The following is a 72,089-nucleotide window of genomic DNA, read 5'->3' as shown; positions in this document are numbered from 1 at the left end:
GTCTGTGTTCATAACACGAAGTGCCAATGTTGTGAAACAAGTCTTGTGTCGGTGATAGGGCTTGAATAAGCGTCGTCATTGTATGAATTACTCGTCAAACACACTGCGCCAGTCGCAGTCGTCACCGCGACACTGTGTGGTACAGGGTGCAGCTCTCCAACCGCAGTTATTTATCGAGCTTTTATTGTAAGGGATCGTTCGGTATCCTCACTGCCGCCACCTACGCAATCACCTTTTGATATTTGCACTGTTGCCCCAACGTCGTTGAGAACCAACATTCATTGATCCCGCAATTAAAGATAGCTAGTAGCTATGTATCAACTAGATGTTTAAAAATATTGTTTGGATCCACGCCCCCCATCCCCTCCCCCTACACACACACACTCACACACCACCACCACCACCACCACTACTACTACAACCCCTGTACCCTTCCATCTTTGAATAAACTGTGCCGTTGAATATGTTCAGATATGTATTTAAAACTTTATCTTTGTGCGGAGTGGAGTGTTTAAATGCACCTTCTTGATCTATTGCTCGATTAATACTAAAAGCTGCGAAAAACTATAATCCCACTCAGTTTTATTTGGCTACTGTTGCACATCGCACAGCAACTCGATCATATTACGATAGCCTACCTATTTAGTATAATTGATGAGTCCAAATGAAAACTGGTAGAGGAATCGTTAATATGGTGCAAGTGAAATATCCTTAAGAAATGTCTTAAACGCAACTAGTCTGTCTGAATTTGAAATGAAAATCTACCATAACAAATCGTTTGGGTAACACATTTCATACACAACATAGTTCAAAATATGATAAGATGGGGTTTTTTCACGAAAAGGTTGTGTTTCTTCCAAATTTAATGTTGAATCCAAACTAACGTGAAATTACTTTCCTAACAACAGATAACTATCTTGTAACCAGGCTAATCTAGCCCCCGGTCCCTTTGCAGTGCACGTGTACGTTCGTAATGGGCATCAAATGCGTTCAGTGCTATTTCCAATCTGTAATCAAACACGACCTGAAACCAAAATAGAATGTCCTTGTATCTCCATTACGTAGCATTCTCGCTTTAAGCACCATATCGTGGTGTACGTCCGAGCGTATTGTCACCATTTAACTTTATTAGCAGTCAAAACGTATAGACGTTAAATCCTTGTCACAATTCATATGCAGAGTCGTACCCGGAAAAAAGAGAACATACAGTCTATTTACAGCAGATACCTTCACAAACATTGCTGAATTTTAACATCCCTTTGACTTTTAACTTGTGCTGTGCCTATTCTCATCTGAGCCAATGCCTAGAATACTACAGGACGGAATATTGAGTATTTAACTGTTCACATGTACAATGCTCCACGTGATTGTCTAATGATGGTCCGTTATAGAAGACATATCAGTAGCTGTCTGATCCGAATATGAATATTATCAGCATATTCTCAAACATTAAGAACATCCCTACATTCTCAAATTTCAAATACACCTTATTTTTCGAAATTTCGATCATTCTTTAATGGGAAATATTAACACCCAAACTAGTGTTGCCTTTGTGTGATGCACGTGAAATAGGCTCCTGCAGTTGATGCATGTGCATACATGCAGTTTCAAAGATGATCCTGATAATACACTTTTACAAGGTGGTTCACAATTTCTTTGGATCCCAAACACGATATTTCTTATTTTCGCCCTTCCGTTTTGAAAAACATTCATGACAGGAATCATTACAACTCCTACCGTGGTGCCAGTACTTAATATCTGCAGCGTTGAAAATCTTATATAAATAAATATTTTGTTGTAATATTCAGAACAAGTACAGCCGTTTCGTTCAGAACACAAATGACCTGCTGAATCACAGCAGTGTTATCAATGGAAACACGTATGTTTTCATAAGCAAACCAGTGTCATCATTAAAACATCTCACTTGATGAACCACTCGTGTTTTCACGAACACATATTTTCTGATAGGCCACTAAAGAGTTATCATTGATGGCGCATGTGCTTTCCGGTAGCACTTTCGGCTCTTAGCAGGAGTCTTAGGGTGATTTACACATGCAGACTTGCCATGCAAGTGTACTTGTAACTTCTAAAGACGCCAGGCCATACATGAATGATGCATGGAATCTTACTGACTTGTCCTGCATATGAAGTCTTATTAAAGAAGCCGGCTAGACTGCACTTTACGGGTCACAGGAAGTTAGGGTTAGGGTTGGGGTTAGGTTAGGGTTAATTGGCTGGGGTAGGTTACATTGTAAGTAGATAAACTATTCTTGTTGTTTCCTTTAGGTTAGGGTTAGGATTAGGTTAGGGTTAAATGCCGAAGGCAGGGACCCTTAAAGTGCAAGTGACCCAAAGAAGCCAAGCCTTACATGAACAATCCATGAACTCATGAGGACCTGTCATGCGAATGAAATTGTAACTTTACAGACATGGACAATGCATGAACATGTATTGACCTGTCATGGTGCCAGGTCTGACACAAGGAATAATGTCATGTTAGCATTTCCAAAACCCGATATGTGCAAATTTAGCAACGTACACTTAGTAGTATACCATAGTGTCAGGGACGTTTTGTATCATCTGATGCAACGTGAAGCATAATAGTCACATGAACTCGTTATGTTGTGTCGACCAAAAAGGACCGTATCTGTTCTCAGAATAAAATATAACTGAATAGCTGCGAACAACGTTTTATCTTCGGGTCGTGTAGAGGATGATTTAACTGTGACAGAAAACAAACAAGTAAACGTTTCCAAAGGTTTATTATACATTTTTCACCTTTTCAAACATTGTTTCGTCATTAATACCTGAGTGTTATGAAAGCAATTGACTGAAAATAAAAAAAACATGCGTTGGCTCTTACTACATGTATGTAATCGCAATGTCTGTGTCAATTTGTTTTGAGGGTCAGTTTGCCCACTGATTGACAAGAACTTCAATATAAATTCAATAAATCGCATGTTAAAAGTGAAAGTGCAGAAAGATTTAAGGGAAAATCAGGAAGAGCATATGAAAATTTAGGTTCCACCAGACATCAAACCTTACACGCGTGTAAGTTATCAGAGGTGAATGATAAATAAACTAACATTGTCTATTTGCGGGACATTGCATCATGCCATCAGCCTTTCATTTTGTTCCCAAGCAACAGAAAAAACCCGTGCTGTACTCTCCACTTAGGTGCAAATAACCAAAAACGAAAAAAATATCTCTTTCAAACTTCACAACATTATCTGTTCATTATTGTAGACTATGGTGATGCCGCACGTATTGTGCCAAGCGCGATAGTGCTACCTTGTGTCAGACTGTTATGTTCTCGCCAGCCTGCATGTATATTTAACTGGTACAGGTGTGCACTGTGAGCGGTCTTTACAGTAATCCTTGCTGATGAGGGTGTGCCTTACAGGCACTCAGGGACGTGTTAGCGCGGGAAAATATTTAATGTACACACATAGGAAATCGCGGTTAAAGGCTCATATTTACATTCGCACTTGCTATTGAGAAACGAAAGTTTGCATAGTTTTCAAAGCCTCCAAATATTAAAAATAAATCGTGCTGTTTCGATTGCATTGCTATTGAAGTGCGTGAAGGTATTGATGTCAGAGCATACTTTCACGGTATCAAACGTACTGTACATGTAGGAAATAACTGAAAAAAGATGTGGACATAATTTAAAATGTAGCCATTCATTTTAGTCGTGCGCAGTCGTTGGTATACAGTTTCCCCAATTGTTTAATTTGAGTAACGTGATTGTAGATGGTAACAAAAGTGTGTTTTTTCATCATAGTGAATACAATGGTTTATGGTTTATGTCCTGATGCAACAGGACACGTGAATGAACAGGTGAGTGCACGGGTGAATGCGCAGGTGAATCGGTACATGCTGCAGGACCTCATTTGTCTATTCTCACCATGCCCCGAAGATTCTACTCTGATAAAGCGATGATTACAGGCCGATCTCAACACCTGTTGTAGTTGTTGAAACTACACTCATACAGCCTATTACAAACTTCATTTGCTCCCTCTGCATACTGATCGCTGACGCTAAAGAGAAAATAAATCACGAGATTAAGTACTTTTGTGATGTAATCAAACTGTTTCTACTGATGCTTACACATGCGGAAATAATGGGCTGTGAACGTGAGGGCTCACGGCACTGGGATTGGTAGCCGTGCAACCCGATTACCACTTGCAGGAGTGTTGTATAGGAAGCCGGCGAGGTACATATCTGGAAAAATGTTGAACAGGTGATTTAACTCAACATTGGCTATCCAGATGTTAGTGATAGGAGTAAAGAAACACGATGTGTATCCATAGCCAAAGTACTGCTACTCTTTGACAGACGGTTTAATATGAATCGTGCTACCTGCACTCACAGTCAGTATCACCAACAGCACATTCAGCTTAAGACTCAATCGATTTCAATTCAGCACTCCTGTTACAGAATGATCATATCAATAATTCGTCAATAATTACAAAATGTAAAGGAAAGAGGTTGATGGAATATCCCCTCTCATATGAAGGGTCACCATATTCATAAACTTAATATCTGTTTGTTTTGACAAAATAGTTCATGATTGTCTCACTGATATCCTGACTTTGTACTTTGTGTTGTGTCTGTTGTGTTCAACTACGCATGTTTATTCGCACAGTTAATTGAAACATAAATATTTTGTCAAATGTTTTCGAGTAATATTCTTCACACCTTAATAATAAACTATGTACCATCTATGTACCTGGTTGGTGAACGACTTTTGTTCTGAAACTGTTAGGTGGAGGATACAACATGGAAACTCTTTCAAAACGTGTGATGGTTGGCATATGCAGAACAAGTACAAATCTACGGCTTCTGCGCTGTGCAAATCGTTTCCGTTGGGTTTCGGTGAATCAGATAACATTTTTATACACCCAATATTATAACTAGTTGATATTAGTTGATAAATACTTGCCCATGACGTAGTCAAAATAGCACCTTGTGATTCGTAATTATTACGGAATGCGTTCTATTTCATGTTTCTTTATGCGCAGGTACTCTTCATGTGTTTTACCTTGTTAACTATCCATATCTAAATACTGCGACAAATTTAGTCCGGCACATTAAAATGAGAGTTTGTTCTAGGAGGCAGTGGGAGCTGCATTTAAGTGCACACACTGGAGAGGGTGGGTGGAGGGGGTGGTGTGGGTGGGGTGCTGGAATGGAGTGAGGGTAGTGTCAGCAGATTTGTTCATGCTCCCACTTAAAAATCATCATTGACACCACCCACACCACTCTAGCTATTTGTTATGAGCAGTCCCTTAGATACATAATACACATTAAGTGACTCTGCAACTCCAATTGTGAAGTGTATGCAGGTGTTTTGGATTAAGGGGGTCAACTGTACACAGGGTGTTGGTGTCAGCATCCAATTCAGTCTACCTGAACTATGCATTTTCGGTCGAGTGAAACATGCTAGTGCACGACACATAATCTCTCACGTTGCTATTTTTGTTCTAAATCAAATCTCCATATATCACAACACAGGTTTGGCATATCGACCGGAACATCTTTATCTTTGCCCAGGAACATCCGGAAAACATAACTATTCTGTTTTTTTTCTTAAAAAGCACACTATCACCTTGCATAATTGAAACCACCTTTTCACCTTAAACCAAACATTGTCTTGTGTGTGGTATTTACTTCACACTTGACATTTCGACTGGAGAATTGAGTCGGACTACACACTGGGAACTGGCGGAGACATCGTTTATACACGTATCTTGTGAGTTTAGTGGAGAATTGTATATATGGTTCCTGGTCAAATTTAATTGCTAACCATTAGCCCGCAATGACGTGTGGAGAATGACATTCACAAGTAAAACGTTTGATAGGAGTCTTGAAAACATGTTTATTATGTGACAAGTTGATGATGTTTATTTTTATACATAATCTAAGTTCATAGAGTTCCTGTGATGATATTAAAAGCACGTGCATCTCTGCAGTACGGTGCTAACGAGACAGATGATTGAAATGGAATAGGTTCTGTCAGCACATGAACGTAAATACCACGATCAGTAAACATTCTTGAAGCACTTTTTCCTGATTTTCAGGACAGACGAGGCAAATGTTAAAAGCTGATGCGTTTTTATCCTTGAACTATTCTATTGAGAAATTCACAGGTCGTCATGTCCACTGTAAGCAAGCCTGTTAAATGAGTGTTACCCATATATGTGTGATACACGATAAATCAGAAAATCCGTTACCGTTACCATTGTGCGCACACATTTCTATGCAATAGTTATACGTTGTTGTTAATGGTGAGTGAGTGGGTTTAGTTTTACGCCACACGCAATATTCCAGGTATATGGCGGCGGTCTGTAAATAATTGAGACTGGACCAGACAATCCAGTGATCAACAACATGAGCATCAATCTGCGCAATTAAGAAACGATTACATGTGTCAATCAAGTCAGCGAGCGTGACCACCCGATCCCGTTAGCAAGCATGGGTTGCTGAAGAGTATATTCTACCCCGGGACCTTCACGGGTCTGTTGTTAATGGTAATCCGCTGTTTGTCAAACCATACAATGTATACATATTTCTAATCATCTGGTTGTGTTCATTCTTAGCTTGGTAACGATGTAATAACCTACATCGAAACGTCGCTCTATGCAATAAATAAGAAGTTGTCATCCATAAAGTTTTGTATGTTTCATTTTTTAGTCACCAGCTTCTAGAATGCCGTTCAAACAATTAGAAAACACACAGGTTTTATATCATTTAACAGGTATATATTGTCATCCGACAGTTGTAATGAAATGTAATACACAATATAGGATTAAGCTTGACGTGGGTTGGAATGGATCCCAGTGGTCTATTCAATGTTGTAATTAACGGGGCATCGGGTTTAGATTAGGATGTCAGACTTGGCTGAAGACGTCATAGGTCAGTGTTGGTAAAAGTGACAAAAAACATTTCCATTATCATTAGATGGTGGTGTGTGCTTCTGTGCGCAGACCTCACGTGACATAGGCGGATCCTGAGGTGAGTGGGGTCGGGTGGATGAAGTGTGCAAGTGTGCACCCGCTTTTCTCGAAAAGCTGTATATCCGCCCCTGGGTCACAAGTCAGTTGAAGTTATGTAACGTTGATTGCAGACAATCTGGGATGGGTGACAGTGTTTGGCAGCTTGAGACTTGAGATGATAGTTTCTAGGACTTCAGTCATGCCGTCAAAGAAGCACACCTTATGCAAGTGAGTTTCTCCAAACTTGTCTCTTTCTGATTAAATCACATTCCGTCAATTATTTGTTTCCCAGGATCTGGCTACAAGTATTGTAGGGTAGACGAAGACATGAATTCCATTCATCACACGGTACAATGTTTGAAGCCATTTTCTGGTATCCCCTGGCCTGATAGTGTTGGAATATTGATGAAACGGGATACAGCCATACTCACACACTCATGATATCAGCAGGCTGCCATGGTCTAAATGAAATATTTCTGTATGCAGAGTTAGGCAAGAAGCAGACCTGTGACGGGCCCACCTCACCAAAATTAACGCTGGGCTTATAATTAGAACAGGATTGAACATCATGATCAGCTTCTCTGGCACAAGTTTACCATTACCTTCACGGCCTTTCAAGGACGTCGGGAAAACGTACTCACACATGTATATCTAAGTATTTATCTGCAACTCTGCTCATTAACCGAATGAAGAAAGCATAATCGAATTGATGCATGCTCTTTATGATGGTTGTAACGATAAAACGATTGTTCAAATAGACATTGCCACACTGAAGAGAAGCGTTTCCCCTTCGATGTAGACCAGGTACGATTAGGTACAAGAATACTAATTAAGTCATTAACACTCTACCCCATTAGCCTCATACTGGTTACATTACTTTGCCCAGTAGTGTACTTAATGGGAGTTGTCGGGGGGTGAACTGGAGAGGCCTTCTTCAGAACTTCCATCCCACTCTCATCTGGCATTTGCATACTGTCGTCCAAGGTTATGTTGACAGTGAGCGACCAGTAAATGTGACATAGAGAGAAGAGAGTCTGTTCAAATGTAGGAAATATTTCACAGTTAATCGATATCTTAGAAAAAGTGTACAAACATCCGAATGGCTTATGTTTACATACGTCATAAGAAAGAAATATTTTTTTCAGGAAATGAACGCAAATATAAAGGGATATTACCCTATCAAATGAATAGTGATTTAGTTGTTATTAGATTACATGTAAAAGTTGAATTAGGTGCGCCGGTGCTGATTATTGGATATCCTCACAAAGGATAGCTTTGATCTGATCGCTGAGAGTGCAACTTCAAGGCTTATTGGTCATAACTTGGTTAATGGTGATATCTATATAACCTGTAAATGTACTGGACTGCACACGATGGTATGGGTTTTCTCGTTCATTTCCGAACACATATTGCCATCAGCACTTTGATCGTTCTGTTTTAGATCGTATTGAGTGACTTGTATGTATTTGTGGGTCATAGTATATAGAAATAGTCTCAGAAAACTAATGACACGAAACTTCAAAACAACATTACAGACAGAGTAGGACTGTCTGCACGCATGTAGACAACACGCGTGCACATGCATGGCATCTGAACTTGTTTTCGGACGCAGCGAGGGGTAATTGGGCTACATGAGCTGGATCGGGTTATTCAGCAAAGGAAAGGTCTGTTTCGAAAAAATGAAACCTCATAACAGTAATCGTTCATGTATATGTTTGGGGGGCATTTTTTTCATCTTAAACCTTGACAAAAACAGTTGCGTTTCTTTTCCGTATATTTTCTATTCTTCGGCTGATATTTCAAATGGTATACCATTCTACCTGAGCTATGCGACCTATGCGTCAACTCCGGTGTTTGGAAAAGTGCGTATTAACAAGGAAATAAGCAGGGAACGCGTTTTTACTTCGAAACAGCCGTACTTTCGACACATCAAAGTCGCATACAACGGCTGTATAGACATATTTTAGCCGGACGTGGTTTCGTTAAATTAATATCATATGCATGTTTTGGTAACTACAGTAATCACATAAGAATACAATGCTGCCTGAACCATCTCGTGTATATAAAATAATGTCAAATAATTTGGACCTTTATTTGTTTACCTGTGGTAATGATACACCAGATTTCAAATGTGTTTTTAACATGACGAAATAATCTATAGAGGAAGTATCAACGCAAACATCCATGGCTGTACATTATTATTTAAAGCAGCTCATGCGATGACTTCGTTTGCATATTTTTGGGATCATGATACCATTTGCATCGGACTAGGTTAAGGCATCGATAGCATAATCTATTATGTTATAAACAACTTCCCACATTCTTGAAGGATATTAAATAACGCTAGGGATCATCATTTCCGGAAGCTAGGTTTTATGACGGAAATTAGATTTGTTCTTTATGAGGCAGTCTTGTTTTTTACGCTACACTGGAAGCGAATCATGAATGGAGATCGTTTATGAATTGTTGAAATTTAGTTATCTGAAATTTCAACTGATGTTTTCTCTGAATGAAATACGTGCAGATTAGAATAACACATGAACAATGTAACAGGATTCTTTTAAACCCAGGAACTACTGAAAGGCGGTCACGTGTACTTCTACAACCATGTAAGCACAACGCCAATGTTTCATATTACTTTGGCTCAGATTATTATGTTATTAGGTTTTACAGACTGAGTAAGATTGCAATGGAGCAGAGAGGGTTCGGGTGACCCTGGCACAGTCAGACCGGTAAGGTTCATCATCAGCTCAGGGCCCTCGCCCCCTCTACACGCAGCCCAGACAGCGAATGGGACTTCTCCCAGGAAACACTGCCTAGTCGAACCTACCAAGAACTTTTCGGAGAATATGAAGGCTCCCCAACACTGCAGGCTTCTGCATTACCCAGATTGTCAGAAGGGCTGTGCTCCCGGTGGAGAAACCGGGCACTTTCCTGATCTACGCCAAGAGATCAGGAGGTACTAAACCAAGGGCACCGAAAACAATGGGGAGCCTGACGACTGTGTACTTGGGATGCAAGCGAGACATTTCAAAGGCGAGGTCCACATATTTATCATGCTTTTCCTGAATCTTACCAATCATATTGCTGACAAAAGGGACAGAAAATTCAATGATATAAATAATGTTAGTAAAACTTCAGTGATAGGAACGTATCGGGTTGTATTTAACTCTCTCTTCTGTAGTGTAATTATAAACGTCTCTGATATCTTCGCGGGTTAAATGTGGGATCAGAGCATTGATGTACAAAATATTTAGGTTACGATTTCTATATTTTATCAGAAATGAACTGTTTTCCACGGCTAATTCCATTTCAGAGAACTGTAATGTGCTTCCCACTCAGGCAGCTGCACTATTGCGTCAAGTTGGTAAATGCTAAACTCAATAACAACTGAAATAGATGTTTGGTTAACACCCATACGTTAACACCACATGGAATTTAGCAGAGAAGAGTAAAGTAAAACCTTTTCGAAATCTTCCGCAGTTACGTTCTTTAGGTTAGGTTTTCGAAACGTGTTCAAAGATTCCTGAAAAACAATAATATATTCTGATTATTATTTGTAACACCGGTCAGAATATTCAGAAGAGGTTCTTCGGGATCAAGTACACACTACACAAACTGGTGATTAATATCATGATCAACGATCCACAGATATTATTTTCACTTTCTGAAAAAACATACGTTCCATCCCATCTGTTTCCACACCTGTTCTCATGAAATATTTTGATGGTGATCAGTGAAGAAAAGCTAATTGTGGTACACCGGACGTCTAGCCCAGACGTCTGTTTACAATGTAATAAGAAAGTAGTGCTCTTTGCGTTTATTAATACATCCATTTATGACCCAGTGGTATAATTTGGCTATGCATTTTGTACTCCAGGAATACCACTATGCAGATAGTCGAGCCAGAGACCAACGGATGATAGCACAAGCGTCGCTCATCCTCATCAAGGGACTTTGATAAGTAATACATGTCACGCTTATCCGAATGTTTCACCTCATACGACCACCGGCTGTTGCTGTCACAACACATGTCCCTCTGGTAGTTTGATATTAATGTTAGTGCCACATGTTCTTGGATGCCAACATGTTTAGGGAATATCAGGGGGAAATATTTTGAAATACGCATTGCTTTGTTGTGCATGACTGCAGTGAAAGCTGTCTGTTACTCATGTAAATATTTAAGTACATCACAAATGCATCAGAGGTTCTCCTCTTGATGTAGTTGCATGATAAAAGACATATATGCCCTGTGTAGGGAGTGGCCTTCCATTAGTAAATGTGTTCCAAGATGTACATCAAAGTGCCACAAAGCCTCCGAGCCGTCCACAGCACATGCTAGAGACATTTTGGTACACGATGCTCTGTATCAGCTAAACAGAAGAGGGAACGTTATGTGCATGAGATTGTTTGTACAGCGACAAGCAGTACAGTGTGACTAAACAAGCAATGACTCAGTTGTCTTACCTTTGTCAAATGTGACAGTTGTATTAATATGGTATACAAGTATCGGCCGGGAGGACTAAAAAAACTACACCTGATATAGCCAGAAACAGATTCCTTATAATTATGGAAACAGTTTTGTTTATATATTTTTATATCTATTTCTCAAAATGTCCACGATGCAGACAACGCACAGGTACATGCATCGTTCCTGACAACATGGGGATGGATCTTATTCAAACATGTTCATGAAGTTACGTCTGTGAATATATTCATTCTTAACACTGAGTGGGATCATTGCTTATTGTCAACTATTGCTACGACAATATTATCAATATGTTCTCATTTTTTTGTTTTAAAACAATTAGGCGGTATCATATTAATAACGAACCAGTATTGTAAAGTAAACCCTTGTCACATAGATCTCGGTGAACTCGATATTGATATTTAAGACTTAATTTGATGAAAAGTTATTACGGACTCTCTGGTTGCATGGCCTACGATACAATATAAACACTGTAATTAAAAGCTAGAAACCAAAGTCGACGCCTGGAGTAAACTAAGCTTGATCAAGTTCATATCTTGACTTTTACTAGGGTACCTGACAAGGGTGATAACGTATGTCTCATAAGGGCTTGGTAAAATCGATATCTTGTATGTTACCGAGTGAGCTGATAGAGTTGATATCTTGCTTGTATGTGACCGGCTGACCTGACAAAATTCATACATTGTATCTTACAGACTGACCTGACAAAGTTGCTATATTGTATCTTATAGACTGACCTGACAAAGTTGCTATATTGTATATTATAGAATGCACTGGCAAAGGTGATTCATTTCATCTCACCGAATGACCTGACTGTCCTGATAAAGTTGAAATATGTAACTTACCGAGTATCCTGACAGTGTTTAGAGCTTGTACGTTACCAAGTGAGCTGACAAAGCTGATGCCTTGTATCTTACCGAGTGATCTGACAATGTTTAGATCTTGTACGTTACCAAGTGAGCTGACAAAGCTGATGCCTTGTATCTTACCGAGTGATCTGACAATGTTTAGATCTTGTACGTTACCAAGTGAGCTATCAAAGCTGATACCTTGTATCTTACCGAGTGATCTGACAATGTTTAGATCTTGTACGTTACCAAGTGAGCTATCAAAGCTGATATCTTACGGAGTGACCTAACAAAGTTGATACTTTGTATCCTACCGACTGGCCTGATAAAGTTGATATCTTGTATCTTACAGACCGATATATTGTGTTTTATTGAGTGACCTGACAAAGGTGATAGATGGTATCTTGCAAAGTGTCCTGCCAAAGTTGTTAAGAGACACAAATGTATGACTTTAATGGAAATGTCAACCTTTTCGGATCAGGGGAAGTATAACACATTTCGTCTGACAGGAAAAAGCATGTTCCGTGGAGGACTCGTTCTCCCACTGACACTGACACTGACACTGACACTGACTCTGAGCAACCATGTATCACTGAAAGAGATCAAATGCATTTTCCGTTAGAAAGTGATAAAATTAAATTTTTACTAATTATATTTCATTCGTTTCTTGTTAATACGTGTGTGGTAACGTTGATATGTCAATCACAACTATGCAAAACCTCTTCATTAACATGTCCTTACTACCAATACGGAAAAAAAAAACATTTAGAAATGTCTATCCGTCGTGGGCTGATTGTTGGTGAATGTGTTTGGCCATTACAAACACGCTGTGCATGCTGAACAAACTCGCACGTACTAATGACCCATTTATTTTCAACGCGGATGCGATTTTTTGCACGTTCACCTACGTCGATGGACGTACATATTGACACATCGTGAGCAGGATATACCGCCCCAATCATCCCACTGACCGCCATTAAATCCACCAACCATCTAGGCCATGCTTAATTACCGTAGAGGCATACAGGTTAATCAAAAGGGACATTCTGGGTCGTGGGCAATTACATCCTCATTGATATAGAGGGTCATTGTTGGCATAGTCAAATAGTCAAATATCACGGTCTAAAATTTTGGAAGTCAAGAACTGGCGGAGTTTGCTATTTGTTATAATGAAAACTGAAACGAATTGATTATATAAACGTTAAGAAAGGCAACTCACATATTAGTATTGTAGAAAGCACACATGGCATTAGGGCTTCGATTGATTGTATCGAGTGTTTAGGAATCCTGAACCCTGCTGACCTGGTCGACTTGATAGATATTGTCTCCTGTTATCGTCAATTGACAGCTTAGTGAGACAGGAGACGTGTCCATAGTTCTTGAAAGAAAACAGCCAGTTGATTCTGGACTGTTTTGAGTTATATCGACTATAAGTCAGCGTGACTTTCAAATGTCACTCGTCACGTATAGAATTGATGTCAGCACTAAAGAATTCAAAATTCGCACACATATTGTCATCATTCTGTGAGGAGTCCTGCCAGAACACAAATACTTGGACTTGGAGCTAATTCCCCCAACATGGCTATCATTGATTTTAGTTCTATAGCAAACAGGGGCGGCTGGGTAGCTAAGTAGTTAATGCGCTCGCTCTTCACGTCGGAGACAAACGTTCGATCCCCACATGTGTGAAGGTCATCTCTGTAGCTGGCCGTGATGGAATATTACTAAAAGCGGCATAAAACAATGCCCAATCACTGCTCCAGCCAGTACTTCATGTCACAATGACCTAGGACAAACATTGTAAGAGTTCCATTCTCTTGCTACATCTGCAATGAAGACGTATAGCTTACATTGTGCAACATCTAATCTGTACAATGATGCAGCAGTTCTAAATTCAACATGAACAAAGAAGAAAACACGTGCACCGCGTAGTCCCAGATGAAATAACCTCACACAAATCAACACTGGGCTATCCAGCCTTTGAAGTGATGTTCTGTAAACATCATTAGTAAACCCTCAGAATATCATAGTTGTATCATAAACAGCTTCTCCGTTATCACGGTAGGATTTAATTGTTCAACACGTCAAACAATCTGTTCATTTTAATATGTTAAAATGAAATTATATGAAAGTTGCAGGTAATTACATTTTAGACTGAAACCCTTATGTTGTGAACTTTAGAACAAAAACTAGATTTATCAGACAGGGATGAGTCGCTTGCTGTGTTTATACACTCCGATAACTGTGTACATCAGACTTAAAAGAGCCGCTTGTCTTAAGAATAGCTACTCAAATGAGCACATATTCTCGTGAGTAAATATTCCTCTACTCTCCTGTTAGCAATACATTTTTTCAAACCAACAGCTTTGGGCTTGAGGTGCAGTTCCTGCTGTTATGTGGCGACTACCATCTAACGATGGGTGTTTATGGAGAGTTCAAAATACGTTCATTAGTGCATTTCTGAAAGATAGTTGTGAAGGATGTTGTATTGTGTTGTAAAGAGACTGTTTGTGTGGAACAAGTGTGCTTTAATTGAAATGGAACACACTACCGGATACATCAATATTTTCAATGATGAGTTATTATTACAGTAGAAACGAGTACATTACAGACCGCCGATATAGCTGGAATATTGCTGAGTGCGGCGTAAAACTAAACTCACTCACCCACCCTTATAGTTCGTTCCTTTATGCGTATCTATTAGCAGGCACTCATATGTTTTGGATATATTGAATTTAAAACAAAGCTTACGTAGTTTACGTGAAAGAATCAAACGTATCACGCGTCGCATTTTGCTACCGGGCCACATAATCTAAATTCCCTCAGTCAACGAAGTTGGATGGGGTAGCCAGACTTTTGTAGCTCTGCTGATTATGTGCTTGAACTGTTGTTCGTAACATCAATCATTGGATTGCATTAATTCATACATCTACGTCAAATAGCTAACATACAGAACATACACTATTGGTAAGGTTAGCTTTCATACTGGAGGTAGGATTCATAGGTTAAAATCATCATTGTCGACACGGTAAAGAAGAAGGACCCAGTAATCTGCTTTACTCTGTAGGGTTATGTCCGTTCGAATCCCAGGTTTGCTGTAATCGTGTTCCTTTTTTCGTCATGACTGCACTAGGTCATGATTGAACAGATTAAACATTTACAAACATGCTGATATAACAGACATAGTTAGAAAACGGCGTTAAACTAAACTCACTCATTCAGAATATCTTTATAAACCATAACTTTATTCCAGCTTCAGAGTGTTTGAACATTCGCCATTTTGGTACAACCTTACATGTCCTACAGACGAAAAGATTTACGTGCATGATTAAACTATGAGCTTCAAATCTAAATAGTAGATGTCTCTTATTCAAGACACTGATTGTGAACGGGATTATTGTATAAGCGCAGACTTCGCATGGTCTTCAAGCCGTATTCAGAATCAGATTTGTGTGCTACCACGTTTTCACAATGCCACTGATAGGGCTATTGCATCTGATTTAGTAAACCAGACACTCAATAAATCACATCGATACTGTGCATGCAAGCCAGTCGACCAGTGTTAACATGTGGTATTAATTATAAACACCATGCCCGTTGACTGGCCAACTGGTTCTACTCTTCCTTGTAAAACTCTCTGTGTTTGAAAACATGTCTCGTGTACCACAAGCCTTCTTAGTGCCTCAGCGAGCGTGCACAATATGAAGCAATTTCGCCACTGTCGCCTCCTAATTACCACAGTCGAATTGAACATGATATGTTCTCTTTATCAACGTCTTACAAATTAGAAATGATCGATTTTTAGGATGATTTTATATGTGAACGAAGACAGAACACACGGAAATGATTACATTACCTATAATATCACTGGGTTTCATAGCAATGAGTGGCGAAGCTAATATCTGTATCCGTAGATATACGTAGAATTCTTGAGACACCTATGAACATAAATGTCCAAAGATACAAATCAATTACTTTGTCGTCTTTATCTTTTCAGAAGTTTAGGGCATTCTCTGGGCGAAGACATGGAAGGGTAGACTTGCTGAATACAGTCTGTCAGTTTGCGAGTTATGATCCTTGTAAATAACGCTACTTGGAAAAGTATTTCTGTTACATCACAGCGTGCTAGTTCATATGTCAGCAAGGCCCAAACGGGGTTAAATGTAGATGAGTTCTTTGTTGAAGCTCACGTTTATGGTTTAAACAAAAAAGGAATCAATATAAGATTGAAATAAGGGTCAAACCCAAGACACTTGGTTTCCTAATGATCAACAGGAACGGCAATGCTTTTACAAAACCACAAGCAATCGCTTCTAAGCCTTGATGTTAAGATTCTGGCTGCATCAAGATCAGAGAAAGAAATAGGCAGATTTAGAGGGGGTCCAGGGGTGCGCACTCCCACCCCTCTTTTCTCCTGAAAAACTGACATTTAAATGACCATCGAAACTCTGGGGAAAGCGGGTGAAAAAAGAATTGTGCATTCAAAGATGGAATAATCTCCCTCCCTCCCTCCCTCCCTCCCTCTTTTCCTTAATGTAATCTGAGATGCGGTTGGAATGTTTCATTTCAAAGGTGGAGTAAATCTCACTCACTAACTCTCTCTTTTGCTTAATGTAATGTGAGATGCGTTTGGAATGTTGCAATTCAAAGATGGAATAAATCTCACTCTCTCTTTTCCTTAATGTCCTCTGAGATGCGATTGAATTGTTGAATTTCAAAGTAATCTCACTCACTCGCTCACACATTCACCCTTTCATTCACTCACTCTTTCGGTCATTCGAAACTGACATAGAAATATAAACAGCTTCATACCAACTGAAAATGAACCACATCGACTAGCGGTTTTCAGAACACAAACCTGTAAAAATCTGCACCTGCTACGAAGGTTAGGACAGAAAGGAAACTAGCTCATGTATTCATATCCCAACCGAGGTTGTCAGGGATTCGGATGGGACAACAAGACATTTACAATTTATTTTTCTTTCCACTTGTTTATCATGATTGATGAGTTTCTCTTATTTATACCACCATGGAAAACACAACCAGTTATTTCTGTTCCCCTGAAATAACAGAGATTGTAGCATGGATATGTCAGGCTCGGAAGATGCGTGTATGTGTCACAAGTATTTCTCTCGGACATCTACACTACATCGTTGATGTAGAGTGCACACACTCTCATCCATCAGATAGTTGCATTCATGACTTTTTAGAAAGTGTTCGGATCAATCTCCAATTACAAACAAATATACACGCTAAAAGAGTGTAATGGATACATCATGGTGGTCTACTGTTTCCATGTCTGGAAAAAGCATCCATAGATGTTTTTCATTTCAACGCTATCATAATCATTCACAGCTTGCTTAGGAAGATTGCCATCCACTGTTCATTGTTACAAGACTTGTTACATCTGTACTTGGCCATCGTGTGATTTATAAAGAGTGTGGCCTTCACGGAGCTCCAGTCATGTGACAGAGGTAGTGTTTTGTGATGACGGAAAACCACGCTGTCCTGTTTCAAATGGGTTCATTCATAAAAGGATAGGATATAGTCTGTCATACACATGGGGCATATTTGTACAGCAAATAAACCCAAAACGTTACACCCATGAAATTAGTCTGTGACGTTCTGAGTAGCTGCATGACAGTTGTCTTTGAAATAGACGAAAATAGACATGAATACGGTTATGTACATATTGCATTCAGACGCCTTGAAGAATGAAATGTGCATCATTGTACATGCCATGTACAGAGGAAAACGGCCCAGGAATAGGAAATGCTTTATTTTAGGAAAATGAATGCGTGAAAAACATTTCATTAATCATAAGAAATCTGATGAAAGATGACATGTATGACGTCAGAACAGATGATGACCCAGTCTTGACAATCCTCAGAAACAGAGTCCATTGTAGGATCCCTATATATATATACCACATCCATATGGCTATGAATCACTATCAAAATGTACAGATAACAGTTTCTCGAAATGTTGAGCTTATCGTGTCCTACATGCCTGGGACTTTAGATAGCTATTAAAGATTAATCCATGATTTGTTTCGAGTTAGTGGAAACTAGAATTCGTGTATAGTTGTTCTTGTTTTTCTTTTCGGCGTCTATTACAAGTGAACATTGTATGTAGCAATCATTTGATTCGTTACCTTTAATGTATATCATTATTTCATTTTTCATGTTCCTCACCTCCGGTTCAGCATAACACTTTGTAGCGCTGTTTCCTAGCAAAGACACGAATGGGCAACATGCTCTAAACTAAACATGTTATGACATGTTTGTGCGTCGTTTACAGTCTAGAAAGGATGGCTCTGGCAATACAGATGACCTTTCTCTGACAATGCTACTTTTTTCATAACCACAGAATGAAAGCATTTGTTCCAGCAAAGAGAATTGATAAGATCGGTTCCCGTCCACGATGAAAGGTCAAGATCTCGTCAGCAGTGGGAGAAAATAGACGAAGTACGGCAATTCTGGTGTTTTACTACCTGAGCCACAAACTGCAACACTGCGTTTCCTTATTGCCATTATTACCTGTAGCTATGAGTGTCAGTGAAAATGTTAATTACATGCTTAGTCTCACCCTGAGTACTGATTACCATTCATTCATTTTGCTGTTGGCCATTCAAAAAAAAGGAAATTGTCCTCTAAATGGTTTATAACTTACTGAAAGGTCTGTTTTCAGAACCATCTGCAAATTGTGCCCTTCAGAAATATAACGAGAAGATTAACGAGAAGTGATTTCCATTATTGTCAGGCGTTCGTGTTTGGATGTTACAACAATCAATAACTCCGTTGAAGGGTTGTTGTTTGTTCAAGCCATTGATCCCCAATTCGATTATCGATTTAAGATTCCAGGAATGAGATGAAACCGTTCTTCAGTGGATACTGTCTGACGACAGAGTGTGTGGTAAAAGTACTACAGTGTGGCGCCATGAAACAAACACGCATTTGGACATGAATGTTATGTGAGAGTCTGCTGTTACAGTAGGAAAACCCCTATGACACCTACTAACTTCTTCATTCTTTACTGATTTGCATTTATCCAGTTATGAAGTTTTCACTCTTGATCGAATATCCAAGACTAACATATAGTCAGTGGTGTTATGCTTTAGAGAAACCTCGTTACCTCGAAGTTATGGGAGTGTCAAGTTAACAGCACTTGCATTCGAGAGACAAAGTATATTTCCTCTTACGTAATCAAGTAGGTGAGACCCGATGTAATCAGCGAAATGTATTTGGAATCTCTTGCAGGTACGTGTTTTAATGGGCATTCTAGAAGTCGATGAGTCAAAAATGAAACATACAGCTTTATGGATTACAACTTCTTGTTTATTACACTGGGCGACGTTTCCATGTAGATTCTTACATTCTTACATTTAGCTTGAAAACGATGTAAGAATCTACATCAAAATGTCGCTCAACGTAATAAGCAAGTAGTTGTAATCCATAAAGCTATATGTTTCACTCTTGAAGGTAATGTATGCTGAATGTCAAAACAAGTATAATTTACACGTAGTAGGGACAATCCTATTCGCGAAAACCTGGATTAATTAATGGTATTGGTTTTAGTAAATTTACACTTCATATATGCAACTGTCATCAGACCAGCATCCTAACCCATCCCCACCCTCGCCCCGCTTGATGTATTTGGCGTATTTCATTACGGTGTACAAACACCATTTAAGATTGTAAGGTGCCAGGTGTCGTGGGTGAAGATGTCCGAAATTAAACGTACGGGTTTGAAGGTGGAAGTCCCAGTTTTACTTACATTTAACTTTTTTAAATATTAATAGTTCTGTGTTACTAACAATATCTTTTGAGTTTTAAGTTCATGTTGAAGGCATAGCATTATCTGATCTTCTTGATAATATCTGATTTAGACATTTTTGTACGAAACGTTTCATAATATTTAGTGATATTTAGTATGGAGACTGGTAACGCTGATCTAGTGGTGCAAAGAAACATTCCAGTAATGCGACCTTCTCAGACACAGGAAGATCATCATTTATCATCACTTTCAGTGAGTTACCTGTTTGTTTCTGAGGGCCTAGGGGCATATTTCCAACCAGGTCACTTGTCTCAGAATGCATGTGTTAACAGGAACGAAACCCTGGAAACAGCAGACACGTTGGCGAGACCAAAGTTGGGTGAGTCCTTCTGAAGTATGGGTTTGCGCGGTGTAGAGAGCACGGGCAGTTTATAGACATTGCATATGGCTCATGTTATGAAAATAACAGTGACAAAACTGTTTCCATATTCATAAAAAAACAGTTATTGTTCCAAAAGTACAGCCGTATTGTGTTCATCAGACCTTGTATCACCGTTAACTTGTGATGACATCTGTGTTCGCGAAAATCTATCCAGTGCCATCGATGGCATCTGCAGCTTCTGTGACATTGATGTTATTAATGCTGGTATTTACGTTTTTAAGGAGTCCAAAAGATATCGAAACGATCATATAATGCTACAAAGCGTGGGCAGACAACACTCAGCACTCATTTTCTCTAAATAGAACACAATGTTAAGTGTCGACAGTAATGCCTTAAAGTTTGAAAGCAGCGGACATTATAAACATCGACTAGACAACGAGATAATTTTCGTTTTGATGTTGAAAGTAAAAAAGATATGTGACGATAATGCTCGGTGTCTGATGACGAGGCTTCTCTTGTTTAATTCAAATGAAGGTACTGGCTTGCAGTTAAAGTTATAGTATTGCATCGAAAGCTATTCGTCAGTAATGCCTTAGAATTAGCAGTCGCAAATATTAACACCATGACCTTGACCGCAATATTGTTTCAACTTGACTTGGTGTTCAAGAGAAGTAAATAATATTATGTTTCGTGTGATACATTTTGAACCTGCTTTATGCTGTGATACTGTACACAAAATATGGTTATGAGATCTTAAATGTCATTATTCCAACATTGGTATCACCTGTGACGACTTACATTCCCTTCCAGGAATAGGAAACAGTGTATCGAAATACAGACAGGCACAAATTCTCTATCTGTCAATAACACAAATGACGCACATGTTATCGAATTGTTCGCAGGTAAAGCGCTGATTAGCGACCAGAACCCAATCAATACGCTTTAGCGAACATCTGCTTCTGACATACGCATTGGGAAACATCTGCTAGTAACACAGAACGGCACAATCGGTAGGCAGCATATTTGAGGAGGACATTGAAGAGAGCTGGTTTCCCTAAGGCGCATTCATACATAACTAACTCTTTCAATACCTTGTAAGGATTTATATTTTTAGCCATGCGTCAAAGTCCGGACTCATAAGCTGTTGTTTTAAATTATACCTAGTGAAACAAAGAGATCCATACGGAACAGAATGGGAAAAAGCTCGTAGCGAGTTGTTCAGATTGCACAGGATCGAGTGGTTCGTCCGTATCACCTGGACAGATTACCAGCTCATTTATTGATTTACAGAGACGAATGTTTCCGTGTCCTGGTGGAGCTGCCATTCCTGGGACTGATTCCCAGACTGTACAATTACACAAATGAGGATATTGTCTTAGGTATTTCTCATTGTCCATCTGCCATAGCTCTAGACGAGATCACGTTTCTACTGTAGGACACAATCAATTGATAAATTGGTCTCAGGACTTAAGTTCAAAGGAACAATATTATAATAATGCATGTTATCGGATACATTAACCAATCAAGCAACTGATCATACAGGTAATTAAGTAGCCAATCAGGATGAAGGTCTGTATTCAGTATGAAGTTTGCAACACACACACACACACACACACACACACACACACACACACACGCGCGCGCGCGCGCGCGCGTACACACACGTACACACACGTACACACACACACACACACACTAAACTGGAGATCAGCGTAAAGGATATTTATTTTCGATATTGTCATAATAACAGTAAATGACACATTTACGCTATGGACGAATTATCTGCTTAACACAGAAAACAGCATTCATGAGTGCGAGTTGATTTTGTTACGTAGCCACCCGATGACGACACACACACACACACACACACACATACACACATACACACACACGTACACACACACACACACGTACACACACACACACACACACACACGTACACACACACGTACACACACGTACACACACACACGTACACACACACACGTACACACACACGTAAACACACACGTACACACACACACACGTACACACACACGTACACACACACGTACACATACGTACACACACACACACACACGTACACACACACGTACACACACACACGTACACACACACACACACGTACGTACACACACACGTACACACACGTACACACACACATACACACACACGTACACACACACGTACACACACACGTACACACACACACACGTACACACACACGTACACACACACACACGTACACACACACGTACACACACGTACACACACACACGTACACACACACACGTACACACACACACACGCACACACACACGTACACACACACGTATACAGACACGTATACACACACACACACACACACACACACTAAACTGGAGATCAGCGTAAAGGATATTTATTTTCGATATTGTCATAATAACAGTAAATGACACATTTACGCTATGGACGAATTATCTGCTTAACACAGAAAACAGCATTCATGAGTGCGAGTTGATTTTGTTACGTAGCCACCCGATGACGACACACACACACACACACACACACACACACACACACGTACACACACACGTACACACACACACACGTACACACACACACGTACACACACACACACACGTACACACACGTACACACACACGCACACACACACACACACGTACACACACACGTACACACACACACACACACACACACACACACACACACGTCCACCTCACCAATTATCCCACCCATCAGACTACGAGGACGAGAATGTGTAGGCGTGAACACAATTAAAATACATATATCGCTCATCCCTTACAAAAATTGTTTAAGTATCTTACTCCCTTACGTGGTGTGTTTCCGGTACAATGTAAAAGGTAGGCCCCAATCCTAGGTACAATTTCATATACTACGATCCACGCGACGATGACCCTTATTTCACCAGCCGGTGAAATGTTCAACTCTGGATACGTGTACAAAGAGTATCATTGGATCCCACTTCTAACGTCAGTTGTACTGAAATAGACCCCGACAACGTCAATATAGCTAATGCTACGGCGTATTCCCACTTCTAAGTTTTAATTGGCTGGATACAAGCCGTCTGTGTGTACCGCCTGTTTGAACACATTTAGGCTGGTTTGTTTACTTCTCTATTGTTTCCCTCTCCAATAAAAGAGGTATTGCGCACAGAAACGAACCAGATATTTTCCGAGCTTGTTACGACACTAAGAAAGACTTACTAGTTTGTCTCCTGTGTGTGTACCACAACGGAGTGTTTTTATTTGGAGTATAGACATATATCCTAGGTGAGTGGTCGTTATCGGTTTATTTTATATGATGGTTAGCATCCATGCATAAATTATATCCATGTGTTGCATCATGAATATCGAATCGTCGTTTAACCATTTCTCGGGTTTTTAGTGCCCAAATGACGTGAACAAAATTAACGAAAACAACTGTATAAAACATATGTACAGATTTATTTTTCACGTTCACTTGTTATAAATCGGCATATATGGCTGTCTTTTTTTTCAATACAAATTCACACTAAGCACTGATTTTGAAAAAGGTAATTGCTTAAGATGTATGTGCATGTATCAACATTTTAACAGTTTGACATCAAAGAGTGAGGTCATTTTCGATCTTGATCGACAGTTCCTTATTTCACAGTTATAGTTTACATTTTGGTCTAGGGGCCAGGATTGGCAGTCTCTCACAGTGTTCACTGTGTTGCGTACATCATATTTGAATCTGCGTAATGCTGTGTTGAAAATCATCTCACTTCCGATAATATTCACCTTACATTTTCTTCCAGGTTGTTTCAAGATGCCTTCATCTCTAGTATTCTGTTTGATGTGCCTCATCACTCTATCAGTCGCACAAGACCAGTTCAAGCAGATCAGAGATTTAGGTAAGCTTATCGTAAAGGAGATGACATAGAATGTATAGCTCATAAAAGGCATATATACTGTATATAAAAGTACGTTTAGAACATCCCATGACATTTTATCCATGAACAAATTGGATGTGCATTAAATTATTTTAAGTAACATATAATTATGCGGCTTCACCCAGTTACCAACTTCTGATTGGTTTATTTATTGGATCGTACTTCGCAACAGCTTTAGTTTTCTACAGGTGGTATTATAGTATCCGAACAGATCACTCGTGATCGTAAATATCTCTCCTCATCTGAAATTAGGATATTAACCTCATAGAACAGTTCATTATATGGAGTTAATTATGTGCAATGTAATTACTAGGGATTTATTAGTACAACTTTGTGTAATAATTACTATTTTCGGATGTAACGACGCCATTCAAATTGTCATTGAGGCGTAATATAAAACCTTATGTGAAGAATACCTTCTTAGATATAAGTTAACTTTGATAGACATTAAATAACGTTAGTTACACGTTTGAACATTTTGATGATGTATCAGATACGGCGCTGATGGGATTCCAGTGAGACCTGCGTGCTGCGAAAATGCCCCAAATATGCGTGGTTCAAAATAATACGACGATCAAGAAGAAATTCCTGAAGGTTTTGAGCATTACCCTCTCCTTGAAACTCACATTTTACCTCTCACCATGCCATCGAAACCAAAATAACACATGTGTAGTCCACCCTTTCCCTCTAAGCATCTGTGATCCAACGATGTTTTCTGAAGGCGAGTGGAAACCTTTCCCAGTGGGTAGCCTGTAGGGTAGAGAGTGATGCTATTTTCGATTCGTTGTTCATATAAACTCTCAGGGTCTCGTCTCACCTGAAGATACAGACAACCCAGGTGTACCCAGGCGAGCGAGTACACGGCAAACATCGTTAATAAGGACGTGTACACAGCGAGATGTTCTCGTAGTGCTAGTTAAGTCGTCCCAGCGCCAGTTAACATCACGCAGTATTTGACTGTAGTGTGTCACACATGGCAATGGCTTGCTGGTTGTGTCGTAAATCTGTGTGTTCATCATTGATAACCCCTGTCTGTGTTGTTCCCGAACCTTGATGTTCTTCTAGAGAAATATTATGATCTCGCACTCATATCCAAATAATGTATACAGTGACAGTGGTTCTGTCCATAGTTACATAAATACATGCTTGTGTCCAGATAGTCAACGTAAGTTACATTAACGTCTTTCAGTTGCTGTGATCAACAACGAATAGAGTTCTATGGGTATACAGCTTCGTTACTATTAATATGACCAGCGTTAATAAATATAGAAATCATTTTAATAATAAATACGATGTATGTCCATAGAACTGTCCGCGCTGTTCGTAAATTATGTTACATCGTTTATCAAAGTAAGACGTTGAAGAAATATCTATATAAAAACAATCAACATTTGTCATTCTTTCCGCAAACACCTGATGTCATTACTGAGGTTTAAAACTGTTGTTTTCTCTGGATTAGCTTTTTTGGTTGACACATGTCATCGGTTGTTAATTGCGCAGATCGATGCTCATGCTGTTGATCACTGGGTTGTGTGGTCCAGACTCGATTATTTACAGACCGCCGTCACATAGTTGGAATAGTGCTGAGTGCGGCGTAAAACTAAACTCACTCACTCACTAAAAGTGATCTCGTAAATGCAGATCATTCCCCAAAGACTTTGATGTGTATGGGTGCTTCAATGAGATTCTTGTTTGCGATTCAGTTCCCGCTCTTAGCTGCTCTTACCAGTCGTCAGACTGCCAATCCATCTTGACCTATTTGACTTAGTCCTCTCTACTCCTTGAGGATCATAGGACCTCAACAGTTTCGTCCTACACTCTTGTCGGTCGGTGGCTATATACTTGCATATTGTCTTTTTCTGACCAGTGTTACTGTTCTCTTCCAGTGTGCAAGAACTTCCCGTGCACCAAAGAAATGTGCGCACAACAGGAGATGTGGTGTCGAATGTGTTCATGTTCGGTGTTGGATGAATGCTTGGTAAGATATCTCAAATATCTCACACTGGTTTGTGCGGTTCCCGGTCCGGTGACTGGACAATACTTAGCAGGTGAATATTTAAACAGTACTGTCCTCAATGAACATGCCAACCAAGGTTATGTGTCTATATTATTTCAGGGGTGGTGGAGTAGCCTAGTAGTGAGGCGTTCGCTCATCACGCCGCAGACCCAGGTTCGATTCCCCATGTGGGCTCATTGTGAGGCCCATTTGTGGTGTCCGTCGTCGTGATATTGCTGTAATATTGCTTACAAACGGCGTAAAACATCCTACATTATTGTACTTATTATAACAGGGGTTTGAATTATTATTATTTGAAACATTTTTTCATTGTGCAACTTGCTCCTTTTCCAGGCGGTCAAATGTGGATATGGTCAAATATGCAACATGATCAGGTCGCGAGGCTGGTTCAGCAGATCTCTGCCAACATGCGTTGATGACCCTAACTGTGAGTAGAGTGTGACAGTGTGAATGAGGAATTTGGGTTAATGTCGTAGTGTCCGAGTTATAACACGACGTGTCAGCACATCGTGAGTGAATGAGTTTAATTTTAAGCCGCACCCACCAATATTGCAGCTATATGGCGGCGGTCTGTAAATAATGGACCAGACAACCCAGTGATCAAGAGCATGAGCATGGATTTACGCATTTGGGATGAGATGACATGTGTCAACCAAGTCAGCGAGCCTGACCACCCGATACTGTTAGTCGCCTCTTACAACTTGCACGGGTTACTGAAGATCAATTGTAATCCTTATGTTCATGGGTTCATGGACGTAAGACCCTCAGAGATGCATATTAGCAAATGATCACAACGAACACATCTATGATGGTGACAAGGGTAAGTTAAGATGATGCAACACTTCTCCACCAGCTGCGACACATAGACAAACGACTAAACAATGATGGGATGAGATTTCAGATATAACCCTTGCATCCACTGTTTCATGTTACCGAAACCATCCTCTATTCCTGTGATTATTATAGCAACTTAACAGATCCGTGGTGGGACGTTTTCACTTGATAATTGTCGAACACAGGTGAATGACTGTTGCTCATAATATCAGTCATCGGTTTGTCTGGTCCACAATTGAACATTTACAGTTTTCCCTGAAAGAAAATAGATAAGAAACAAGTTGAGAAATTATATACCACTTTCAGACAGTAACTTCAAACATTCTCTGGTTCACCTTGTCTTTGTATAACAACAAACATAATAAATATATAACTTGCAGTTCAACCGACAACCGAAGAAACAACATCGACTTCAACAACGACCGTTACTCCACCTCCAACAGATGCAAGAAGTGGCGATTTATGCACAAACGGCCGTCCGTGCACGACGAATGATGACTGCGGGCTCGGGGACGCTTGCCTTCTGAACTCCCAAAAGAGCGGTATTTGCTGCAAGAAAGAAATTGTCAACTTGAGTCCACGTGAGTACTGTTACTAGCTTGTGTTTACATGACTAATTTGCCACACATATTCCCTCGTAAGTCTGTTGAAAAATAGTCATGTAACGCCAATAAAAATAAAAAGGTTTTGCATTTGTACATGTTTATAGGCATGTCATTTACTTTAGACATATCTGGTCGCATGAACCGTTGTTCGAAAATATCACTTAGAGATCATATATACTTTAGGGGGTACAATACATAAATCATTTATTGCCATCGATGTACATGAAATTTCGTCATTAAAACGTATCATTTCGATATTTAATTACCTGAATGTTTACTATAAAAAACGTTAAACACATTGGGACGTGGAGTATTAAGCCGTAAACGTGCGGCACGCGCACACGCACGCCCACGCTCGGGCTACCGCATACGCACGTAAAACACCCACCTACTCAGACACGTGTGCATACACACACACACACACACACACAAATATATATATATATATGCATTGTTAGACTACCACCTTATAAGTGATGGTGGCCCTAAGCATGCTAGTCGGTTGTATGTTTATGATCACCCTCAGCTGTAAGACCGTGGGCTGACGGTAAGATGGACCCGACAATCAAGAGATTGATATAAATATTCTGTGGTTTAAGGTTGCCGAGAGACAAAGAGAAGCGGCCCATGCAGAGCTAGCTTCCGGAAGTATTTCTACAATACCACAGCTCTCCAATGCCAGGGCTTCATTTACGGTGGATGTGATGCGAATGAAAACAACTTTGACTCCATGGAGGATTGTCAGAAAGAATGCGGTTAGTGTCAATCAATCACGTATTTCAATCTTACATTCTCACACCTGCGTACAGGTATTACAGTTGCACATGAACTAGAACAGAAGACAAGGGCCAAGGCTTTCCAAGCTTTCTTTGCGCTGAGACAGTCGTAAGCTAATTTTAATATGCAATAATACTTACCGCCAGCTTAACTCCAGGAGAGATTCGAAAAATCGAGGTCCAGACATTTACACTTGAAGATCGGAGACTCATGGCATCTGTAATCGTATTACAGGTGGGGGTATATCAGTATATAAACAAATATCTGCCTGTCTGTCCAGCTGCCTTTTGTTCATCTATTTGTTGTTTAGTTATTCATTCATTCATTCATTCATTCATTCAAACAGAGAATCCATGCACGCTTCCTATGGACAGAGGGTACTGCAGGGCCATCCTTAGCACCTTCTTCTTCAACTCTACATCTGGAGAGTGCCAGGCATTCAATTACGGAGGCTGCGGCGGGAACCCGAATAACTTTAAATCAATGGAAGAGTGCCAGAAGAGATGTATGGCTCCGTGAAAACCACCTTGATCAGAAGAATGTTCTTGCCTGCGTCATAACGCATGATGATGATGTCTCTAGTCCCGGATTGAACTGATATCGGTGCCAAAGCAAAGGTGTTCTTAAATGAAACTGTTTTCTGTCAGCTTAAAACTTAAGGACATCTGTGCCAGTAACTATGTTTATATACACAAAGAATTACGAAGAACCATGTTGCTTACAGTTTTCAAAGAATCATTTCAAGGTTTCAGAGCACCTCTGTCCCAACTCAGTGTTTTCAAGATCTGCACATTTTTGCTACGTTTTCAAACCTTTTAAGGTTTTATATGGATTATCGAATCATGAAAAATATGTATATAATGCTTAGTCTAGATAAATGTTGTCTTTTATACCGGTGCTAATGTATGAATGTTCGCGGAAGGATGTTTTTGAAAGTCATTTTTGTCAATATCGTGCATCAATCCGTTGTTAAAAAGTGTCCATCAAAGTAGTTTAAACAGCAAAACATCCAGATTAAACTGCTACAAATTGTTCATTACATCCAGTTTACGTCGAAGTAAATACACGTAATGGCTAGCACAACAGTGTTCACTATATTTATCAACTGATGCTGGACGTCCAATGTCTGAGTGTGCGTGTTGTATTACTGGCTGAGCGGATTGTGTAAAGTGATGTGTTTACCAAATATTTATGTTGAAATGTTGTACAGAAATAAAATTGTTAAACTTACGAATACGGATATGGTGCTGACAAATCGAGAAACAACATCAATGTCAACCGGGATTCGACATGGGGTCGTCCTACCCTGGCACGTGAAAGGGACATTGCTTAGGGAATTGCCGCGACGTGTGACGATTGCCTCAATCAAAATCTGACATTAATGGGTCATACATATATTTTGAAGGTTTTCATTATGAACGGATATCTTAGTTTATAAGTATTCCCATACATCAAAGAATATCACACGTTCTACACGCGCGAGAGTGATAGTCCGATATCGAACAAATCTAACACGGTTTCTCCATTCATGAGAGTGATAGTCCGACATCAAACAATCTAACACGTTCTACATGCATGAGGGTGATAGTCCGACATCAAACAATCTAACACGTTCTACATGCATGAGGGTGATAGTCTGACATCAAACAATCTAACTAGTTCTGCATGCATGAGAGTGATAGTCTGACATCAAACAATCTAACACGTTCAACATTCATGAGAGTGATACTCCGACATCAAACAATCTAACTAGTTCTACATGCATGAGGGTGATAGTCCGACATCAAACAATCTAACACGTTCTGCATGCATGAGGGTGATAGTCCGACATCAAACAATCTAACTAGTTCTACATGCATGAGAGTGATAGTCCGACATCAAACAATCTAACACGTTCTACATGCATGAGGGTGATAGTCCGACATCAAACAATCTAACTAGTTCTACATGCATGAGAGTGATAGTCTGACATCAAACAATCTAACACGTTCTACATGCATGAGGGTGATAGTCCGACATCAAACAATCTAACACGTTCTACATGCATGAGGGTGATAGTCCGACATCAAACAATCTAACTAGTTCTACATGCATGAGAGTGATAGTCCGACATCAAACAATCTAACTAGTTCTACATGCATGAGGGTGATAGTCCGACATCAAACAATCTAACACGTTCTACATGCATGAGGGTGATAGTCCGACATCAAACAATCTAACACGTTCTACATGCATGAGGGTGATAGTCTGACATCAAACAATCTAACACGTTCAACATTCATGAGAGTGATAGTCCGACATCAAACAATCTAACACGTTCTACATGCATGAGGGTGATAGTCCGACATCAAACAATCTAACTAGTTCTACATGCATGAGAGTGATAGTCTGACATCAAACAATCTAACACGTTCAACATTCATGAGAGTGATACTCCGACATCAAACAATCTAACACGTTCTACATGCATGAGGGTGATAGTCCGACATCAAACAATCTAACACGTTCTGCATGCATGAGGGTGATAGTCCGACATCAAACAATCTAACTAGTTCTACATGCATGAGAGTGATAGTCCGACATCAAACAATCTAACACGTTCTACATGCATGAGGGTGATAGTCCGACATCAAACAATCTAACTAGTTCTACATGCATGAGAGTGATAGTCTGACATCAAACAATCTAACACGTTCTACATGCATGAGGGTGATAGTCCGACATCAAACAATCTAACACGTTCTACATGCATGAGGGTGATAGTCCGACATCAAACAATCTAGCACGTTCAACATTCATGAGAGTGATAGTCCGACATCAAACAATCTAACTAGTTCTACATGCATGAGGGTGATAGTCCGACATCAAACAATCTAACACGTTCTACATGCATGAGGGTGATAGTCCGACATCAAACAATCTAACACGTTCAACATTCATGAGAGTGATAGTCCGACATCAAACAATCTAACTAGTTCTACATGCATGAGAGTGATAGTCTGACATCAAACAATCTAACACGTTCTACATGCATGAGGGTGATAGTCCGACATCAAACAATCTGACTAGTTCTACATGCATGAGAGTGATAGTCCGACATCAAACAATCTAACACGTTCTACATGCATGAGGGTGATAGTCCGACATCAAACAATCTAACACGTTCAACATTCATGAGAGTGATAGTCCGACATCAAACAATCTAACTAGTTCTACATGCATGAGAGTGATAGTCTGACATCAAACAATCTAAAACGTTCTGCATGCATGAGGGTGATAGTCCGACATCAAACAATCTAACACGTTCAACATTCATGAGAGTGATAGTCCGACATCAAACAATCTAACTAGTTCTACATGCATGAGAGTGATAGTCTGACATCAAACAATCTAACACGTTCTGCATGCATGAGGGTGATAGTCCGACATCAAAAATCTAACACGTTCTACATGCATGAGAGTGATAGTCTGACATCAAACAATCTAACACGTTCTGCATGCATGAGGGTGATAGTCCGACATCAAACAATCTAAGTCGTTCTAATATGTACGTGCTCAGTTGCTGAGATCAAACAATTTTACACGTTCTTACATGTCTGTTCGTCATTGCTCCGACACCAAACAATGCCATACGTAACACAGACGTCTATAACATAAACCATGTTAACTAATGGTAAAGATTATACACCCATGATGGCAACATTTTACTGGAGAACTGATATCGTGCCAAATAATGGCAATGTCCAGTTAAGCTCCCAACCCGGCTCCACTTATAGGTCGAAGTGCCTCAGGGCAACACGTCTGTGGACAACAGCTGTCGTCATGTAGAGGACCAGACTCTTGGTTGAATGCATGATGGACACTTAAACTGTGTTACTGCTACCAGCTGAGTGGACACCAACATCTTGATGAACTAGTCCTTCAGCGGCTGATTTCTCCATTACTACCAAAGTGCCTACCGCGATTAGTATTGCCATAACCCCTGGCACAGCCATCAATAACACAAGAAAATGAATCAGGGATAATCGCAGCTGGCTTATGTTGGATTAAGTGGCAGTAACGACAAATATGGTAATTAAAACCATACCACATTAACCTGGTATGGTCGGACCGCTATGAGCCATATCGCCCATCTGTTTTGATTGCTTCAATACACCAGAACCCTCCTGTGCGCGGAGACATTAACCTTTGCTGAGACAGTGGTGGTCGGATGCTAGATATTAACCCTTCTTTTAAGTCCTTTAGACACAGCGCATCGCTATTACAGTTTTAATAAGGTTTAGTATGTTTGGTTGGTTTGTTGTTTTACTCAGCAATATTCCAACTATATGGTGAATGTGGTTAAATAATAGAATCTGGACCAGACAATACAGTGATCAACAGCATGAGCATCAATTTTCTCTACTGGAATATGATGGGATTTATCAACATAGTCAACGCTCCTGACCACCCGATACCGCCAGTCACCCTTTACAACTAGCAGGGGTTGCTGAAGCTCAAGTCTAACGGGTTCTTGGAAGGAAGGTCCACTGTGATGCATATTACCACGTGAATATACTAACACACCTATAGTGCTGACAAACTGGTGGACACATAAAGACCTATTCCAGTCCGAACCTTCCCGGATGGATTTAGTATATTTGAACGAGTGAATCGGTTGGCATAGGGGACGGAAAACTGGAGAACACAGAGAATTACAGTGAAGGGTACAAGTAATGGGGGCTGTAGGATTCAATGCGAGGAGGCTTTTGTCTCTGTGACAAAGACAAACAGGGATAAAGTAAGGAACTAAATCCAGGACCACATTTTCGAATCAAACTTAGGTTTGTACTCAAATTTCAAACGATGTTTCGATTTCAATTCTAAAAACCAAAAGACCCAAACGACTCATGTAATCCATCTACCTAAAATCGTCTACCTCAAATTGTCTACTAACTTGAGTTAAAGATCGGTTTTTCAGTTTATTCTGGAAAAATGCATTTTCCTGCTTTTTCTCAAATTCGAGTAAATGTAGTAACTTAGTCAAAACCCAACCTGCAACAATGTCATCTCCGTAACGACAGTACTGAAAGTCTTTTACCATAAGTAAACATGTTCAAGTCATATCTGTCTTCTAAGTAATTGAGCATAAAATTTGTTATAATTTCTAGCAATATTAAAATTGAATGAAGGAAAACACTTTTCGCAGCACCTTTGTGAGACACATCGTGACAGAATACACGATGCAGTATGTAACTTGATTAGAACTTCCTTCTTGCTCGGTGCTAACGCGCAGCTCACATTCCAACACAGCATTCAAAGCTACTTTAAAACTTGTGCCAAGCCTACACGTAAGACATGAAGGCGGAAAAAACATAACTGTTCTTTTCTCATCCTCCCACAAGTTCACGTTCATATTGATTTGGTTTTGATTTACTGTGCAAACTATTCAGACAGCCGCATTAACTAGTAGTTGCTGCAACTGAAGGGGGAACAAGTTGGTGGTGTCACGTTCGGGACAGAACAGAAGAGGGAGAAAAAAGGTCAGAAGAGGATATTTTCTACAAGTTGAGAATAAACAGACTGACGATAATCTTGCAACACGACACTTGTTTGAATCAGTCTTGATTTATATTTAACTGGGGAAGAAGCCCAATACGTCTTCCAGATGGTTTGGAGTTATTTGCTCAGAATCGAAGGGTTACTGTCAAATAGAACATTTTTTTTTCATTTATGGTACAGTGTGGCGAAAAGGTCATTATAACATGGACATTTCTGATGGAATTAGAAACCATTCAGTTGCATGGAGGATTCGATATGGCATTACCTGATGAAGCCATTCCTGACATCTGCGTACAAATTATTGTATTTTTTCCATTTGAAATGTGAATATGTTGTTGGTCAGATAACTTCTTTGAGTGCTGATGAACAACGAGGAGTGTCCTATGGATATATAACTTCTTTAATATGAGTAACATTACGGTGCAGCTACTAACACCGTTATTAAGCAAGCTAAGCAACAAACCAGCCACCCTATCTGTGGCCAAAGCAATAGTCTGGAAAATATATAGACTCCTCGTCTGACTGTCCAAGGGCGGTTAATCTGAGAAATGGATTTTGAGGCCTTTCAATTCCAGAAGAAAGATCTAAACACTACTTATTCCTTCAGATTAATGGTTCTGTAGTAATTCTGTCACATAAATACGATAAAGGGAATAAAAACAACTTCCACTGCAAATGTCCTATAGTTCATTACCACAAAAATGACATATGTCTTACGTCAAGTCAGTAACTTCAGCTAGTATTGGCAACAATATGAAATATTTGTCATGAGAGGGTTTAACTCAATAGCGCGATGTGGATAGTCATCCGACTCCCGCTTGGACAATTTCTCACACCTAGACACACATCTCTTCATTATAGCCGCCACAGGATGGATCTAATAGCCACATCACCCTTCACACCTTCATCCTGGTAGGGGAGTAATTGTTAGTCCCGTACCAGCTTTATAGGAACATTAGGAACAATGCCATTGTACCTAAAACATTTTAACTAGGTGAAAATCATGACTGATCGTTGTGTGGGGTGTACGATGTCTTAAATGTTTAAGCGAAAATTCTCGCTTAGGAACCCTGAAACTATTACACTTCATGGAATAAGATACAAAAAGTCAGACTGACGTCTTTGGCATGGAACATGTATTTCGGCTTGTCTGTTCAGTCTGCCGTTGTTATAGTGAAACGTAGCTCCTAGTATGTTACACTAATATGAAATGATTGTATTTTAGACAGTTATATATGGGGTTTTTTTGGTGTGTGATATACTATACACTACATAATCTCTACATACGTAGCTAGAAGGCGCGTTACCAATATTTTAAATTATACCCACTGTCACTTTTTGCACGTCGAGAGTACTTTCAGTGTCAGATATTTGTTTCGGCGAAATACTCAGTGTCATAACACACGTCTCAGGCTTACAGTAGACATCCGATGTAGACTGGCAGGCAATGTCACAACTGCTCAGGTGATACACCCATGTCATAATACTCATGTCCAGGTTACATTAAGGGTCAGATCTAGAGTGTCATTGAAATACCCAGTGTACTGTTACAACTATCAAGGTCAACAGGATCACGGTGCCTCAGAGGTCTGAACAAGCTTCAGAGAAACATCCAGCGTCATAATGCAAATGTCAGGCTTACTTTAGAGGTAGCTATAGGATCACAACAATTCCATAGAGGACAGATATATGAATTCATCTCATTTCAAGGTCAGATCCCGAATGTTGTTGAAATGCATGTCAATGTCAAATCTGAATAAGAGTGAAACCCCTGAGTTGGAATTCGTATGACAGGCTTACTATGTCTATGTGAAGTATTTTGTGGCGTATGACAATTAAATGTCATGCTTAGCTTAGCGGTCAATCGTCGCGAAATGGATGCAATATTGTCAATGCGATGTAAAAGTTTGAACTCACTCACTTAACAGAGTAAAACAAAAGCCTGAATGAAACGCACAGAGTCATCTTTCAAAAGCCACGCATTATTTGGAGGTCAGATGTGGAATTTCACTAAAATGCCAAGACACTATTCTTGAAAACCGCATGGGAATCAACATGCCGTAAACCCTCTCCGATCGTTGGACCCGATCCAGCGAGATTAGTACCTGGTAAGATCCTATACAAGAAATACGAACAGTCGATGATGTGGACGGAATAACCTAAGGCTTCGGTCATGGAGTCTCAAAACAAAGGTTTTCAGCGAAGGCAGTTTGTTGTGACTTTTAATGTTTATTGCATTAGGGAAATTCGCTGCAGCCAGTCAGCGGAAAATGGATGTTCGCTATAAATTGACATTCGTGTGTTGGAATGATCGCTGATCAGGCAGTCCGACACTACTCATCACAGGTTGTGTCACCATAGCCATTGGCTGTGATCTGCGACAACTTGCAGAGGATCTGCAGCAGTTTGTAGGATATGGGCTGATCAATATGTATTAAAGTGTAATTATATAAGATGTTATGCAAATAACAAAACACTGTATTTTTAACAACTGCTTGCTATAGCTACATTAAGCGATCTGTATGGTTTGGAAAGCCAAAAGAGTACAAACATAGCACATTAAACCACTACACAGCTGCAGCTTTAAAAATGGGTTCAATTTACATAAATTAAAGAAAAGACGTGGCTTAAGTTGGATCACTTTGCTCAGGAAAGAATAACGAACAGAATACAGGACACAATGAGACACTAGGACTCAACAGGGCAAAGCACACGCCTTACTGGGAACTTGGTCTTTGAGGCGAACAGCAATCGATAACGTTAAATTAAAAATCCACATTCGCCTCCATCCAAATATACTCCCAATCACGCCTGTTATTTTTAGCAATCTTATAGGATTTCATTACGGCTGTGTTTTGAGGGTAATGCACACATTTCGTTTAAGTCGTATTTGCACTCAACGATAACAAACGGCCATAGAGGCTTTCAAGTACTTGGTGTTTAGTAAGACGATCGTTTCTGTGCGAAAACCGGACGCTTGTCTAGTATTTTTATCGGGAGTTGTGGACTTATCTAGAGTATCTGCCGCTTATGCTCTTTACGTTTTGGAAGAGGTATATTCAGTTGCCTGGAACTTAACTACCAATTGATATCATAGGCGGGTTGGGGGAGGGGGAAGCGATTTGGAAATTTCAGATTATTTGGATTATTTTAGAAATTGCTTGAAAATAATACAGTAACTTTTGTTATAGGTGGATAGTAAAATAAATGGAATCACATCTACACTATGGCAAGGTGGGCGTTCTTTTGCAAAAATCTATTTAAATTTATAGTCTTAATAACAGAAGCATCTTGTTTTCGTGCAAAATCCCAGTCAGCACACCCCTCCCGTCAAAGGCATGCACACACCATAAAAATCCGGACGAATATAAAAAAAAATCCCATCACAAGTAAAACGTTTTTAATCTAAAACTACGAAAGTAGTAAAACAAGGAAATACTAAAACAAAAAAAAAACAAAAACAAACAAAACTACCTTAAACAGTATGAAGTGTCCTGTCCCGGGGGATATGTTTCTTAGGAAAATATGTATGTGCCTACGCATGTATATTTATTTTATGTATATGTATATCATAGGGATGTATGTGTATCTATCTCTCTCTCTCTCTCTCTCTCTTTAAATTGTGCATGTATATGTATATGTACACACATGTGACATTAGGATTTCAAGCTGATTGAATTTGGAATGCGATAGATGAAGCATGGTGATTTCCGACGATGAGAAAATAACCCGTATTACTTCCTGAAAGCCAGGACCGATATTAAATCAAACTAGTCGATAATAACATATACAATTTATTGTTATAGGATCAGAAATAATTCCCCATAACGCCAACTCACATTTCTTATTGGGCGCGATAAAACAGCCTTCAAGATAATATTCAGATAAAGACATCGACAACAACTAATCAATTTCAGTGCAATTAATTACGAGTTGAACCTAGCAATAATGAAAGAATGTGTGATACATGTTGGGCGTGTTGCCAAGGGCACAGAAGCCTTTTGACACATGGTGACATATACAACACTGAAATGTATTTGCGTTTCAATATCAAAGAAGGACCAAGTCATCTGCGCTGAGGGTACCACCATATTGATTGAATTTACCAACACGTTCGATTGCCTTCTTGGGCGAATCAAACTCTAATCATTTTCCGATGACAAAGGAAAGCTTTTTGAGATTATTGATTTTGACATCGATCACTCATATGACACAGGGATTTTCTGAAGGCACAATGCCTCGCATTGCGGAGAGGCAAACACAACTGATTGACATTTGAATAGACATGTGTCGATATCTCTGTTTAGGTCGGTTACAGGGACACCGGTTACCCTTTGATCAAACTAACTGACTACAATAGGTCTATAAAATACCTTGTATATTGCAGTGTAGAAACTGTCTTGCAGGGATGACCTTTTCCTTTGTTTGCGCCATTGCAATGCTATAAGGACAGTTTGTCAAGCGTTAACGTTGTGGGGGTGACGACGTAATGCACTCACAAAGATACTTTTTGCCAAGCTTTGGAATCACTTCAAGCAGATATATAACAGTCATGGTTGAAACACCCATCGAGGCAACGAAGTAGTCCCAGAAACATTGTTTTCCTCATGCCCAATATCATAGCAACAGCTGCAACAAGAATACTATTGTTTGATGCAAAGGACAAGGTATGATAGAGGCCCTTATTGGCCCACAACATGTCATGATTATCAAAATTTTACACGTTACTTTTAGCATAAAAAGGGCTAAATTAATTGTTGAAGTTTCCCCCAATTGCATTTTTATGTTTTTAGTGTTGTTAGTTTTCCTCTTTGAAGACCTCAAAGTTAACATATTTTGCAATATCTTCTAGAAACCTACATTTTCTGATTTTCAGAGTGATAGAAAAGTGTGAGCAAAAGCGTAACCCACCCCAGTTTTTTCACCACATATGAAAAGAGTAAATTAGAATGCACACCTAAAAAATTGGGGTGGGTCACGCTTTTGCTCACATCAAAATCTTTAAAAAGTATATTTTTCGGTTTATGAAATTGACCCATACAACATCTCAAAAAGTAAACATTTACATAAAATAGCATCTTTAAAAACAATCCATCACCTTTACACATCTGTGCCATGATACATTATATTTCGAATGGTTTTGTGCTCTAAAATACACATATCAAACATCTTTATTAAAGTTTTCAATATCATAAGGCACTCGCAAGGCTGATTTATGAGAGGTAAACATTGGTGTTTGGTTGTTGGTCTCTGCTAGAAAGGTAAGAAGATGTCTGAAGATTTTCAAAATATGACCAAGCAGCACTGTAAAGGTGAGAATCTTTGTTATTATGTCAGAATTTTCCAATAACTTATGTACCTTAATGTTTCCAATGACATATTAGATTTCATTTAACCAAAATGACTACACTTAACTGTATGAAAAGGATTTTTTTAGCAAGAATAAGAACATTGTATCAAGGTCTAACAGACGATGGACACAAGCAGACGTCAAGTCATATAAAGTTGTAAAGTGTAATATATAAGCTTAACTTCACACTGGGAGGCAACGGAATAGGTAGCCTAAAGGTTGCATTAGTGGATTGTGGAGGTTTTTTGTTATCAGACATCCAGGTTCAAATGCATGTAACTTTCTTTTTTTCAAAGTTTGTTTATCAAGTCTACAATGTTTAACTAAACTGTTTCACATCAAGTCCAAATATTGTAATTTTATTCTTAAGTTTGGTAATCTATGTTGCAACACTGTTGAAACAAGCTTTAATTAACATCATGTAAATCTTTTCTTAAGACACTGACCATTCACCTTTTCAAGACGGTCTAGCTGACTTTGTTCCCAATATTTTAAAATTCATATTTTATATATTTTGATCTACTTAAGGTTTATACACTCTTGACAGTGAATCAGAAGGTGAGAATGATGAGTAGGTGGATGAAGAGTAATAGTGGATGTTTTATATCCTCAAATTGGATAAATTGATAATAATTACTCTGTGAAGTCTTTTGAATACTGACTTTAACACTTGCATGGTGTTAATATGAACCTGCGCTGACAATGCAATTTCACCCGAAATGGGCCCCTTTGAGGTCAAGACCTGTGATTTTTAGTGCGACGTGATTGGTTATTGTAATAACATATGATGATTGAGATGTTAACTGTATATTTGCTAAAACTGGTTGTAAATGCTGACTTGAAACACTAGTTAAAATGAAGCTGTGCTCAAAATGTAGCTTTACCCAAAACAGGCCCCTGTGATTTTTAGTACAACATGATTGGGTATCATGCATACATGTTGTAAAATTGACCCATCGATTACATTTGCAAAGATTGCTGTGAATAATGACTGAGTTTTGGGGACACAATTGGCAAGTAATTGAATTAACAATGTTTTGCAACCCTAATTGGGCCCCTTGGGGTTAGAACATTATGATTGACATTGACATGTTTTTTAGCATGACTACCTGTCGTAAAACTGCTGTAATTTGTATGTAAATACCATGACAGTTGTAACTAAGTCATTATGGCATACTGATATTTAAGACTTCTTGTTATTTTTCATGGGAACTGATAAAACCCATTTTGGGCCCCTCTTCAGTGAAATTACACCTTGGATCATATAAAATATAGTATTTTTATGCAAAGCTACCTTGTCTCTAAACAAATAACATGTTTTCAGCCAATTCTGTTAGTGGGCCAAAAGCCACCCTTATCACACCTTGTCCTTTCATCAATTTCAGCCCTTCAGTCCTTTATTAAGGCGCTTCATTTGGTTGTCATTTAAGGAAAAATTCCACACTTTGACATAAAGCCATATTTGCCGCTGCATGATAACTTTCGATCAACGAGATCATGTGAATCCAATGGTGTGCATATGCATGTATAGAACAGACTCTTGTGTATCTGCATGCACAGTACAGGTCCTTGTGTATCTGCATGTTTAGTACAGACACTTGTTGTGCATGATATAATGCAGTTCCAGAGGCTGCCTCCTAGCGGCCACGAAACACGTTACTATAAGGACCGAAGACGTGGACAGAGCACACAATTGACAGGTAATTCTAAGGAACAATGAACAAAGTGAATGGTGATGATTGATACGAATATTGCTATATACTGTTAGTTACAACGTTAGCGTGGGAATGCCTCATTTACACATTGATTAGTTTTTGTGAGTATTTCCACATGAAATAACAGAGGACTTTACCTTAGAACCATCCACGTGACGACCATGCAACCATGTGTCACGTGCCGATTTCGATACAAATGAGGCGTTTTTATTTAAGAAAATCCTGGAGGCAGTTTTATATTGACTTGCGCTTTCATTTCAAACCCTTCGCTCCGAAAGTTGAGCTTTAATCTACTCAAAGGAAATTTGAAGAAAACGGACAAGGAAGCAAAAAATAAGACATGATTTTACGTCAATTTCGTTTTACCGTTAATGATGCCAAAGAGCATTTTCTATTGGTTGTATTGAAACATGAGAAGTGGAACTGCAAATTCAACGATTCCGATAAAATTCCTTCCATGCATTTTCTGAAACCGAACATAGATGTGTGAAACAAGCGAGAAGAAATTGAATCTACAACTAGATGACTGAAAAGAATACTTTCATCACTTAATGAAAAGTTGATTGCGTGATGGGGGATGTGGAAACTGTAATGATCGGTTGATTATGATTGTACTTTGACTTTTTCAGTCTATGGGCATTATGTTTAAGTAAAACAATTAAAAACACAAAAGTTTACATTTGAAATGTATACATGTGACATGTTTGGACTTTATGTTGTAAGTGCTCAGGGATCTTTGGATATCGTTCATGGTAAATTGTGTTATGTTTAGACAGAAGATCTGGATGGTAATACATCATATGTCTTTCCACGATAGTCTGTTTTGGAAGGTTCCAGAGGTTGCACTGTATGGGCGTGCTTTTACCTCGGCCATCTTGCATTATATCTCAAGTTACAAGAGGACCAATGAAGATCGCTATTTATCGTGGATACTAAGCCGAAGCCTATTTTAAACGTTGTATATTATAGGTTTGTAAATTTAGTTTATTTAGAATGCACTTCGTATTGGTCTGTTGTTGTTGTATGCTGTGTACACAGCGAGTTCATATACTCTCTCAAAAAGTACGAGACCATGAACTTTGAAGTCTGGAAGATAGAAAACCCATTGAGGAACGTTACAATGTCATTCATCTTGTGTATGCAGCATCATTTCACGTTATCACCATACGTAAACACAATGCATGGGAACACGTGTGAGTCTCCTACACGTGCATGGGGTGTCATTATGAATCCAGACAGGTCGATAAATCACTGTGGGCCATTTTTCCGTCTTGCATCTGTGCATAATCAGGGTTTTCGTGGTCAAATCACACCCTGCTGACTGGAAATTGTAAATCTGAAATTTTCATGTCATACTCCAGTCACCTAACAAGTGGGATAACTGAAGAAACAGCTTTGCTTTGAATGAAATCCATGTGGTGATGCATTCTCAAAACATCCATTATTATATTATCAACATTGATTCAATCCTATATATCTGCCAATTTCGACAATCGCACATTGAAAGTACAGTTCCCCTACTTTTTTGAAGAGTATATAACGACTGGTTTTCCTTGAATGTATAGTTTCAACTTGGGAATCAGCAAGCTATTTCTTTGGGAATATGTCAGTCACGTCGCACATTTGTTTATTGCATGAATCCGCCTTTTAGCAATATTGTAACGGAAGATACCACGAATGCACGTGGACATGTCGCCCAAAGCACAGGACTCCTGATGAAAACCCTGATATGTCACCCAAAAAAGCGAAACTTTACTTAAGGGACACTCAAACTCCACTGAATAGCTGGACATTCAATATCCAAGGCATTGCAAGGTTTTTGAAAAACAATACCAACATGTACAGATGAGATTGACATACCAAAGTTGCTTGTTGTGAAAAGTCAACATCGGGTCTTCTTTCCGTCTTCCATATCCATAAACAAGGGATTCACCGAGCAGTTATAAAAAAGCCTGCTGTCGTAGTCTAGCTGACATTTTCAAGATTTTTCCCCACTCGAGCTGAACAAAAGATTGATTTTGATAACAACCTTCGGCTGAGCCAGCACCAGGAATATAGTGCATGAGCGTGGCTGCCTTTCATAGGTTTCATTTGATTAAAAGCCATGTGATTCTATAGTCACCACGCGGTGCATTTCACATATCCGTCTATTCAGAAGCACCATCCATGGACCATAAATCAGGTCCTTAAAATGGTCATTTTGTTTTGTCTGTAACGTAGGCATTTCCGGCTGTCAGTCACCCGTCAGCGATCTATATGGCTTATCACCAAAATGAAGGGAATATGACTAGAACGTTATGTGTCCTATTTCTAATGAAGAGGATTATATGGTATCAAAGAAGACATTGCTATTGCGCTGTATATGTTATTAGAAACTGACTGAAGCCGTTATTAGATTTCTTCTATTAGGGATGCGTTCCTAATAGAAATAAAACCCCGTTATCAAAAGGGGTTTTATTTATTGAATATTATACGCTGTCAGATTCCCTTGAATCATTGAAGTCATGCCACTTCCCTTGAATCATTGAAGTCATGTCACTTCCCTTGAATCATTGAAGTCATACCACGCTGTATTGGTCTTTGTGGTAGCACGATCTGACCTAACAGGGCAAGACTCCTTGACCAAATCTCATAAGCTCATATATTTTCATCGCAGATGTTGACAGTAACATACTAAACTATATGAAGAATGTTAGGAGATCTACGTTGCAGAATGATATAGAAGAATATAAATATGAAATAGGTAAACCCCACGGTTCATTGACCCGAAATGTTGCTTAAAACTATTTTGGTCCCGGAAAAATCGATATGAATAATCTAACGAAATGAATCGATTTATTGCTTAAAAAATAAATCGTTATATTCTGTTGCACTTCTATTGTTGTTCAGATTGTTTATTTGGCGATAGGGGCGGTTCTGGTTTTATCCATATAATGTCCCCTTATTACCGCAACTACGGTACAGATTTCACGACAATACGCACAACAGTTACAAACATCTCATAAATAAGGCAGTAATTACTGAACTACTACAACAAACACGCTCAATCATTACAGCAGCATCCACACGCGTAACCAGATGCTCCACATCTTTATTGATATGTGAGTAGTCCACCATGCATGTGAGCACGTAATTTACTGCCTAGCGGAGTATCTGCGCTTCATTAACGCCAGATGAACATCTTGCCGACCAGTCAATGAGACGTTAGTTGGTTCCTTGAATAAACTGCCAGCTCCAAAACGCGAGATGCTGGACCAGCTGATGTCTTGTGTCCATTGCAATTCTAGTCATCCTCCTCCCCCTCCCCCCCCCCCCCTTCCCCCAAACGCGGTTGCTCTGTGGTCGGAAGTGATGGTAGTCTGCTTACGGCAGCAAGGTCACAGTGTGTAAAGTTTGATTCTCATGGCAGAAGTAATGGTACGAGATTTGAAATGAAAAGTTAAAAATGGTTTATGATGTTTGGGCTGTGGGTAGCGGTTTCACTTGGAAAGTAATGAATGTGAAATGTAGAAGTAACCGTGAAACTTGGTCATCTTTGCGAAGACAATAGTTAGGACGGTCTGTACGACTGTAGGTAAGACAGTGGTTAGGACGGTCTATACGACTGTAGGTAAGACAGTGATTAGGACAGTCTATACGACCGTAGGTAGGACAGTGGTTAGGACGGTGTATACGACTATAAATAAGACAGTGGTTAGGACGGTCTATACGACTATTAGTAAGACAGTAGTTAGGACGGTCTATACGACTATAAGTAAGACAGTAGTTAGGACGGTCTATACGACTGTAGGTAAGACAGTGGTTAGGACGGTCTATACGACTGTAGGTAAGACAGTGGTTAGGACGGTCTATACGACTATTAGTAAGACAGTAGTTAGGACGGTCTATACGACTATAAGTAAGACAGTAGTTAGGACGGTCTATACGACTATAAATAAGACAGTGGTTAGGACGGTCTATACGACTATAAATAAGACAGTGGTTAGGACGGTCTATACGACTATAAGTAAGACAGTAGTTAGGACGGTCTATACGACTATAAATAAGACAGTGGTTAGGACGGTCTGCACGACTATAAGTAAGACAGTAGTTAGGACGGTCTATACGACTATTAGTAAGATAGTGGTTAGGACGGTCTGCACGACTATAAGTAAGACAGTGGTTAGGACGGTCTATACGACTATAAATAAGACAGTGGTTAGGACGGTCTGCACGACTATAAGTAAGACAGTAGTTAGGACGGTCTATACGACTGTAAGTAAGACAGTAGTTAGGACGGTCTATACGACTGTAGGTAAGACAGTGGTTAGGACGGTCTATACGACTGTAGGTAAGACAGTGGTTAGGACGGTCCATACGACTATAAGTAAGACAGTAGTTAGGACGGTCTATACGACTGTAAGTAAGACAGTAGTTAGGACGGTCTATACGACTGTAGGTAAGACAGTGGTTAGGACGGTCTGCACGACTATAAGTAAGACAGTAGTTAGGACGGTCTATACGACTATTAGTAAGATAGTGGTTAGGACGGTCTGCACGACTATAAGTAAGACAGTGGTTAGGACGGTCTATACGACTATTAGTAAGACAGTGGTTAGGACGGTCTATACGACTGTAGGTAAGACAGTGGTTAGGACGGTCTATACGACTGTAGGTAAGACAGTGGTTAGGACGGTCCATACGACTATAAGTAAGACAGTAGTTAGGACGGTCTATACGACTGTAAGTAAGACAGTGGTTAGGACGGTCTATACGACTGTAAGTAAGACAGTGGTTAGGACGGTCTGCACGACTATAAGTAAGACAGTGGTTAGGACGGTCCATACGACTATTAGTAAGACAGTAGTTAGGACGGTCTATACGACTGTAGGTAAGACAGTGGTTAGGACGGTCTATACGACTGTAGGTAAGACAGTGGTTAGGACGGTCCATACGACTATAAGTAAGACAGTAGTTAGGACGGTCTATACGACTGTAAGTAAGACAGTAGTTAGGACGGTCTATACGACTGTAGGTAAGACAGTGGTTAGGACGGTCTGCACGACTATAAGTAAGACAGTAGTTAGGACGGTCTATACGACTATTAGTAAGATAGTGGTTAGGACGGTCTGCACGACTATAAGTAAGACAGTAGTTAGGACGGTCTATACGACTGTAGGTAAGACAGTAGTTAGGACGGTCTATACGACTGTAAGTAAGACAGTAGTTAGGACGGTCTATACGACTGTAAGTAAGACAGTAGTTAGGACGGTCTATACGACTGTAGGTAAGACAGTGGTTAGGACGGTCTGCACGACTATAAGTAAGACAGTAGTTAGGACGGTCTATACGACTATTAGTAAGGTAGTGGTTAGGACGGTCTGCACGACTATAAGTAAGACAGTAGTTAGGACGGTCTATACAGCAGTAGATAGGACAGTGGTTAGGACAGTAGGTAGGACGGTCGATAGCTCAGTAGGCTAGATGGTAGCTTGGACAGTAGTTAGGACTGCGTTAGGACAGCGGAGACTGGATGTATTTGTCTTCAATGCACAAATGTATTCCTAAGTACTGACATCATTGCCTTTAGACAGTAATGGTGGCCAAAATTATGGCCACGTTGTGTTGCTTAGAGTTGCGTCCGTCAGACGAACCCACATCCTGTGATCCAAAGTTTGCCCTGCTCATTATCGTTTGGACTTAAGAAGCTTTAACACAGTGGTGATCTTGGTACTGCTTCGTTACTGATCATGATAAAAGGTGGTGTTGATCCAGGTTACACATAAGCTCACCTTACGGATTATAAACATGACACAGTGACCACACTATCTGCGCTACTGTGGTTGTAACGCTTAAACACAAACTCATCACAGTCGTGTCACAAGATCAAGCATAGAAACCTATACAGTTTGCTCTTTTCGAAGCAGTCAGGTGTAACATATAATGAAAGACCACAATACACATCGACGAAAAGGGATCTATCTGATTGTTCCACAGTGGAAAGCAGGAAAGAGTTACGATTCCGTGTACAGTAAATAGCCTAATGTTTATCAACAGTGTCAGTACGGTATTCTGACGAGACTTCAGATCAGGTTTTTTGCTTTCACTGGAGAAGCTGACCATATTTTAACACTCACATATTATCTGAGACATACGGTGTGATTGTTGTTTTTTTTAGTGAAAGTTAAATTATTGTTATCTGATATTCCCATCTAATTTTTGCCTCAAAATACATTAGAGTGTAATCCTGACTGCTATTTGAAAGGTTGCAGGTCTTACCATGACTGGAAATTTAACAAGCACGTGATTAACACATGCTAAGATCTCATGAGGGGAGAACATCCACTACTTAATACGAGCATTGTTACACAGGTCCTGCTTCTAACCCCAATGTGTAAAACTCATTTAAACATCGTTTCCTGATTTGATAAGAGACATACCCTTGATTAAAAGTAGATGTTGTAGAAGCATAAGGCGAGTCAAGAGATGGTCGAGTACATTTGTAGCACATGACGGGCTGATTGGCCAGCTATACTAAAATATGAAATGCCATCGAGTCTTCATCCGATCCCCTCACCGACCAAATGACATTTAACTGATGTGTTTATTTCTTATCACAAGGCTATTGGATTTATAACGAGCTGTTTCCAAAGACTGCTTGCCATGACAACGTCGAAGGCTTCACCGTAGAAGAACTCCCTCGCCGACGTCATGCCCCATCAGTGATAGGATACATCGGTAAAGCTGTCGAGTGAGTCAACGAAACGGGAAACTGCGTCACATTCTGGACATGATCGGAAAGCGTCATTACGAGTATCGTGTTCCCAAGTTGACGGTATGATCATAACAACAGATGCTCAAAACATATGTGTCGTTTGTGTAAAAAAAAATAGCATTCCATTTAATGCTATCAAATATTATCTATTTCGCACTTATGACCTAATAACCCAGCGTCGTCATTGGCTGCACCTGCCCTAAGTAGAAAAGGATTAATTCAATTTCTTTATTTGTTGAGCGTTCACCACTGGTTCCCATTCAGTGTGCTAAAACACACAATGAATACAATGAAAGGTTTTCATTCACATGCTCAGAAGAGTAAAGTGCATGGGATGATTAAATACTGACTGCAGCACATTGAAAACTCATTATGACAAAGAAGAACAATGTTATGCCACCACTAAGTTATTGATAGAAACTATTGCAACAGTGATTCCCCTGAGGTTGCTTCGTATAGGTTAAGAAGGTGCTGGTCTTCGTGATGCTCTACCAGCTTCTCACGAATGGCCATGGCACCAAAAAAGCATGACGTCCATGTTGTCCAGATAAATGAGCGCAGATGCCTTCATTTTGAAAAAAAGGTAAAATCGATATTTCTTGGTCGCTCTATTAATTCGTATCATGACCAAAATACAGAGACCACAACTGCAGGCCATGACTGACAGTGAGGCGGATGTATGTAATTGGTTGCAGAAGAGTTCATGCACAGGTCTGATGTGAAACGGGCAGGAAAAAATGCTTGCTTCAATGCCTCCATAACGACTGAAGGAATCGCCAGACACTACTTTGGTAACAGTTCACACACCGGGTTGAAATATGAAAAAGAATGTTGGACATAAAACATTCTACGCGTAGCTGAAAAGATACCAAAGGAATGTTGAAAGGTAGTGTAATTTAAGGAAGAAATATAGGTTATCGGGAAATGGATTGATCTCAGGCACGTTACTTGCTTCCAACGGAACGTCTTCGTGAACTTTTATAAGAACGTGAGATACTACTTTCTTGGCAAATCAGAACTATGCAAAGTTTGATGGAAGAATTCTGTGCATGTTTGACAAGACAGCACTTGAAGTATGTCGTGTATGCCATGAAATAAATTTATAGAGTGTCCAAGGGCAACTTGATGTTTTCAAACTATTAATACACATTATAATACATGAACAATTTCAATGACCTTTGTCAACATAATTTCGTTGTTTGTCAATAGAAATTATGTCTGATCCAGTGATTTGATACTGCGAGCTACTACTGTCAGGGTACATTGACATGCAGGCCTGGAGGTCCCCATCATAAATGACGTAACAACCCAATCAGAAATCATGTAATTGGATTGTGATAATAACTAGGTAGGATATACAATGGAAATGCCTGTGAACTAGAGATATTCTCGAGATATCAGTGCCATGCTACACCCATTACACTGAAGCATGACCCTACCAACTAAAACGATGCGAAAACGTCAACCATTAGACGGAAGACGTCATCAGTCAGTGGAAGATGCTCCATAACAGTTGATGGCAGTAAGGACGTTGTCAGTAGACAAAATAATATCTAGTCTGTCACAATCCAAGAACACGTCACCTGATCACGTTCCCCGATATAAAATCAACTTTGAACATTTCTGATGATCCTTTTACATGGATGTCTTTAAGAGTCACAGTCTGTGCTAAGCCCGTAAGTACCGATCAATTGCCTTGAGAAGAACGGATAGCTCTTGGAAACTGCGGAAGAAACGTCATTCGCCGATTTCGGTATGGCTTTGAACTTGAAGATAATGAAAAAACTGTGTTGTTGCCATAAAGCTGATCATGACTCTCCACCTTTCCTGATCCAAATGGAATAGGGGAGATGAGAATGTTCATTGAAAAATGTTGAAGTCATATTACCATCTTTTGTATTACCCGTGAAGGTCCTGGGTAGAATGGGTCGTCAGCAACCCATGCTTGCCATAAAGGCCACTATGCTTGTCGTAATAGGCGACTAACGGGATCGGGTGGTCAGGCTCGCTGACTTGGTTGACACATGTCATCGGTTCCCAATTGCGCAGATCGATACTCGTGCTGTTGATCACTGGATTATTTGGTCCTGACTTGATTCTTTACATACCGTTGAGTGCGGCGTAAAAATAGACTCGGTCACTTATCTTCTTTTTTTTGTTTTTATTACCCCCAAATTATATATTTATGCGCAACCTGAAATATGCAAATTATAGGAAACTCAGTAAATCCATAAACACCCAACTACAATTTACATTTTTTCTCTCAACCTAGGCATGTGGTGCAACGCAAGGGCCACCTTAAACAATAAGTCAATATTTTCAGTACGAAATAGCATACAGAATTTATCGTCTGGACGATTGGTTGCAATAAAAATACGGCAAATATTTTTCTCTTACTTCTAGATATATCGGACATATAAGTAAGATATGGTTCTCATTTTCTTGCGATAAATTACAGAATCGATATTAAATATCTAGTACATTTGCAGTTTTGGCAAATCGTGCCACTTGGACTAAGGTAGTGAACGTTATATCTAAATTTAGTAAGCGTTCTCTTAAGCTGTGGTGATTTTATTCTTTGTAAGGTAAATTTATGCATTAATACATATTTATATTCTGAATAGAATTTGACACAGGCTGATGACGACATTCCATTATGCCAGTCCTGTTGATAAATGTCTTTGCACCTCTGCTTGAATACTTCATTGAATTATTGCGTACTGCTTACATATTGAGCGAGCCATACATTTCCGAAGCCATGACTAAAAGGAATAGTTGTAACAAAGGAAAGCCAATTAGTATCTCCGGTATCATCTATGTCATAACTAAATATTAGATATCGTGAACTTGGGTGTCTCATCAATCTTTGCCAATATGTAATAAGTCATAATAAGATTAATAAATAGTGGAAAACGTTATTGTCATACTTACCAACTGTCTCCTACATTCCACGAAGAGACTGGAGCGGGTTCTACATACATACACGTTTTCTTACTTTGTACCACGTAAAAGAATGTCTAACTACATTGCTGAATATATACCACAAAAAAATTAATTACATCAATAAAAGAACAATCTTGGTGGAAGCGATGAATCTCTTGACAAGTGGATAAGCTCAATGGTGCTATTCATGATTGTGGATGTTTTATTGGAACTAAATACAACCTTTGTTAGGCTACAGGACAAACAAATTTTGAATTAGTTCTTAAATATAACTGACCTCAGTCGATGCATAAAAAAGAACGATAAACAGTAGAGAAAACGTGAGTATAAAATGATATTGTTGTAAAAACGCCAGAAGTTGATAATTTAAACCTGAAATTTAGTGTGATCTACATTAAACTGTATACAATATTCTTCAAAAAGCGTTTGCAAGTAATATCTTTTGACTTAAGTGGGGGTCAGTGAAATCCAGGATGCACTATTTCGATCAATCTCACCTGCTGTATGTGTCTTTAACATCCTGAAAGTAAACGTATGCTTGGTCATCGTCGAGACAGCATTGCACTTTAGAATACATAGGGAGTTTGAATGACTTGTTGCTGGGACAGTGGTTGGACACTGGGTACTTCGTTGTTTAAGGCAATGGTAAGTATACTTTGGGGTGGGGGTGTAAAACTGTTCAAGGACGGGATGTGTAGCATGTAGCATTCAGATCACACACATATTTCAGACTTCCAGAACATCCGTTAGATAGTACTAGAATGTTAAACTGTGCCTTTTGTCTTTCGTCTTGAAGACGTGCCCAAGGTCGACTCTTTTCGTCAAGTTTCAGGATGTCCAGTGATTCTAGTAAATGATTTTATCGATTGTTCTTGAAAAAAGTTGCAAGTATGTTGCTTCGAGTTATATTGACGATGTATATTTCCAAGAAAGACCCTTTGGTGACACCTTTACCCATGCACCACGCCCACAAGCTATCCCTTGCCCACCGGGCCCCTACCCACTTTTCTTCATAAACAATGTCCGATAGTGAAGTAGAAGGTTTGAAATGTATGTATACACGACTGATTTAAAATGAGCACTCACTTTCTTGTGTAAAGTTCAAGAGGTCCCATGTCTGTTACGTATTAGTGGTAGTTTAAGCAGGGCAGACTGTGCTATAGTAATGTCGATGGTATCAAGCTCGCTATTTACATTGCTATAGTTCATCACAGTGGCACTCAACTCTTTACATGTGTACTTTCACGCCATTTGCCTGTATGCTATGTCATCATCACCGTCAATAAGTAGGTTTTCTGTCACCAGAACGTGAAAATAGCTTATAAAAAGGCGTCAGTAAACTAACAACTCCTCATCCCCATACTGCAAGGGAAGATGTTTACCTTATATACATATTGAGGACGGTAGAGATGCAAAGGACCAAAGTATGAAAAGGCGCGTGTTTGGTACCGTGACATTAGGCTTAACTCCGGGAGTGAACAGAAAACGTTTCGTTGTCCAGGGGCTATTTATGGGCTTTCTACCACGGTAGCTGGGAGTGGAGCGGAATCACACAGCTATTTGCAGTTAGTACGACCACTGTTTTCTAAGAAGTGACCGTATGTTTAATTAGAAAATGTTATTTCCAATAACTATGGCTTGCACCCAACGTAGACATGATTGGAACAGTTGACGTCATGATCGTTGTAGCTTCTCAATAATCATCGGTTCATTTCCAATGGTATTACACGCGTTTCTTCTCTTATACTTCCAGTAGTTAATGAGTCTCGTGGCGTTATCCTTTTCTTGCTGGGTGCACATAGTGAATTTCCCCGATGAGAAAGCTACGATTGATGTTAAAACACATATTATTTGTTGGGTATTTAAAAAAAGATTTTTGGATCTTTTCCAAGATTGTGAAACATATCTCCATTCTCATAGACATGACAATTATGTTGTTATTTTTACCATAGTAACTGAACTATTTCAGATTTACAGCCTCTTCGGCATTCACAAAACCTAATTCCTTGTTATAGGATTATTTTTATAGAGACTGTCTGGAACCTATCAGTGGTTCGCACAGCCACCGGTGTATTATAAATATTCCACTTCAGCCATTGTTAATTACAAGAATTGACTACCTCATATCACTCAATAATGTACACCGAGCTATTTCCATCCTTTACTGCACGCCCTGTCAATCAGTTGGATTTATGCACCATTATCAATCCGAGGAACAGTACTCATTTCATTTCTAGTGAATAGACATACCCAGCGCTGTATATTACTTGTAGATAATGAAAGTTTAGCTCATAATCGGGAGACGATTGACCTTTGGTTTCGCATTCCATCCCTCTGATCACAATTTTGTGTTCGTGTAGCTGATTTAGGTTCATTCTTCTTCTCGTCGTATCTTCGTCGAACGTTCATTCTTGCTATAACGTTTATTGAATCATGGTTGTTATCTAAAGATCTAAACCATAAACTGAGGATGACGGTGATCAATCGCAATGAGACCCTAATCGTGTATGTTATCGTTAGGAATTGAAGCGGTGTTGTTCACCCTCTCCGCGAATCGGTAGTAATGACAACCGAATTAAACCAGGCACAATTTTAGATCTTACGATTGGAGAACATTCACTATGAAATACGAACATTTTTACCCATGACTTGCTTCTAGCCTCAACGTGTCAATATCTATTATGGATGGGGGCTGGGATGATGTCTGTGAGTGTCAGGAAGGTGAATGAGTGAGTTAAGTTTTATGCCACAGTCATCAATAATCCAGCTGCATGGATGCAGTCTGTAAAATATCGAGCATGGGCCAGACAATCCAGTGCCGAACAGTATGAACATCGATCTACGCAACTGGGATGCGATGGCATGTGTCAACCAAGTCAACGAGCCTGACTGCCCGATACAGTCGATCCTTTACAAGAAGCACGAGTTAACACGGATATTGTCTGCCAGGTAACTATGTGTGTCGTTGGTTTGCATGCGTCCTGGCTTACTGCAGAATTCTGTTTATTGTGGATAAGGACATTTTTTATGGATGAGCAGCTTCTTTAATCAGCTGGAGCGATACAGCTTCATGTATTTGTTCATTGTGGTTTCAGTATGAAATCACAGCGAGGATTTGGCGTGTAAAGTTCGCCCTGATTATACTGCATGACTTCAGATGTTTGAACACAATGGTCGAGACCTAGATCTTTACTGACCATGATACAAGGCGGTGTTGAACGAAGTCCCCCAATACCTTACAGACACCGTCCAAATATTTCTAAAAACTCAAAACCTTGTAGGCGAGCCATATGAGACTTATTTGTTATTGTTTAATCTGCATTCTTAATCTTTATCATACCTCGGTGTACATTGTCTTGTCATCCATCCTATTCCTCTTTGTCACTTCCATTGATTATTCTATGTGACAGCTATGGCCTTTATTGACCATAGCCCTTGGCTGTGTCTGTCACCACATCAAAACGTCACCCATAGAAAACGCCATGGGGTTGAACTGGAACTCCGCTTTACCCCATTCATGTATAATCGTTTGTCATGCCTTGTGTAAGCAGCTAAAGATGTTTAAACTATGCCTTCGTCTTCGTCAACGTATTGTTCGTCTTAATTCCGAGCTAATTCCCCAGACGCACCATATACCATGCGTTGACAATATTAAGCAATTTTCGAAACCGTCAGGTTCCACAAACCGTGAGCGAATCTTATCGATACACATCGATGCCAGGGATCTATCTAATGTTCCACAGTATAAAGCAAGAAGGTACTGTGTTATGATGCCGTGTACGCACAATAGTCCCATGTTTATCAACAGTGTCACTGCGGTTTTCTGCCAATGCTTCAAAGTAGGCGTTGAATTTCACTGGTGGAGCGATAATAATCTTACAAGCTCATATCATCTGAGACACTCAGGATAATTGTTTGCTGTCGAGAAAGGTGGATTTATTTTCATCTCTTCTTTGCTTCAAAAGATACCCGAGTCCAATCCTCAATCCTATTCGAAAAGTTAAAGTTAGTTGGGGAAACACTATACATTATAGGTACCTGATAACGGTACCAGGCCTGGTATTTACATTACCACTGATAAACACAGTAAAGCTCAGAAGAGCTGAGTGTATGTCTACAGATTTAAACGTTCCCAACTGAGCCTTACTAACCATCTCTGTCAACAAATATTATCTTGTCACCACAACGTCAAATACATTATAAAACGGTAGTCTATGAACAACTCCTGTATAGTCCCACCTGTACCCTATTAAATATGGTCGCAGGAAATACGTCGGAACTCAACATGGAAAGGTTAAGACGAGTATTTGCAACTGCCACATGAGGCATGACCTCTGGGCGTTGTTCCAAAAAAAGCGCTTGCTTGTCCAGGGGAACAGCTTGGACATCAAAGAGCCACACAGCTATTTCCAGTTAGTTCGCCCATTGCTTGAAAGAAGTGGAAATATTATTTTTAGATCTATTCCACGTCATTGTCCCCGCACATAGACCAAAATTGTAATAATTGACGTTATAATCGTCGTTGTTTCTGGATAAACTCTGTACCACAAACGCTTCTTCTATGATACTACCAATAGCTAATGAAACTCGTCACGTTACCTTCTTTCTTGCTGGGTGCAATTTCTCCTTCGATACATCTTGGCATTACATCTTTCAGATATGAAACAGACATATCAGTAATTGCGTTATAGAACATGTCATTCATTGTTCTTCTCGGTGTACTTTCATCTAGCCTCCCCACATGCAACAGCATTATATTTCTGAAGTGGTGGAAATCGAATCAAAACTCTCTCTTATTATGATGACTGGTGATTTAACCAAGACGTGATTAACTGATCAGATAATTGGAGAACATCTACCATAAAATACGAGCATTGTTACTCAGAGCTTACTTCTAGTCCCAACGTGAAAAACTAATGTATTAAACATCGTTCCTGATTTGATAACAGGCATGCCCTTCAAACATACACGTTCATGTGGTGGAAAGATGAGGCGAAACATGAGATGGTCGAGTAAAGGGTATTTATTGAAGCACATGACGGGCTGATTGACCAGCTATAACAAAATATTAAATGTCATCGAGTCTTCATCCGATCCCTTCACCGACCAAATGGTATTTAACTGATGTGTTATTTCTCATCACAAGGCAATTGGATTTATAACGAGCTGGTTCCAAATACTTCACCGTAGACGAAAACCATCTCCCACGTCATGCCCCATCAGCATTACAAACGCTTGATGAAAGATGAAACTAATGATATAAAATAATATGCAATATGTACAGTCCGTTTGATTCCATTTGAGACCGATGAATTTCTCGCTAACAAAATCTAATGATTGCAACAAACCCGAATTTTGCACAGCAACATGAAATCGACAGATGATGTGATGATGTGTCTCCAAATTTGGGACACCTGAATAAAAAAGTTGTTTAAATGATGATCGTTTGTTAAACAACTTTTTATTCAGGTGTCCCAGATTATGAGACACATCATTAGAGTTGGTCTATCGATTTCATGTGGCTGTGCAAAATTTGATTTTGTTGCAATTACTAAATTTTGTGTTAGTGAGCAATTCATCGGTCTCAAATGGAATCAAACGGACTGTATATGTGAAATACTTGTGAACTATGAATTCTGGATTCCCTAGATGTCAAGACCATGCTGAGCCCTTCACATTGAAGCACGGCACGGCACATTGATCCAACCACGTCGACCATTAGATGAAGGATGCGAACTATGCTCGATTACAGGCGGTGGCAGAAGGAATGCTTGTAGCAGTTTTTAATAATGTCCGTTCTCTTGCAATCCCAGACCACACCACCTGATCAGGTTTTCCAACTATGAAATCTATGTTAAACACTGCTGATGGTTTTACTTAGAGGTCTAATATAGGCCCGACAAAGAGGACTGCAATGTGTACAGCTGACACCACACTCCATTTAAATAGTTACAGATTGTGCAAAGCCCATACGTAATCAATCGATTGCCTCGCGAAGGACGAGAAGCTTCTCTAAAACTCACCAGCGACGTCATTTTTCGGTTTCGGTACAGCTTTTAACTTGTAACTTTTAACTTACTCGCTGCTTATATTACGCGTTGCTATTACGGTGACTGCGCACCTTATGTGTTTTTTGATGGAATGGCTGTGTGGTTGAGCACAGGTCACACAATCACTATCCTCCGTTACGTTACGTTGCGTTACCCAACTTTGTCGCACCTATCGTTCTGAAAAGACACAGCTGGGAGAAAATAGCATGTAAATAATCTGATATCACGAAAGTCACCATGAACCCTAAGACATGAGATTTATAACAAGCAACTGATTGTCTGCAGTGCCAAATACAAACATCAAGTTCAGTTCTTTCGATTTGGATTTGCTTGATTGTAATTTTTACAAAAATAATACATCCGTTTTCTCAGTCCCTATTATTCTTAACATAACTGAAATTGACAAAATGAACGAAAAACATTATCGATAATAATCTGAAAGATTACAATCGTTTTAATCAGTGCTTTACTGATGCCACCTATTACAAACACATGCAGGGGAAAATCAAGCTCTCACCTTAAAACATGGTAACAGGTATACTTTGAAGTAGGAATTTGCTCCGTACACCATTTGGAATACTTAGGGATGTAGTTGGGAATTACGATCTACGCATCAATCTAAACACTTTCAGAAAGCTTCATTGGTGCAATCTACATGGTGATCTTTAAAGTATTCCCAGATAAATGAGGGCAAAGGTTTTGAGAAAGACACCAAAGGCTGGTGCTACTGCTCTGTTGCAAGACACAAGATACTGTTGCCTGTAATTTTCGTAGAGTCTATTATGGATGAATGAACGTTCGGAACTGGTCTCACGAGCTGATCTGTATCCTACTGACAAAACACGTTAAAGTTTACTATACAATACGTGCATCTGCAGATAAAAATTGTACATTGATGATAAACTATTGAAGGGAATAGGAAACATACGGACTTCACTAGGCATCCAATGTTGTTTGCATTGTCTCATAGATCTTAAGGTATTTAAACATTGCATGATAGTTCACAATTCGCAATTTCAGAACAATTCAGAAACATGCAACACAACAGTCACAAATATATTCCTAAATAATGCCATAATTATAGAACTACAACAGAGGTATAACCAATACCAGATGCTCCACTTTTTGTCTGGTACAGCGAGTATTTCATCATCCGTGTGTGTATGCAATTTGTGCTTATCAGAGTATCTACGTTTCATTAAAGCCGCCACATGAACACAATGCAGAAACTGATTCTTTTGAAAAATTCGCCAATCGAGACACGAGTTAATCCCTCGTTATGTCCACTGAAACATGGGTTGGACCTTGACACAGTATGCATCTGGGATGGGGGCTGAGATGTGTCCTGATTAGTATGAGGACGGCGAGTGACGTTTTACACCGAACCCATCAATATTCTAGCAGTATGGCTGGCAGTAGCCTCTTATGACAAGCTTGCTGAAGATCATTTCTAGCCTGCAAGGTGACTATGCATTTTGTTTGGTTGTTGTGACTTAAGTAATTGCAGGACTCTATTTATTATGGTTTCAATAGGAAATCACGATGTGGCTTGGACATGTAAACGTAGATCCATTCAGAAATACATGCTTTTTCGGGCTACTAAATGTAGCTGTAGCTGAAATATGGCTACGATTTCGGTTGAATATTAATGATTCAGCATAAATTCTGTTGTTTTGGACTTGAACTTTAAGGTACTGAAGAAGAATATTTCAGTACTTATAGATATGAGGTACTAAAATGAATTTGAATGGCAAAGATGAAACATGATCTTCTGGAAAGATATTAGATAGGACAGTTATTCGGACATTAAGTACGTCGGTGACCTACACAATGGGTAGAACGCAAAATGAACAAGGGTTTGGAACAGTGAATAGTTAGTGGCACGGACAAGGATAAGGACACTATTCAGGTCAGTTCGTAACATACTGAGTTGTTCAGGCAATGGGTATGAGAGTGGCTGGACCAGTATAGAGAACGGTGGGTACAACTGTGGGAAGGGCTGGATGTGAATCCTACAGTGCGCACACATATATCTGACGTCTTGGGCATCTTCAAGACAACAGTGGTACCAGGGTTACAGGCTTGTCCGGAATGCCTCATTTCATTATGGTGTTGCGTTCCCAAAGACCCAACGACATGTGCAAGATGATTACGAACTGGATATTCTTTTTATTATGTTGGGTGAATGGTGTAATTCTTTTTCAACGTACTTGTTTCACTAAGTATATTTTGTTTAGAATGTCTCCCTGAACGACGCCACCAACACGACCATCTCTCTAAGCCAAACCAACACCCAACAAACCCTTCTATTTCTGATTTTAGGAGGCACAAAAGCATTACCATTTCTGGAAGATCCACGCAAGGTGAAACAACAGAGAGTCATATCATACCCATAGATACTAGGAATCAATGTCGATGAACCACCGTTAAAGCACGAACACTTATCGAGTTTTCACACCATGCGCCTCTAGTCTCATGATAGTATCAAGAGCCATGTAGTTAAAACACGGCAGACTCTACTATATTCATGTCCAGAGTATCAAACCCGTTATTTACATTACCATAGATAATCACAGTGGCGCTCAACTGAGCTGGGTGAATGTTAACAAACGTACTATCTCGCCATTCCCCTCTGTGACTATACCATCATCACTGTCAATAAGTAGCTTGTTGGCACCAGAACGTGAAAATAACTTATGAAAGGGGGTCCGTAAACTTATAAATCCTGGTTCTCCAACCACTACGGAAGATGTTTACCCTATGAAAATATTGTAGAGAGAAAACATGCAAAGGACCTCAGTATGGAAAGTTGAAATGGGTGTTTGGTACCTTGACATGAGGCATGGGAGTTGTGGACAGAACGCGTTTCCTTGTCAGGGATCCATTTATGGGCTTCTTGCCACTCGCAGTCCTTGGGTGGAACAGAGAGACAGAGCTATTTGCAGTTAGTTCGACCACTGATTGGAAGAAGTGACTGGATGTTTAATTAGACAATATCATTTCCAATAACTATCCCAGACATCACTGGTCCCGCACGTAGAACGAAATTGGAAATTGAACTGACCTTAGTTCATTTCCAGTAGTATCACAAGCATGTCTTCTCTGATACTTCCAGTAGTTATGAAACGCGACGTAACCCCTTTTCTTTTTGGGTGCACTTTGGTGTAAAACAATGAAAGGAATGAAAGGATAAAGTAGCATGTCTTGAAGTTAAACCAAACAGTTTCCTATAGTTGTATGACATGCAGATTTGTAGTTCTTGTTTATGGATTTAGAAACATATGCCCATTCTCATCGATATAACAGTATAATATCATTGTTGTTTTCGACACTGTAACAACCGGGCACGTTACTATTTCTGATTTATAAGTCACTTCGACATTCATTCATTTATAAGTCAATTTGGCATAACTTCTTTGAGTGGCATTTTAAAAGTTGGAGAGTACAAGATTGACAAAATTTATGGTAACAACTTCATTATTACGATAGTGCGACTTGCCAACGGTGCAGGAATCAGTACCGAAACGTCCCACCATCATAATAAAGAAGTTGTTACCATAAAGTTGGTCAATCTTGCAATTCGGCATACACAAAACCTAATTGCTTGTTACACCCAGTGATGCTAGAGGGTCTGTCTGGCACCTTTCCGTATCGCACAACATCCAGTGTATCGGTAGTATTCTACTTCAATCAGGTTTAGTTACACAAATGCCCCATTCCATGTAATTCCACCATGCACAGCAAGTTTTTCCCATCATTTACTGCGCATAATGTCAATAATTTGAATTTATGCATCATTATTAATCCAAGAAATACTCAACATTTTTCATGGATACACATATCCGGCGGTAGATGCTATATGTTGATGGTAAGAGCCTAGTTCATAATTGGTAGACATTTGATGCTTACTTTCTCATTCTGTCTTCGGGCTCTTTGATTACGATTTAATTGATTTGGGTTCATCATGCTTCTCGTCTTATCTTTGCCCGACGAGAGTTCATCACTTCTTGATATCACGTTTATTAAATCACGGCTGTTAGCTGGAAACCTTAACCATAAACTGAGAAAGAACGTGTATCACTCATGATGAGACCATTATCGTGTAATGTTATCGTGAGCGATTGGAGTGGTGCTGTTCAGGATTGTCTACCATCTCCACCTACAAAAGAATTACCCTGTATGAATCCGTAGTAGTGAGAATCGAGTCAAACCTTCTCCCACTCATTGGAATGCCTGGAGATTAATCAGGGCGAGATAGACACAACGTCAAATCTAATGATTGGAGAGAATCCACTACAAAACACGAGCCCATCTTTTAACCCCAACGTGTCTCATAATTGTGTTAAATATCTGTGCCGGTGGGATAACGAGTGTGTTCTTCAGGGATACATGTTCCAAGGTTTAGAGGCCGAGTAAGGGGTATTTATTAAAAGACTTGAAGTACTGATTGACCAACCAAAATAAAATATGAAATCCCTTTATGATAAATTGATAAATTGTCTCATTCACTCTTTTTGCACAACATTATGATATTGGTGTCTCGAATCAAGTTTCACGGTAATAAAATGCATACAATTCAAGCATTAGTGAGTGAGTGAGTTGAGTTTTACGCCGCAACCAGCAATATTCCAGCTGTATGGCGGCAGGCTGTAAATAATCGAGTCTGGACCAGACAATCCAGTGATCAACAACATGAGCATCGATCTGCGCAATTGAGAACCGATGACATGTGTCAACCAAGTCAGCGGGCCTGACCACCGTTAGTCACCTCTTACGACAAGCATAGTCGCCTTTTATGGCAAGCATGGGTTGCTGAAGGCCTATTCTACCCCGGGACCTTCACGGGTCTCAAGCATTAAGACTGTGTGTCATTTGTTAAGAAGGGAAACATTCGACGCGCTTACTGTGATATGATAAACGCCTAAGACATGCAGATAACATATTACAACAACCAAGTACAATTTATATCACCACAAATGTTTCCCCATAGTAATTATGCAATAACAAAGCAGATTAAGATGGTTCTGATTCTGATATATATTGACAAGGTGCAGGTCTTCACGCTAATCTATCAGCTTCCCACAAGAAACAACACAGGAACAGGATATTCTCAAGATATCGGAATGCACATACCTTCATTTCAAAAATAACAAAATTGAAATCAATACTTCTTGATCGTTCTGCTAACTCACATTATGGTAAAGATGACGAGACCTCAAGCAATGACAGATTGCAATGCTGATGTATATAATTGGTTGCAGAAGCATCAGGCAGAGAGTTCATGCACAGGTCGGATGTGAAACGGGCAGGAAAAGTACATTACGTTCTTTGTTTGGTCAGCATTGCACTTGACACTATTCATCGTATCCATCTTCATCTGGCCATTTGGGACCGCGTATAAGCTGCTTCACTGATTTGATACTGTGAGCAATCGTCCGCAGCGTCATGCCACGATGGCATGGATTTGTATATATAAGTGGTGAACAAACATGTGCCAACAGTCTTCACAGGTTCAGGACAATTTGTCTAATGTGAGAACAAATGTCATTTGAATTTTAATTTGTAAAGTTCTGGAGTAGAACATTTAAACGATATGTCTCCCCACGAAAACCAGTTGATCTATCCTTCTTATCTGTTTCGTTACACATATGAATCGGAATTTCTGGTCGAGTTGAGAAAGTCAAAACATGATTATGTGACCATGGTGTTCAATGCCATCCAATAGCCACCGATGTACCCGTCTGAACGTCAATTATAGTCGGATGATACAGCCACAAGCCTGTCATAGATAAATCTTAAAGATTGGCATAGTTTTATATCATCTTCACACTATTTAAGTAATTATAGTAGCATTAAGTCCTTGTTGCAGCCTGAAAAATATTTAATGTGTCTCTCTGGTAGTCTTTGCTAAGAGCCTTATGTAAATTGAGAATATCTCTTCATGATTTTAATATTAACAACATACGTAGAAACAAAAATGAGCAGGTATATAAATCACTCTGTTTACAGAGTGATCTCAACGTTATGGAGGACGAGTTTCACGTCCTGTTTATCTGCGAAAAGTATCATGATCTGAGATTAAAAATATCTCCCAAGCCTATCCATCGTAAGGCACTATTCAATGAAACTCTTGCGTAAAAACATTAAATACAAATAATGAGGATACCTTACGAGCTCTCGCCATTTTTCTTTAAAATGTGTTTATATTGAGGTATCAATGGAAATAGAAATATTACTGTATTGTTCACCACGTGACATGTGTTCTGTAAAATATAATTATATTCTAGGCTATGACGTCGAATTACGGAATAAATGTATATATCATATCGTATCATATCATATCATAAAGATTCAGAAAGACATGAGAGTTTCCACATGTGAGATACACCACCATAAACTAGATCGGAGAATAGTGTATACATGTATAGAATGAAAATTTACAGCATGTGACAAAGACAGTGACGTTTGATGGCATGGACGGCGATATACATGTCACACTTTCAGGAAACATCGTTGGTCGGTATCGTATTGTTTCTATTTCCCCAATTCAGTTTTAACAACAAACAGGCTGTAGGAATTCAATGACTGTAAAATTCTTATCACTCTTCTTATTACATCATCATCATGTTGAAGTAGGTCACTGACCTTGACCAGGGTTAGCCTAATTCCGGCCATGTTTGTTTACAAATGAAGGAAACGATTGTTTTGGTTGTTTCAAGGTTACTTTGTATTTTCTTATAAAAGACTAATATTTATAACGCGATTTTATAGCAAAATAATGATGTCTTGTAAAAAGAGTATTCACATTATTTTAACCTTCATGTTTTCTTTTTTCATCTCGGATTGTTTGAGGACAGCCTGTTCTACGTTTATTGAATCATGGGAACTTTAACAATACTAAGAATGAACATGTATCACATGTGATGAGATCGTTAGGTATCGTGAAGGATTAAATTGCTGTTCTGCAGAACTGTGTACCCTTTCCAAATGCAACAGAATTAATTTATCTTTCACGAATCTGCAGTGGTCACGATCTAATCAAAACGTATCCAGTTAATTACCATGCCAGGAGAGTTAAAGAGGATGTAATTAACACAAACTCAGATCTATCTTGGAGAACACCAAAATATATTTATAAAATCCTGCTTCTAAACTCAACGTGTCATAATATTTTGTTTAGTACCGTTTACTGATTTGAAAACAAGCGTGCTCTTCAAAGACATACGTTCATTTGGTGTAAACATTAGACAAGGCCAGAGAAAGTCAAGGAAAGGGTATTTTTGGAAGCACATACCGTGCTGACTGACCAACTATAACAAAATACGAAATGTCATCCAGTTTTCACCCGACCCTCTCACCAAGGAAATGATATTAACTGATGTGTTTATTTCTTATCGCAAGGCTATAGGAGTCATAGCTAGAGAGTACGAAGCTCTGTTTCAAACTGAAATTGAGAAAAAAGAACAAAGAAAGACATATATGTGTGAATGAGCGAAAAAATAAACACCACGGTCATCCCTCCCCAAATATGTTGAGAACGCAAAACTATCACTGGACAAATGTGTTAACATCAGCTGTCCATCAATTCAAATATCTTTTTGCATGCTGGGAATGGCAACAACATTGACAGAATGTTAACTGACATTGTCACACACATTTCAATGGTGGATCCGATCAGATGGACGATATGTCATATTATTCACATACATCAATGCTCCCTAGCATGTTTTTAAACTACTATCACTATTACTTGCAAACACCTCTAACCCTGATGGAATGTTCTCCTTATAGAAATTAAAGGTGTATGTGAAAGAAACTTTTAGAGCAATATTTAGACACACTCAAACAACGTGCTGTAGTATTTCAATGGTGGATCAGATCGGTGAAATGTCATATTTTGCACACACCTCAAATATATCCTAACATTTTGTAACTTTAAATATATCACTATTACTTGCAGACCCGTTTTAACCAAAGGTATACATCTCATTTAAGATTTAAACGAATATGTGAAAGAAGTGAATAGCTGATTTAGTCTTTCTTCGCTGTGTACCGAGAATTTAAGCCAGAGATCTACACCATGCCGAAGTAAAACCTTACTACAAATCTCCTGTAGTAATAATGACACTAATAACAAATATTTGACTTATAATGAATTGACAGAAAGGGAAATGTATCTTCTATAGCTATATGTGGGTTTTCGGTTGTCACTACACTGATTACACGTGTAATCAGGTGTTGAAAATATACCGTTCTCAACCATAAAAAAATAAGTTGCGCCACATTGGCATCGACGAGCCGAGGCATACGCTAAGGGGATTTTCGAGGAGTGACCACCCCCCACCCCCCACCCCCCTTATACAGTCTCATTGACAATGTCGAAGGATTCAATGCTGACGAAGAGCATCATGATGATGATGATGATGATGATGATGATGATGAATGACCTCTTGCTGTCGAGGACGCGGGGACACTGTACTATGTTCTGAAATGGCTCGCTGAATGTCATTGGGAGTATTGCGTTCCTGAGTACGTGTTGATGGTATGATGGAAACAGTAGATAGTCTCTATGTGAAATTATAACACTCGATTTAATGTTGTTGTATTCTTTGAAACAGAAAGTAAATGTGCCAATCGTTAGTAGTGTCCGTTCACATTGCAATGTGCAAAAACACATGAATTAATGTTAAATAACATTAAGGGTTAGAGTGGTACAGTACTATGTAATATTTGGACATTATGTCAATAGTTAACTACGTATGTGTGAGTGAGTTAATATTTACCGTCACATCAGCAATATTGCAACTACATCGTGACGAGAACCATCACTATGTATGATATTACCAAAGGCATTATATTCTATCACTACAATGTTGGGTGATAGACATTATGTACAAACGATACCCTTGAACTTTGCTCCTATCGGTATTGACGACTAGTTACAAAGTGCAGGTCGTCGTGCTGCTCTAAGAAGAAGAAGCCTCGAGTCCATGTTTTCCTTCACTGAGAAAAAGCAAAAGTGAAATCGACATATATTGGACATTCTACTGATTCATATTATCACCACACTTTTGTGACCTCAGCTGAAAGCAATGACTGACTGCAATGCTGATGTATGTAATTGGCTGCACAAGCACCAGGCAAAGAGTTCACGCACAGGTCTGATATGAAACGGGCAGGAAAAAGTGTTTGCATCAATACCCCCGTAATGACTGACTACTGATGCTACTTTATAAGCAACTCATAAGTTGGCGCTGTCGTATAGGGTTCGATATGTGAGCGTTTGAAAAGATAGCAAATGAATTTGCAGAAAGTAGCTTAATTTATAAAAGAAATATAGGTTAAAGGGACATGGTGTAGCCTGAGGTACCTTTCTTTCTGTGTACCCATAACCTTTTCAAGTACTTTATACAGTTTTATATATTTTATTAGTCTAAGAATATGTGTAAACATTTTGTTGACTTTGGTAAACAATAGTTTTTTGCTCGTTCGTTTGTTTATATGTTGTATATTGCCAGTATGTCACACATGTATGTCGTTTGGTTGGCTCGTGTCATCGGTTCCCAATTGCGCAGATCGATGCTCGTGTTGTTGATAACTGGATTGTCTGGTCTAGACTCGATTATTTACAGCCTGTCGCCATATAGCTGGAATATTGCTGGTTGCGGCGTAAAACTAAACTCACTCGCTCACCCTTCATGTTTCAGTAATTAATGCCGTGATAACGTTGTCAGAATATAGCGACCAGTTTACATAACGGGTCCAGAAATGACTTTAAACTGAATAACACTGTCAGCAACCACTTCATAACTATTCCAAAGGCGCAATAGTGGTATCAGAGATGACTGGAGGATGTTGCAAAATGATGACCTTTTTCTCCAAATGAGACTAACTTTTGCGAACACATACATTGTGCACAAGTTATGGTGTGTACATACCGACGCGTCTATCTGTACTTTTTGCGACCTTTCACAGAATCGAGAATGGTAATCGTGAAAATTGATAAGAATCATATAACACTGATGCTACATTAATTGATGATACACTACCTCCGTGATACAAAAGCATTGCTCAGGATACAACAACGTTGACCGTCAGATGATGGACGCCAATAGTCACTGAACAATACTCGATTATGGTTGAAGATCATGCTGAAATCGCAATCGATGGAAATCCGAGACCACACCAGCTGAGCCAAATCTGAAATATATTTTAACGTTTCTAATTAGCAACTTTGAGGAATGTAATGAATGTGGTTAAAAAGGTAGGCATTGCTCAAAACCCATATATACCTCATTCATTGACTTATAAAGGTCGGACATCTAACATAAGAGATTTCAAACATTGTCGACGTCATTCGGTGGCTTTGGTACAGCTTTGAACTTCCAGAGTATCCAATAACGAGTCCTTACTCTAAGGTGACTTTGCTCGTACTTGATATGGGTGTAATAAGGATGGTAGATGATGACCACGAGATTGAAGTGTTCTGTGCATGGTCTGTGATATAACTGATAAGTTAACAAATTGATACACATATTTCGAACTCCAAAACTGTATCATACTTTCCAGCCAAAACCGTAACAAAAACACAGTCAAATATAAATCTCCTACTGTCTTTCTTTGACTTAAACAGTAAACCCGCAACTTCTCCGAGAAATACCACAATCCTAATCCAAACACTACCCCATGGAAGCAGGGAGACACGATGTGTTTTTCCCCAAAGGAAACACTGAGTAAATTGTACAACGTGGCTACTTTCCCACTGGAGGCTTTAAAACTCCGGAGTTCGACAAGACCAATATGCTGTGTGAGGGTAAAAGTGTTCTTTTTGAAGGGTTCTATTGCAACATAATTGATTTATTTTATTTATCCAGAAATTAAGACTCACGCTTGGTGGGGGTTTTAAAGAAACGTTAAGAGGTACTTACTCGAGAGAAACGCGGAAGACCTGGTATTTCTTCTTTCGCTACACGGTCATTGTGATGAAGACTGCCATGACCGAAGCAGTGATACAGATGTGTCAAAGACAGTGCGTGCGACTGTTGCTTCTGATGAACACAGCATGTCTAAGTTCAACACAGAACATCGCTGTAAACAGAACCGACGAGAAACACCCTGTAGCAATGCCTATGAAATATTTATATTTTTAACACAATGATACTTATAAGTGTTGGTTTTATATATTGTTGTTTTGTTGAGTGTATATTTTTTTAAATCAAAAGCAGATTACCCCCAGTCTTATTTGGAACGACTGACACGCCAGAAATTTGTCATGCTAATGTTTAAGGCCTTTGGTTTGTTGGTTCTAGTGTTTTGAAGCTGACTGACTGCTGAGATTGGGGCCATCTTCCCCAATATGACAGCCACGGCATTATACATTCATCATATGATCTGGTGACACTGAGAAACAATAAATTTTGTTTCCTTGTGCACGACGATAGTAATAACTCAGGAAATACATTCACGCTCGTCCCCAGTAAGAATCTTGTGGTTTGGATATTGTGTGCTGAAGAACACCGCATCTTTCACATTCTGTCTCTGGTTGTATCCATACATATATGATACAGGGCAACGTTATTAGCTATATCTCCAACTGTAACGTTTCCTTGAGTCATAATGGGAAGAACAAATAACTTATATGGTTACGAAGTTAACGCTTGAGTGAAGAATAAATACAGTGCACACTGTCTAATTTGGACTGACTTGGGACCGAGTAAACAGTCCAGATTAGACAGCAGTCAGCAGAAAAGTTCCTATAAAGAAGGATTAAGTCGGGACCGTACGTTTAGTCCGGTATATACAACAATCCGAGAAAGACTGCACTGTATATGTGAAGATTGTCTGATATATCACTGAAAGTAAACGAATGTCCAAAATCCATACCGTGCATTTTTAGCAAAATGACTTTAAAACACCTTGTACACGATGTAATGAATAATTGCTTTCATAATGTAAGTTTACATGTAGACGTGTCGCCATCCAGAGCCTCTTCGCTTGTCGGTGAAAAGTAACTTTGTTATTTTGTAGATAGTTTAACATTAAAGTATAAACCCAGGACAATGACTTGAGGATGCTACAACAAAGATTACATTACTCTTGTTGTGTTTTCATATACCTTTAACTGTACAATCGACTCTCCCATTTGTGGTGATTGATTGTTATTGTGGAAAAGGTTTTTTGCGGCTTACATCCAAAATAAATGCAGTCTGTGAATCTAGAAAGAAATGATGAAGAAATGATGACGACCGGCAATGGACATCTGTGGAAATAATTATGACGTCAGATTATACTGCCATGCAAAAAAGGTGGCTGAAATACACAGGAAGTGGTATTTTTTTTATATGTGTGATATTTTGGACCGTGAGTTTGCAATTACTTTTGGCAGCTCACTTACCAGACATGAAACGACAAAAACCCAACCATATAGCAATACTAGTTTCCCTTCGATGTGGATGTGTCATTCATGAATTATTTAGGATGATAGTCTAGCAACTTAAGGTCACACGATCATTGTTTAATTAGCCGACACGCTTGCCTACAGTGTAGCAGTTATCGCAAGGGGCATCGAACATGATTATCCTCAAGACAAGGTTGCCCATATACAGGGTAAACTGTACCTTTGCCCATCAGGAATTGGAGCGAATGATACTGAATGCTTTCATTACGAGTTTACAATAATTGTACGTGAAAGGATCTCGATTTGTAATTCGATAAGACATAAGGTAAATTAAAAAACAGCGTGGTTCCAGTCGACAACTGACAACGTTTTCACAAGGCATAACACGTGATAATGGCAATTTCAGTCCAATCGGATCATACCGTAACAAATGCAAGACTGAGAGCTCAGTGTGTCTAAATTCAAACAACGATTCAGGGTCGAATGCCATTTCCAATGCTCAGATCAAGGTGCTTTGCCTGAGGCATTATTCCAAAAGACACTTAGGTCGCTAAAGAGTAATTACGTGTCACCGGATGAACATTGACCCAAATCCGCATGGACAAGTACAGCACGGCCAGAAACATAACTTCCCAAACACGACCACATTCACCCTGACCCTTAACCCTAGCTGTTCATCTCAAAGGGAATCCTAACCCTATTAATGGTCAGATGGGTCTCGCGTTGAAGCCCTTAGGACGTTCTCGATATTTTCTCATCAACTCCCATTTCGTGTTGAAATGCCTTGTCTTTGTGTCGATAGTGAAATTGCAAGTTGCATCAGTTGAAACCTGAGAGCTGATACACGAGTTGATTCACCATACATGTACATTCAAATGTATTCTGTGAACTTGTGTATCAACGTCTGTGGTTAAGTTTGAGAGGAAGCTATTTGAAATTAGTGTCATTGGGTTTAGTGATCAATGTGCCATTAAAAATGGAAAGTTGGTCTGTGTTCGTTTGTACAATCAGTAGAACGTGTGAAATGCAATTTTTCGTTAGACATGAAATGCAAACACTCGAACTTGTGATTCACTCAACAGAACATCGCATCTCGGCTTTATGCTGAGTTTTCAGATGAAATATGTCATTGTTACTTGACATTAGTTGTTAAAATACTGTCTCTCAAAAGTATTTGTCAATGTCTATTGATGTCTCAGGGAGGAAGTTTCATTAGAAAAACTGTTTATGGCTGTAATCATCACATCACAAAGGTTGTTAGTGAACGTCTTATTTAACATGCACATAAACTGACGGGTAGAAGAGAGTAAACACCTAATAATTGGATTTAACAGAAAGATTGCATGGGCTGTAAACACTGAAACCAGCTCAAGGTCAAATCATAACTATGATACCTAATGAGAAGCATCCCCTTTTTGCTCGTTTCTGTTCTAGCCACCCTCAAACATCGGTGTTCTATGACCGAGCAGTCTGCGTTTTCAAACGTAGAGGCGGCAAGTTGCGACAGTTTCAGAATATTGATGGTAATTTTGAAAGCGTTCACAATGCATATTTGTACACGGACACAGTAGGTGCATCAACATAATCTAATTATTACTGATAACAGTGTTTGATACCCATCTGAGACTTCACTTATCAAACTGGAGCTGCGTCCATATTCTCTTTGTGCTCAATATTAATTGGTTCAAACAATAAGATTACATTAATCACATAAAAAAATGTTTACATAATCAGATACAATAATTTACAAGAACATGTGTTACGTCTATCGAGTACAATGATAATGATTGCATTAATAGTTATAGGAAACAGTTAGAAAGATGGTGGTAACACACAGAGATATATTGATAATAGTTATATTGAATATATGTAAGGTCATAGTCTGCCATATATGGTGTTGCACTGAGCACGCTATACCTTGGAGTGCAAGGTCTAAGCTGTCAGAATGTCCGTATATCGGAGTTTACACTAAGTAAATTTTTATTTCCAATAAAAGGGATGCATCAGCCACTGTACATTACTTCACATTGTATGTGTGTTCAGCATAATAAAACTGTTTTGGTAAACATTCATATTATATACATTTGGCAGAAGTTTGCAACTTTTCAGTTATATCTCGGATGCATGCGAATACAAATATGCAATCTGATCAAAGCACGAATGACTGTTCACACAGTGTCGTGTTAAATTTGTTTCAGGCAGCCCAGGAACAAGAAGAGACACAGATCTTGTACTAGAATCACCATAGATCGGGTCACACAATACCAAATCTACATACTTTGCTTAATAACGTTAGTATAAGGATTATCTGTATTCCATTCTGGAATTCTAGAAACCTATTACATTCACGATCCCAAATTCATTCCATTTCCTAGTCCACCGATTGAAACAAATGGGAACAGTGTTTTGTACCTTAAGCCTTGAAGATCAGCCAGCCTCCGCTTACTGGTCAATACTGACTACGTCCACCTTGTTTAGTGTTCCTTGCTCTTGATCCAACAGGCGTTCTCTTGATGAACTGTCTCTGAGGAATTAGCCGATATGCCCAATATCATTACTGTATCATCTTTACATTGTCCGTCCAATATATTCTTTACTTGCAACAGGTTCTGACAACGTGTAGATGAGGCGTTCAACAAGGTTCTATGCGTGTAGTGTCTCTGTCATGAACGACAT

General features: G+C 39.3%; 1 protein-coding gene and 1 pseudogene across 1 annotated transcript; both read left to right on the top strand.

The window, feature by feature from the left end:
* The first annotated feature begins 24,306 nt into the window (after positions 1 to 24,306).
* On the top strand, positions 24,307 to 29,182 carry LOC137294424 (uncharacterized). The gene is given in 6 exon segments (XM_067825433.1): positions 24,307 to 24,391; positions 26,317 to 26,408; positions 26,781 to 26,910; positions 27,662 to 27,862; positions 28,486 to 28,641; positions 29,010 to 29,182. Coding segments are annotated over 6 exon segments (837 nt in total).
* An 11,987-nt stretch (positions 29,183 to 41,169) lies between these two features.
* Positions 41,170 to 71,650, top strand: LOC137294421 (uncharacterized; annotated as a pseudogene).
* The last annotated feature ends 439 nt before the right edge of the window (positions 71,651 to 72,089 follow it).

This window comes from Haliotis asinina, chromosome 8 (assembly GCF_037392515.1).
Source record: "Haliotis asinina isolate JCU_RB_2024 chromosome 8, JCU_Hal_asi_v2, whole genome shotgun sequence".
Classification (NCBI taxonomy): Eukaryota; Metazoa; Mollusca; class Gastropoda; order Lepetellida; family Haliotidae; genus Haliotis; species Haliotis asinina.
Note: the sequence above shows the minus strand (reverse complement) of the source record. Positions and strands in the feature narration are given on the sequence as shown.